The sequence below is a fragment of the Camellia sinensis genome, chromosome 3 (assembly GCF_055761805.1).
Source record: "Camellia sinensis isolate YWXY chromosome 3, ASM5576180v1, whole genome shotgun sequence".
In the NCBI taxonomy this organism is placed as follows: Eukaryota; Viridiplantae; Streptophyta; class Magnoliopsida; order Ericales; family Theaceae; genus Camellia; species Camellia sinensis.
Window position 1 is genome coordinate 159,022,224 of NC_138963.1, and position 72,089 is coordinate 159,094,312.

At 39.1% G+C, this 72,089-nt stretch overlaps 1 pseudogene; it reads left to right on the top strand.

Annotated features, from left to right (window-relative positions):
* The first annotated feature begins 8,468 nt into the window (after positions 1 to 8,468).
* LOC114299884 (putative wall-associated receptor kinase-like 16) lies at positions 8,469 to 12,668 on the top strand (annotated as a pseudogene).
* The last annotated feature ends 59,421 nt before the right edge of the window (positions 12,669 to 72,089 follow it).

Here is a 72,089-nt window from a genome sequence, read left to right on the forward strand (position 1 = left end):
AATGTCACTACAAAAACTTTTTATGAATATTTGTAATGGCATTTTTTAAAAAATGTCAGGACACTAGGTAGGTGCAAATTACTTTTTATGGCACTTAGGTGAAAAGTGTCATAAACAAATATTTTATAGCATTTTGAGAAATGCCACTAAGCCAAAAACATTCCAAGCTTATAATGACATTTTTGAAAACACAAAAAATGCCAATATATTTTCTAAATTTTTAAAATGCAGTAAATGATTAAAAATAAATGAATTAAACTCAATATACACTACAGGAAAAAACATATTCGGCGACTAAATTTCTTGACCAAAAAAAATTGGAAAACAGCATTAGTTGCCAAAAGTAAAGCTTTTTGGCGACTAAACAATTTTAGTAGCCAAAAGTCTACAATTGACGACTAAAACTAAGTTTGGTCGCTAATTATGTGGGTTTTAGTGACTAAAAAATTTTGGGCAAATTACATGTATGCCCCTCGAGGTTTGGCTAAATTACAAATACCCCCCTGAGGTTTGAGAAATTACAAATTTTTCCCTGAATGCTATATTTGCATAACAAATTAGGGGGTAATTTGTTATGAAATTTAAACCTCAAGGGGCAAATTGTTATGAAAATACAATCCTTAGGGGGCGGGATGTAATTTTCGAAACCTCAGGGGAGTATCTGTAATTTAGCCAAACCTCAAGGGAGGTATATGTTATTTGCCCAAAAATTTTTAGTAGCCCAAAGTAAAGCTTTTTGATGACTAAAAAAATTAAGTAGCCAAAAGTCTACAATTGGCGACTAAAAATAAGTTTGGTCGCTGATTATATGGGTTTTACCGACTAAAAAAAATTTTAGTAGTCAAAAGTAAAGCTTTTTGGTGGCAAAAAAAATTTTAGTAGCCAAAAGTCTACAATTGGCGACTAAAAAATAAGTTTAGTCGCCAAAAGTGGTCATTTTTAGCGTGGGAGAACTAAAATCCTAAGGCGGGAATACAATTTTTTGGTGACCAAAATTTTGGTAGCTGAAAGTGCATCTTCGGCGACTAAATCCGATTTTGGTCGACAAAAGTTAAGTTTTTTAGCAACTAAAAAACAATTAGTAGCCAAAAGTGGTCTTTTTTTATTTTGGTAGTAAATAGTTTATTTTACATAAATTATGTTCAATAAAATAATTATGTTTATACATATACTTTTATATTAATATGGATGTATGTACTATATAAATAATATATGTTGCATATATAATCATGTGGTGCTATAGAGGTATAGTGGGAAGAGTGTGGTGTATAAGGTTTATAGTGCGGAAGGTTGGCGGTTCGAGTCTCCGCAAGAGCGGATCAAATTATTCTACAACGAATTATTGTCATGAATGGCACTTGATAGTGTCACGAATAGTGCCTACCATGACATTAAAGTGTCACTGAAAGGTTTTAGTCTTGATGGTGTAATGACACTTACAAGTGTCACTAACTCTTTTTTTAATGGCGTTTGATAGTGCCACAAATAATATCTACCATGACATTAAAATGTCATTGAAAGTTTTCAGCCATGATGGTGCAGTGGCACTTGCAAGTATCTACCGTGGCACTCGTATCTACCGTGGCACCGATAGAAATGGCACTTGTTCAAAATGCCACAAGACCAAAAAATGTCATTAGAAGAATAGTTTTGTGGCACTTTCAAATGTCACTAAACTAAGAAAATGTTGTAGTGTGAACTATTTATGAATGTATATTGCATGTGTCACTTTTGTATAACAATTCAGGTTTATGGAAGCGTATTATTTTGATTACGTTGCGTTATGTATATTGTCTTGGGTCGAATTATTGTAATTATTTTTGGGGCGTTACATGATGGATCTTAACTAATTAAAAAAATATCTTGGACTTCTCATACTACACAAAGTTGAAGAGAGATATTTCACTAATTTTTTCTTAAAATTAATATAAATAATATGAAAATATAAAAATACACAATGTAAAAAATATATTTTAATTTTTTTTTCCCGAATCTCTATCCAAATTTATTAAGCGAACATAGCGCAAAGGAATTTAGTATAATTATGTCATACTTATAAAATTTATTATATTTTTTTTCCAAACTTCGAAAAAGATTAATGTAATCTACCCAAATAAAAAGGAAATAAAAAAAAAAAGAAAAATTATAGAAACTTCAAGGAGAATGTCATCTAGATGAGAAGGAAAATACGTTGAGGCTCAAAGAAAGTGGTCGTATTGTGAAGGACGGAATTAGGAAGTACCTTATGCAAATTATATATGTTGCTTTTAATTTTCGTGGTGAGAGCCACCCAATCTTTGGGAATTTTTTTTTTTTATAATAAAATGGTAATACTAATAGTATGTTATCACTATTCAATAATTATTTTTTATTATTTTTATTATATATATATATATATGTGATAAAGTAGTTATATTTTGAAAATAGAATTCATCATTTTCATACAAATTTATTATTGGGTAGTATTATCATATGTCATTGATGACGTTAATAACCCTCAATTTTCTCTCCATTGAGGGGTGTTTTGGGAAGTTGATAAAAAGTTTACTTTTTGACTTTTTGACTTTTTTGGCAAAAAGCTGGGTTGTTTTGGGTAAAAAAAAGCTGGTTTTTTTGGCTAAAAAAGCTAAAAAGTCAAAAAGCTGGCTTTTTACTATTGTTCCCAAAAGACCCCTGAAATGGGAAGACGCATGTAGTATTCTGGCAAGCCTGTCTTGTTGTCTCATGTGGTGAATCAAAAAACTTGTTGGATTTAAATTTGGGGGAATTTCAGCACAGTAGGACAAATAAAAAAATTTACAAAAATATATGATGTGCAAGTGATTTTGTAATGGGGTACAAATAAAATAAATGAAATTGGGGGCATTGACATACAAAATTCAAACAATTCATGGGGTTCGAATTAGTCTTGTTGAGGATTGGCAATCGATTGTCACTATCAAAACTCTTCAATTTGGACTAATAAACATGGGAAATTTAGCCAAAATCCCTCAATTGGATCCTTATTTTGTGAAAAAGACAGTCCAATTTATTTTGCTTCATAAACTCCCTAAGGAGGAAGCACATAATTGAGTAAGGATAAAGTAAAATATATTTTTTTTGTTTTTTTTTTCTTGGACAATATTACCAGAGTAGCATGTTAGCGTGAGACATAGTAACTTGTTACTGTTTACAACAATTTCGATGGTTATATTTTTTTTTAAAGAATTTCATAGTCAACATGGATCTTATTTGATAGATATTGATGAGAAGATTCTAAAAATACTAATTTTATTAAAAACCGACATCTAGAGCAAAAGTTATATTATTTTAAAGTTTAATATTTTGGTAATAGTGGTATGCGTTAGAATTTTTAAAAAAAAACTTTTTATACTTATCTTTAATACATTAAAATTTTATTATGAGAGAATTTTGACCAACTCCTCCGATAAACATTTATGCATACACCACCGGATTCCAAATTCAATTAGAGTTTAACTTCGCACATTCCTCCAAATGACTTGAGTCAGCTATTGTAACATCAATGACTGGATTACATCGAAAATAATAAGAAAGTTGTATTTTTTAGACCAATTTTCCAAATTTATTGATGTGTAAAAGGGTTGATTGGTCAATAATAAGATAATACTTAAAAAAAAGATTTGTCTTTAATAGACTGTTATATTATTGGTTTTAAAAAATGAATCTAATTTTTGAGTTAGAATAGCCAAACAAATAAAAGTCGGTCCATCTTGTGAAGGAAGTAATGTAGATGAAGTAGAACAAATCGAAAAGACATAAGAAAATTCTATTAGCATATACTACAAAAAAATCTCAATATATATTATTTATACGGCTCAAATATAAATTTCATAACAAAAGTCAAATGTTCAAATATAAATTTTTAAACAAAAAGCAGCTGTTGTTCACATATAAACTTTTGAAAGCAATTTATTTTTATTTATATATTAAAACGATACAAATAATGTACACTAAAACTTTTTGTAATGTGCGAATATAATTACATTGTTTGTGAAAAATGCATACACCGGTGTTTAATTTTCGTATTTTTTTTTTGATCGGCAAAAGAACTTTATTGAATTAGAATCAAGGATAAAACCTTACATCAGACATCAATAAAAAACAAAACCTAGTAGGTGCTATAAGCATCAAAGTGAAGGACAGTTATCCTAACTAGGTTGGCACAAAAGAACTCACCCAATCATATGCAGCACCTACAAAACAAAGCCGAGGAGGGGTCAACCAGACAGAAGCAAAAGCACAGAGACCCAACAAGCTAGCTACTCAAACGCCTTATAGCTTTGATCCTAAACACCAAGTCAGAAACAGAGTAATTCACCCCTTTGACATGGTATTTAACCCATAAGGCTATATGCAATAAAATAGACTCACACAAACCTTCCCAGATAATACCACGACTGGCAAACTTGCACCCATTTCTAGCCTTCCATAAATTCCATATCACAGCAGCTGGAATTGCACCCCAAATACTCTTTTCCAACTTTTTGAATTTGAATCCGTCCCACCACTCCAACAACTGGCTCACAGATTGAGGAACCACCCATATAATACCCCACCATGACAAAATCTCTGTCCAGATCTTCTAAGAAGACCTGCAATGAAGGATCACATGGTTCACATCTTCATCACAAGAGTTACAGAAAATGCATAACGGGTCTATAGTAGGATCAAGAGCACCAATGCTATGAAGAAACACTGAAGTTTTTAGTCTGCCTTTCCAAGCTAGCCAACAGGTGAATTGCATCTTAGAAGGAGCAATGTTCGTCCATATCGCTCGAGGCACAAAAAGCAATGGACCAAGAATGAGATTGAACTAATCATAAACTGATTTCACAGTGAACAACCCGGAACCTTCAGCTTTCCAAACTAGTCTGTCATCATCTGATTCACTCAGTACAGGGCTACAATGAAGTAAGTGAATAAGCTGAAAGCATTCATCCATTTCCCAAGCAAACAGTTGCCTACGAAAAGAGAAATCCCACACACCTAGAGTAGATTTTCTTCTATAGAACTGAAACATCGTACCCTCCTTCTCTAATGACAAAGAAAACAACCTCGGAAATAGCTCTTTCAAGCTACCTTCCCCAATCCACCTGTCAATCCAGAATCTACACCTTCTCCCATTACCAAGATGAATACTTACATTCGACTGGTATAAAACAAGAGCGCTAGGGTTAGAAAATGCTGCAGACAAAATGTCCTTCCAAACTCTTGAGACTTTGGTTTGAGGATCAAAAGGTGGGAACCAATCATTAGTAGCATAGTTATATTTGCTGCATAAAATATCCTTCCATAAAACCCTATTAGCACACCCGAATCTCCACCACCATTTGACAAGGAGGCATAAGTTCATAACACTCAACCTTCTGATACCCAGACCCTCTGCATCCTTCCTTTTAGTAACATCACTCCACTTGACCATGTGAATTTTCCTCTTTAAATCAGAACCTCCCCAAAAAAATTTAGCTTGAATACTTTCAAGTTCTTTAATCACAGAGACAGGCATCTTGAATAAGGATAAGTAATACACTGGTAAGCTGGACAATACAGATTTTATGAGTGTTAGTCTACCCCCGAATGATAAGTGTCTTCTCTTCCAATTTGCAAGCCTCACCTTGAATTTCTTGACAATAGGGTCCCAGGTAGACTTTAATCTAGGACTTGCACCAAGAGGCATGCCTAAAAACATGAAAGGGAGGGCATGTTTGGAGCAATTAAGTGCATCAGCAAAATCATTAAGAAGATCCTCATCCACCCCTACACCAATCACCATGCTTTTGTAGTAATTAATTTTAAGCCCAGAAATAACCTCAAAACACCTCAATAATCGCTTGATGCATAAAACTTCCGCCCAATCAGCCTCACAAAAGAGAACAGTATCATCTGCAAATTGTAGATGAGATACATTAACCCTATTAGCTCCAATATCATACGTTTAATTTTCGTATTGACGACAGTGACCTACCTCATTCCTGGAAATTCAAAAGTACAATGACGTGTATCTTTTTTGGTCATGTGTTGAATCAGAAAAAGCGTTATTAAGGCTCCATTTATTTTGCCTACACATTTTTCATTGTTTAGTTGGTCACAAAGTAAGTAAAATATTTTTTTAACAAAAATAACTTTCATCAAAAGCCCAAAAATGACTTCCATTCCAAAATTTCATAAGCCATTTTTGGTTTACCTGCAAGACTCCTCTCAACAACCTTGGTTCGCAACCATTGGTTTTGTGGCAGCCTAGGTGAATGACTGGCTCTCCAAGTGTGATGAATTCAATGCGGACAACAAATTACAAGTTAACGAAAATGTAATTTGAGTATTAGGAAATATTTTACAAACAACAGTCAGACACTGAAAAATAGGAAGGAAAATGATTTTTTTGCATAAAAATGTATTACATGTAAAATACTTTTTGATGTCAAAATATTGCACGTTGAAGCAAATAGAGCCTAGTAGAAAAAACTACTTAAATTTAAAAAAAATATAAGTAAATTAGTGCTAATTTTGAAACATAATTATAGATTAATAAAATTTTTTATACACTTTCATGATTTTTATTTTATTTTATTTTATTTTTGTCAATAGATAGAAAAGTAATTCTATTATTAGAAATATTTATATCATCAAACACACCACAAGTCAACAAAGTTTAACAATCAATCCACCAAGTCCGACAACCACTAGTAATCATATCAAATTCCTTTCCATAGGAGTTGAATTTGAGAAGTCACACCACAAATGCCTTGGTTTTATACACTTTAATGATTAAAATTATAAATTTTTTTATGAATCTGTAATTATTTTAGGATACTACCACTTATTTGTAAATTTCCCTAAATTTTATGATCACATAACCCTATAAAAGCAAGAAGGAATTATGGAATAGGTTATTTTAGTAATTTTTTGACTTTTTGGCTAAAATATAAGGTCAAAAAAATTAATATATTTGGGATGATTTTTTTTGATTTTTTACTAAAAAACATAAAAAAAAATATAGAGAAGATAATTTTTTGATTTTTTTGTATAATTTTTTAACTTTTAATTTTTTTTTTGGCTATTATTGTAAGTTACCAAAACAGTCCTAAGGACAAATACAAGAGAGGGTATTAAACAAACAGAGTACTCTTGTAAAACGAAGCAGCAAATCCATATATATTTAACTGTTTCAGAAGCAAGCTCTCTACACCTAACAAAAGCAAAGAAGGACTGCTCCAAGCCAAGAAAGTATTTTAAAGGTTCCCCCCTCCTCCCCCTCATTCTCTGTACTATTCAAATGATCCAATTTTGGTGTTTACATCCCATTTGCGTGACATCTTCGTGGGTTTGATTTGGTTTTGGTTGTATTTCATGATCTCTCTCTAGTACTATCATTTTTTGGTTTTTGAAAACATTTTGTTCTATCATAAGAGCATGATTTGCCTTTTGAAGTTGTATGCTTTGGTTATCGTTTGGTATAATGAACACGCTCTTTTCGGTTAAGTTTTGAGAATTTGTTATTATTATTATTTTTTAAAAAACTAGTTTGGTAAAAGAAAAAAAATAATATAAAACTCATTATTTTCATATAATTTTCTCTTTTTTGGGATGAAAATAATTTTAAAAATTCAAAAATAATTGTTTTGTGTTTATTTTTGTCAAAACTATTATGTAATTTTTTAAAAACAATTTCACAAAGAGATTATGAAAACTCAACCAAACAGAGTTAGTCTCTGAGTATGAATTTTACCTTTAAATATTTTATATTGTGTCAATTTATTCCAATTAATAAGATCTGTTTCGAAATTTGATTGAAATGAATCGATATATATAGACTTTTTTAAAAGTCATTGAGAAATTGATGTCTAATTTAAATAAAAAAAATCTAATTTATTAGCGAATGTTTATCAACTGAACTAAATTAAGACACATGCAAAGTTAATTTAATTTTTTAATTTTTTATTATGCTGAATATCATCCATATAGTTGTTAGATTAGTTGCAGATCACTCCAATAAGTTATGTTGTCCATTTTGCACTAATTTACTTTAATCGACTTGGAATACATTTTCTTCGTGATTGCCTAGAAATGTTTCACAATTGACAAATATATATGAATTTTGAATACACAAAAGCTTTTTTCCAAGAGGCAAGCCAACCATGGCTTCCTCGCAAGGAATGCAATTACAACTATAGCCCATCATCATGATGCTAGTACTAGTACAACTAGTAGTGGTGGTGATATTGTCATTGTCAGCAGCAACAATTGCAGCACCAATAGAACAAGAGCCGAAAAATCTAGGTTGCACAAACCGTTGTGGGAATGTAGACATCTTATACCCATTCGGCCAGGAAGCGAATTGTTATCTGAATGATAATTTTTTCATTAATTGTAGTGATTCCCAGCCATATTTATCGGACACTAATATCCTTGTTACAAATATATCGCCTGAGGATGGTGAGTTACTCATCATGCAGTTCATAGCCAGTGATTGTTATGACAAGTCTGGTAACCTATTACCAAACAACTTCGATACATTGCTCACCCTTTCCAAATTCTCCATATCGAATAGCAAGAACAAGTTCACTGCTATTGGTTGTTGCAACTGGGTGTAAGTCACAATGTAGCAGCCTCGACAACGTTCCTAATGATGCAGGGATGGATCCAGGATTATGACTTTGGGGGGGCCAAAGTACGTTTAACCTCTAACCAATAAAATTTGAAGTTCAATACCAATTTCTACTAACATAAAAAAAAATCAATAATGTTACGATAAAATATTGAACTATATTCCTTATCAACATAGTTGAGTACCAAAAGATGATCATACAATTGAGAATATTTTTTTGCCCATATTCACTTACAAAAAGTAGTAACTATTTCTACATGCATTTATTTACTAAAATTAGGCATCTTCAATTGAGCTCAACGCTCTTTCATAATATCAAAAGCATGAATGATAGAGTCTACATCAAACCCTCGAGCAATGTCTTTTTCAATGTACGTAATCAAGTAACTAGCCAGAAAACCATCTTCCATCCTATTCCTAAAAGTCATAAAATATATGGCAGCACAAAATAACATTTAGATTTTTATCCAAATTCTTAGAGGAAATCAACAAATCATAACCTAAAAGCCTATTCAATTATCAAGAAATCACACAACACAGTACCTACCAATTACAATAAATCATAGTATTACAAAAAAATTCACAATATTTAGTTAACAATTGTACCAATAACAATTATCAGATATTCATCGCAACTCCTGGCTTCTCTACCCTATGCCAGCCTCTCTGCCACAATTTCACCCAAAAAAATAACCAGCTTGCATTGGCTCCACATTGTCATTAAATTATTATTTATTTTTAAAAAAATTCAAAATCAATTGCTAACCCAGATAATGTTAGAGGTGGTGGGTTCTGATGTGTGTGTTGAAAGAGTATATGTGTATTTATTTTTTCGATTGGCATAGTAAAATAAAAGTGTTTGGAGAGAGAAGCTAAATCTATTGACAGTGGGGGTGTAATTGTGGGTTATGTGACGTAGGAAGTTGGGGATTTGAGTTGTCAAGTTTGGGATACCAAAACTAAAACTTGGGTTGAAGATTTCTAGTTGTCTACAGGCTTATAGGTGACCAATAACAACCAATAACAAATTAATGGCAAAATAATCGCATTATTTAGTCTAAAATCACAATCAATCATAATATTCAGTCTAAAAATAGAATAATCACATTGAAGCTGAAGATATCAGATAACTTACTAGTGAGAGTCCACAGTTCCACCGTTCATGCCGACCAGCTCTGACGAAGTTCGACAACAAAGCTTTTCCGTTTCTTCCCTCGTCTTTTCGCTCTTCTCCTCTCTTTTGAATTGCAACAAGTCTCTCAGATCAGTTGTTTTCTTTTCTTTTTTTAATCTTAGTGCTTTGTTTGAACAAGCTTCTCCAGCAAGCCTTATAGGTTATATATTTGTAAAAGTTTCATATTTTACACTTTGACCCATTAAAATTTCTAAAATTTTGCTTTCATCTTGACCTAATTAAAAAAATACATATACATGAAATTTAAAATAGATTATTATATATGTTAACTAATTCAAAAAAAAAAATTTCCAAATAATTTAAAAAATTGGGGGGCTACTCTATATAATTTTGGCATTATCTAAAAAAATTTGGAAGTGCGAACTCCTATAATTTTAAATTATTTTAAAATTTCTAGTATAATATATGATATTTTTCAAATTTTTGGGGGTGCGGCCGCCCCCCTCCGCCCCCCTAGATCCATCCTTGTAATGATGGATCTTGTTCTGGAATTGGTTGCTGCCAGACCTCCATCCCAAAAGGAGTCAGCCAGATTGAAATTTCTGTGAATAGCTTCTCCAATCATTCGAATATAACTTACTTCAAACCCTACAGCTATGCTTTTGTGGTTGTAGATGGTGCGTTTAATTTCTCCACAACTTACCATAAAGGTTTTAAATCCGAAGAGGTGCCGACGTTGCTGGATTGGGGAATAGGGGATAATGAGAAATGCGAAGAAGCTAAAAAAAATCAGACAAGTTATGCATGTGGAGATAATAGTGATTGTTATGAGGCAGAAATTGGTCATGGGTATATCTGCAAGTGTTCCAAGGGTTACGAAGGGATCGTGTACTCAGATGGTTGCAAAGGTTACTAGTATTCATATAGCTAGCTTCATATTCATCATGTTTGGATTCAATTGCTTTTGATTCTATATATATTGCGTTTGTGATGCTTTAATTTCATGATTGAGCCCTCCCTCCTCTGTTTTGATTGTTTTGCAGACATAGATGAGTGTGCATATCCAAATCTCAACCAGTGTGAAGAGGAAAGCAAATGCTTAAACATGCCTGGGAATTATATGTGCTCTTGCCCCAAGAGATACCACGGTGATGGCAAAACAGATGGAACACGTTGCACTGCTAGTCGAGTTCTTGAGCTTCAGATTGTGATTGGTAATGCCATATATGTCAAAAGTAAAATAAATAAAGTACAACACCTAATTCACATAATTAATGAATTTGGAAGAATTTACTTGTAACCTACATCCCCAATTGGATCCACATCCTTTTATACTCCAGTAAATTAAAAGAATATTTATAATTATTAATAGGGTAATGCTCTATAAATTAATAAATTTTGCAAATTTATCTAACTCACCCATATGATACACATCATATTATTTCAATGGGTATGTTTCAGATTTTAAAGTTCTATTATTGCATGTTACATTATTAGTAATAAAAAAAATTGTAAAATTTGTAAGTGTATATGACATTTTTTTTATATTAATATTGCGAGTCATATAATTTTCTTTCTATGCTTAGTTTCAAATCAATATATTGGCAAGGTGTTTATAGTCTTTGTTACTTAAAAATGACTAGTTTGAAATACAGGTATTGCCATTGGTGCTTTGACTGTTTTGGTGAGAAGCTCTTGGTTGTATTGGATTTTCAACAAAAGAAGGCACACGAAGCTTAAAGAAAAGTTCTTCAACCAGAATGGTGGATTAATGTCGAAACAATAACTCTCTAGACTAGAGAGATCGACTCGGGTAGTGGTCAAAATCTTTACCTTAGAAGAGCTCAAGCGGGCTACCAACAATTATGATGACAATAGAATTCTTGGCAGAGGAGGTTTTGGAACAGTTTATAAGGGAATTCTAGCAGATAACACGACAGTGGCCATAAAAAAAATCACAAACTATGAATCAAAGTCAAATAGAGCAATTTATCAATGAGGTGGTCGTGCTTTCACAGATCAATTACATGAATGTGGCCAAACTCTTAGGTTGTTGTTTGGAAACTCAAGTCCCTATACTCGTCTATGAATTCATCACCAATGACACTCTGTTTGAGCATATACATAACCAAATCAAGGCATCTAATATATCATGGGAAATTAGTTTGCGAATAGCTACTGAAACTGCTAGAGTATTGTCATATGTGCACTATGCAACATCGATTCCTATCATTCATAGAGATGTTAAGTCTACAAATATACTCTTACATGATAACTACATTGCAAAAGTGTCAGACTTTGGCGCATCAAGGTTGGTTCCACTAGACCAAGATCAATTAGCAATGGTGGTGCAAGGAACTCTGGGATACTTAGACCCTGAGTACATGCTCACAAACCAATTGACAGAAAAAAGTGATGTTTACGGTTTCAGAGTAGTCCTTGTGGAGTTAATCACCGGAAAGAAGGTGGTGTTATTTGACAGGCCAGAGGAGGAGAGGAGTCTAGCTAAGCATTTTCTTTAGTGTATGAAAAATGATCGGTTGTTCCAAGTTGTTGATGAAAAGATAGAAATTGAAGGGATTATTGAGGAGCTCAAAGAAGTAGCTAATATTGCAAAGAGGTACTTAATAGTAAAAGGAGAGGAGAGGCCTACTATGAAGGAAGTAGCAATGGAATTGGAGGGGTTGATCAATGAAAACATGAAGAGGCATCCATGGGTTAAAATTGATTTGAATGGTGAAGAGAGTGGGCACTTGCTTGGTGGGAAGTTAAGTGGGTTTGAGTTAGATTGTACTACTAGTAGTAGTAACACAACAACAATTGGGTACAATAGTGTGAGGGAACATATGAGGTTGCCAATGGATGGTGGGAGGTGATTTTTTTGTAGTGTTGAGTTCGCAATGATAACAATTTGGGTGATGAATTGTTATTACTGTCTTTTGTGTTTTGTAAAATTATGTGCCTACATTTGATCGTTTTGTTTTAATTTACATTTTCATATGTGATTTTTCATTATTGTAATCTATTATTCAAATACATCAAGATATATAGGAATAATTTCATAAATAGATAACAAGCAATGACAATAATTATAAATTGATGGAGTGCAACTAACGGTTGATTTAGTGGTTAGGTTTGTCGCGTCGTATTTTGATGATTTGATCCGTTGATCTTTTAAACCTCAGTTTGTGGACCATCCATGAAAAGATTGATTAGATAATTATAGTAATATGATTTGATAACATCTGTCTTCACTGAAATAGATGACAAGTATTGTGTGTGTTAATTTCTGACCACACTGCCAACTTAGTATTCAACTGGAGAGCACTGGTGGAATAGATAGTACCTGAATGACCTGCAATAGAAAGAAGAGATTCCGGCGGTGTTCGTCCACCCGGGGGCACTCCGATGATTAAGTCAGTTATCTCTCAAAGATAGAAAAAGTGCTCAATTCACTATTCAGAGCATAAAAAGCCTACCTTAGACCCATGTGGGTGCCTCTCTTTTATAGCCAACACAATCCTAGTCCCAATAGAAGCCTAGTTTCAATGGACTTAGGATTACTGCTAATCTTGGACTCCTAGTAGGATTGGGATAAACTCTCTAAGAGTCTTATCTTTATCCAAACTGAAGTCCTCTCCCATTCTAGGACTCTTGTCCCTTATCCGCTTATCCCAGATTCCGGTATTCTCGCAGATAACCTCGGCCTAGCCGAGATCACCTCGGCGTTATGACTAGGACACGTGGCACCCCGGCTGGCACTTCGGTGACACCTCGGCCACGTGTTGTCACTCAAAAATTATGTCCCCACAACTGCCCCCTAGGTTCTATTACCTCGACATCCTGAGGTGATGGAATTTATATCGTTTATTCCATTTAGCACGTCGGCTAAGCTCACTCCATTCGTTCATTACCGAGGTCATAATACGTCGGCTCAATATGACCAAAAACTTACAGTCTGCTTTCACCAATGCCTCAAAATCATTAACCAAGTTTGTTCAAGTTTCTCAGCTGAGATCATCCTCCAAGCCGAGGTTCTACTCCGTTAAATCGAGAACTCTAAGAGCTTCAACACGCATATGAGCTATCACGCATGACTACTCAACCGTTCTTGCCACGTGTCTCTCTCTCTTTAGGCCGTACCCGACACGCGCCACTAAGTCATATTGCTCTCGCGTGCGCCGTCTGACACGCACGTCATTTTAGGCACATTAATTACCTTTTTGCCGCCGTTTTGTGTTTCAACAAAACTTCCTTCCTCTATCTTCGTCATTTCACCTTTACATCCTCATTCCCGTGCAAGCTCTCTTTCTTTTCTCTCCCAAATTTGCCATTGATTCAAGCATTCGAGCTTTGTAACTTGCTCCGTTCACCTCCTCCAGCAAGATTTTTACCGTTCCGTCGCTTTTGCAACCATCGTCTGACTTCGACGATCCTCACACCGGCCTCACTCTCTCTGGTAAGCCACTGTTCCTCCTGGTTTTTAGTTTTTGATTTACATCGAACTTTGTCATATTTGCAAACTTGCTCATGTTTTTGATCGTTTAATCTGTACCTCGATTCCAACCATGTGTTTGAGCATGTTTGCCTTGTGATTTTGTTTTTTGTCCAATCCTTTCTTGAATACTCACATACCTGCACAAGCTTTACCACTGTGTTCTTGATGATTCATCACTGTTCTTGACTCTGAATCACATTCCTTTCTCTTTTTTTTTGTGTTTTTTTTTTCCAGATTCTTGTCTTCAATCCTTGTTTGCGTGGACCTAGGTTTGGGATTTGTCTATAGAACTTACGAACCTTAGGAAGAACTGACGCAAATTCCCCTTAGATCCATACAAATTCTTACCATAGTATATATTTAGGTTTTAGCCGGGGTATTTCAGACCCCTATAAAACACTTCCTTCTGAAATCCAATACTCTCCCCTTAAGCCGATATCATGGGTATGTGGAAGCATAGGGTAGACACCCCAACCAAGCTGGAATATTTCAGGCAGGAGTTTTCCATCCCAGCCAACGTCCATCTGAGGTTGGCTGGGGAGGATGACTCCATCATGCCTACAATCGATTCTATGCCTTTCCTCGTTGTAGCTTTCATAGAGTGTGGACTTAGGCTCCCACTCGACATTCTTTTTCTAGAAATCCTTCATTACTATTGTAGACGCACCCTCGGGCCTCACTATAGTTCGGACTCAATTGTCACGGTCCTGTATCTAATCTCGCAGAGTGCAATACAAGACCGACGAATCATCAAAGAGTCCAAATCTGGCAAATCGTTTTTGAAAATAGATTTTTTGAAAGAAGTGCCAAACATGGACTGCTTTGCCAGATACAGAGTCGCCACCTAAATATTTTATTTTGGGGAAATTTAGGAAACCCTGACTCGTTGCCTAAGGCCACGTATTCGTCATCACCAAAGTTGCCTCGGCTCGGGAACTTGGGTACGATTGGGGAAGGTCACTTCGTGAGCACCCCCGCTCGCCCGATCAAAGATCGGCCTCTACTAACCATGATATCTAGTTTTGAAAACATTATGCGTTCTTATTCCGGTTATTATCCTAGATTTACTATGTGATGCGCACAGCATACAAGTATGGACTGGATCGCCTGAATTGGAACAAAACATTTCATGTTTGTTTATTTGAAAATGGTTTGATGGTGCTACCCGCAAGTAGGCTAAGACGTGGATTTGCCACCCACGGGTGGGCTTAGAAAACATGATTTTGCCACTATCTAGTGGGCTTAAAACTCACAATTAATGAATTGTTCCAATTCAAATAACCCAACCTTTACCCACAGGCATTCAGGCAGTTATATCACATAAGCACATAGCCTCATGCTAAGCATGCTGTCATGGCAGTCACTCACACGCATGCAAGGATGCTAAAGCATAAATACTTACCGAGTACTCCAAGCCAAAACAAAAGCTATGTTAGAAATCTATGCATGATCCTAGCTATACAGAAATGCCTAATGCAACACATGCAAAAATGCAACTACAATAGGCTCGACTATTCTAAACATGGCATATGAAATGCAACGGATAACATGTATTCAACTCGGAATTGAAATACAATGCAGTTAGTATGATGCGCCGAGCCTGGTGCATGCAAGACAGATGAATGATGCAAACATGCTATCATAAGTATGCTAATTGAAACATGCCCTAATCTAACCATCATAAGCTGGTAAATAAAAGGGAGAAGACGTGGGGTTAGAAGACATGCATCACATGCACGCACACTTATTACAACATTGCCCTCGCTCGGAGGGTCCGAATAAATAATATACAGTTCGAATAAATAGTACAGTCCGAATAAATACAAAATCCTAACTAATTAACAAATTATATAGCGACCCCGGTCTTTTCCCATTTAATTATTGTATCCGGACTGTTCCGTAGATTCTGTCATTGTATAATGGTTGTTGTTGTTATTCCTTATTTTCTCTTTTGGAATTATAGGATGTGTTGGGCAGGTTTGTTTCAGGTTGGTTGGGTTTAGAAACCAAGAGTTGCTGTCCAGGTTTTTGGTTCTTCGCTCGAGCGAGGAGTTGTTCGCTCGAGCGAGAGGTAGTGTTTGATTTGGACCTGTAGCTGTGCATTCTTGGCTCGAGCGAGCTTTTCTTCGCTCGAGCGAGTTAGTTCATCCTTCGCTCGAGCTATAGTTCCTTCGCTCGAGCGTGTGTCTGGGTTCAGACCTGAGGGTTTGAGTTCTTCGCTCGACCGAGCTTTCTTTCGCTCGAGCGAGCATTTGAGTTGTTGGCTCGAGCAAGGCTTCCTTGGCTCGAGCGTAGTTTCTCTGTGTCTGGTCGCTCGAGCGACCAAGTCTTCGCTCGAGCGAGCCTGTCCAGTTTAAATACACAGCAGCGGGATTTGATCAGTCTTTTTCATATTCTTTTGATTCAAAACCCCAGGTTCGACCTCTCTCTCTCCCTACTCACCTTCTCTCTTAGGTTTGATCTGTTTAGAGAGTGTTTCAACCCTAGTTGCTTTATTAAAAAGATAGAGGGAGTCGAGGGCTTCCATTTAATCTGAACTTTTGGCAATTTGGAGCACTTTGGTATTTGGGCATTCATCTCCATCTTCTCCATTCGGGTTACTCTCTTCGAGGTAGGGATTTCCTACTCCATTTTATAGGTTATGTTCTAAGTTTTGGTATTTTAATATGTTGGGAATACTTTGATAAATTTTGGGAAAAACCCTAGTTGAATTATTGAATTGATTTGTATAAGTAATTCATGGAATTGGGAAAAGATGGTTAAATTCATGGAATTGGGGAACTCATTGATTAATTGGCATAATTGGATAATTTGTATCATTTGTCTATTGAATTGTTGACATGGTTATTTTCAGTTTAGAAATAACTGTTTTGGGCTATCGGTGGAGGATAGTCGTGATTGTTGTAGACATTGCATGTGAATTAGGAATAACTGAAACTAATCACATTGGTTAAGTCATTAATTTTGACTGTGGCATTGATACAGAAAATACGTGTATTGATTGAGCATTGCATTTGCATACATTGTTTGTGTGTGGGAGGAGATAGGGGATGTACTCCACGGTTTAGGGGAAGATAGGGGATGGACCTCTAAACCGGATTTTTGTTTGGGAGGAGATAGGGGATGGGCTCCATTAGCATCACTTTTATGTGTGCTTATTTATAGAAGTGTTTTATTGATACAGCACTAAAATGTGTATCAATCTGGAAGTATGAAGTGTTTTGATTTGAGCTTGAATCTCATTTGTTTGTTGATAATGGAAGGATGTGAATATGATATATGTAATTCACTGTTGTAAGTTTGGCCAGGTTCTGAGCCATGTTGATAAAATTGGAAGGTAAAATGAGTTTTAGACAATAGTGTTATAAGACTGTAAAATGAAGTAATGGACTATCTTGGTTAACCATCTGTTGAATGCCATTGCTTTATTCATTGCTTATATGTGGTTTAGTATATTTCTACTGGGCTGTGGCTCACCCTTTATGGGAACATCATTTTCAGGTTCAGGTGATAAGCTACCTCCAAGGACTTAGCTTGGAAGGACTTAGCTTGGAAGGACTTGGATTTTGGAAGACTACTTTTAGTTATTTGTTTTTCATTGTTAAGACATGTAAACACTCAAGCCTAGGGCTTTATTTTTATTTGAGTTAGAACTCATACTTTGTGTCCAAGTGTTGGCTTGGAAAGATGTAAGCCGGTAGGGCATTTACTTTGATGTTGCATGTAATGCTTTTATTATTTGTAAGACTCTGATGGACATTATAAGGAATTATTAAAGTGTTCTCTTTAAATAATGTATGTCAATGATATATAATGGGTATATTTTTTGAGGGCGTTACAAATTAACTAGGAAAGCAAGTAAATTAGCATGCGAGCTGTGGACCGCCTCGGCTCTGTTCCGAATGATGAAAGATGTATGCTTGAGTTGCTTGGCGCGGAAATCCATTGTGATGCCCCGATTCGCCTCCGTTTGCACTTAATCCCGGAATGTTGTGCAAAGCTCTAGAAGGCTGTTGATTTCTGATTTGCTGCAACAGAGAACAAGAAAGGGGCATGACAAAGTATTTTCACATATGTATGCATGACTACTCTTCAGGGAGTGTAGTCCTCGATCCTCGTGCCACCAATCATGCATCTCGATGCATGATGGCTGAGGGGTCGAATTTCACGACTCGATGTGAAATGAATGCACGTATAAACACAACAAGACCTAAACTCTATCATGGGTAATTCGGAGTGTCGGCGACCGAGAATTGAGACACGTTTCGTCACTCGGAGTACGAAACGTCCTTCATTTCCCGTGCTTGGGCTAACTCCAATCTCAAACACAATGCAATATGCATGACATGCATGAATGCAATCCTAACATGCAACCTAGCATACGCAATGCTATGAGATGGCATACACAATGCACGATGTAGCAAGGCATACACAATGCTCTAACATACAACCTAGCATACGCAATGCTATGATTTGAAATGGCATATACAATGCATAATGGACTTACACCAACATGAGTGGACCTTAGCCACGCTCACATCAGCGGCCATAAGATGAAAATGAGACCACCGAAATGCGTGCACACATGCATGCAAACCGAGGACCGAACCTAAGGCACAACGTGCAACTCTAACAAGGCATGGCAAGGCATGAAATATGGCATACAGACATGTAAATTCTAGCACTGAAACATGATGCTAAATGATCCCAAATCATGGATATATGGCACCCGATGCATGAGATGAACCCCGAAATTCAAAACTAGGCACATGTATTGACTTATAGCTATACAAAGCATGCATTATTTGACCATGGAGCACAAAGATAGAGCCAAGGCAGTTCCAAAACATGAACATTTCTAATTCAAAGCATGACCAAAAGATGCTAGCATGATGGACTAAAATAGCATGCAACTTTGACTAGCAAACATGGTTTACATGGCATGTATGTGAAGCATGTGAGATCTCATCAAACCATAAAAAATCAGTGAACAAAACATGTGAAAATATGTCCAAATAATCACTGAAATGCAGCCAACATGTGCAAAAATGATGAGCTCCTTTAGAGGGCCATACAAGGGGTCATTAAGCACATGCAATATAGACACTTAGCAAGACCAAAACAACTCTAGAAATGGGTTATGAAAGCCCTAAAACTCACAAAATTGGCCCTGAAATCAGTCTAGGAAACATGCCAAGAAAGGCCCCCTCAAAAGGTCTTGAATGGAATTGTTCTACACATGCACTGTAGACATAAAACATGGCCAAAATGGCGTTGGACAGAGCCAAGGCAGACCCCAAAACTCACAGAATGAGGCCTGAAACATGACTTCGATGCATGCAAAATAGGATCCCTTTGGAAGGCCCAAAAGACCCCCAAACAAGACAAGGAGAGAGGGGGTCACCCCCCTCTAATTTTGGCCCTCAAAAATACATCTAAGCCATTGAAAATCCACTGGATTTCAGTGGCTAAGAGGCCAAACCATGGCCAATGCAAGTGCTCTAATGCATGGCCCTAATCATGAAGGAATGAAGCATGCATAGGGGAGGATGACCCCAAACAGAAAAATGACCTTAATAAAACTTGAAGAGGGGCTCAAAATAAGAACTTTTTCAGTTTATGACAACTCTCGAAAATGTTCACAAGTAGGGCTAAAATATGATGCAAAAATAGCCCTAAAAGAAAGATAGAGGGTAAGGGGAAGTAGATGACCTAAAATAGCAAAGTGTCCTTAAACAAAGTTGAAGAGGGGCTCAAAATAAGAACTTTTTCATTTTATGTCAAAGCCCAGAAATACTTTCAAGTAGGACTAATCAATAGAGCAAAAAAATGCAAGTTTAAGGAAAATAGGCACTTACCCTTGAAGAGCAGCAAAGCTGGAGCTTTTGGACCAAGTTAGTGAACCTTCAACCTCTAGAAATCAGCTTCAAGGGGCTGGAATGGATGGTGGAGGTGGTAGGCTAGGAGTTGTAGTGTAAAATGACCAAGAACAAGGGTGTTTGAATGCTTGAAGTAGAGAGATGGAGGGGAAATGGGTGTATATCTCAGCTGGTTTTTTCTAACCAGCCCAAAGGAGGGAGAGGACCTCCTATATAGACAAAGAGGTCTAAAGCTTCTCTTGGAAGCTAAAAACAACTTTGAATATCCTCGATACACGTATATGGAGGATGCTGCAAATGGCTCCCAGCTGGCACAGCTGGAACACATTCAGAGAGACAAAACAGAGGGTAGCTGGCTGACCAGTTCAAGTGGCCGGCCGACCACTTGCCTTGGTCGGCCGACCAGGGTTCAAAAGGTTCAATTTCAAAATCTGGTCACCCATGAAGCCCTTGAAGTTATCTTCCCAATGCCGCAAACCTTGCATTAAAATTCCTCCTGTGCAAAAAGTTATGCCTGTTTTGGTGAAGCCGCGCAGATTTAGTCCAACTGGACTTCAACCAACCATATCTCCCCCACCGGGACTTGGTTTTAGGAGATTCTTGAGTATGAAATGAAGCCCCGGAAGTCTCCTTTCCAATGGTAATGGCCTCACATCTAAATGCCTCCTGTGAAAAGAGTTATGCCCATTTCGGTGAAGCCGCGCAGTTTTTGGTCCTCCCAGATTCATGCTGAACCACTTTGGACCACCTGATTTTTCTGGTCTGCCATCTGATTTTCTGGTCAGCCATGTAGCCACATTAAAGCCCCAGAATTTAGCTTTCCAATGGCGCCAACCTCACATTAAAATTTCTCCTGTGCAAAGAGTTATGCCCATTTCGGTGAAGCCGCGCAGATTTGGTCCTATCCGGATTCATGCCGAACTTCTCCCAAACTAGTTTTACTTTCTCTTCTCCTCTTTTCTTCAACTCCAAACCCCTAGACAAGGTGTTTTGAAATTTTTTTCGAAGATTTCATCTCTCTTTCGTTCATTTCCACTTTGTCCTTGCTCGGTTTACCGAAAAGCGCAACATTTGACAAAATGCGAGCCTCAGAACATCGTAAAAACTTTATTTCAAAAACGTTTTGAAAGAGAGGGTTTTAAGGTCTAAAATCTTTTGATCAAGATTGTTTTAGTCCAAAAAGGGGTACGAAGTTAAGATTTGACTCTCCTCTTACCAAAGAAATCGACCTTTTGCACTGCACAACTTCCAAAACCATCAGTCGCGTCCAAGTCTTAAAGGCGGTCAAAAATAGGGTGTCTACAGTTGCCCCTCTTTGACAGAACTCGGAAGTGAAGAAGTGACGGGAGTGAGTGTCGAAGCCCAGAGATGACCCATTTTTGACAAGGCTGAAGACTTGGACAAACAAACAAAATATAGATAAATAAATGGTTGTGCCCGCAGGCTGCCTACGTATCCCTTTGCAAGGAATCAAACCAGCGTAGTTCAGGGGCAGGATGCAAAATGATATACAGAATGATTTTGATAATCAGACTTATACACTACGTGAAGCCGGTTTGAAAATTAGACTTATACGCTACGCGAAGCCGGTTTGATAATTGGACTTATACGCTACGCGAAGCGGGTCTGATAATTGGACTTACACGCTACGCGAAGCTGGTTTGAAAATTGGACTTATACACTAAGCGAAGCCGGTTTGAAAATTCAGGATTTATGCGATGCACTGTAATGACTAAAATGCAATGTGATAGCTAGGAAAAGGGAGGTACCTTACAGGGGCAATTACCAATGACCTACCTCATGCTGCTGAGGACCTTTCGCTTCTTCTTGGTTAAACTGCAGGTACTACTTTTCTCTCTGGCTGTGGCCGCAGCTTTCCCTACTCTCCAACAGGGTGACAGACTAGGTTGGTTCAGTATCCAGAATTGAGGTGCATACAGATGCTATCTCAATCTATGGGGCTGCCATACAGATTTCAAGCCGAGGATATACCCCTGGGTATTTAAACCAGACTTTAGTCTCAGAAATCCCGAACCTTTGTGTTCTAGGCATGAGCCATTCGAACTCTAGTTTCCACCGTCTCAGTTGGTCTCCTAGGAACTCACCCCAAACAAAGGCAGGTGGCTATACCAGACCATCGGAAGTCGTTCGGGCACGACAAACACCAAAGGAATTGCACCTTTAGAGGATTTAAGGTCTCCTAGACCGAAGGGTGTACAAGACAGTGCGATGAAGATGCGGGATTTAAGGTCTCCTAGACCAGACGCTAAAACAGATATGATGCAATAGATAATAGATGCAATGCAACAGAGAGCATAATAGATGCAAAGGGTGACATACTCTAACCACGCTGGACTCATGAGTGGAGGCAGAACAAAGAAAATTAAACAGGAGGGCGTTCCACGCAACCTAAGATAAATTCCAAACACGCTGAAAATCGTGTGAGGAAGGGGAGGCTCCAATCACGTTGAAATCGTGAGAAGAGGCAAACAAATTCCAAACAAGATGAAATCGTGTGAGGAAAGAAGACACTCTAACCATGCTAAAATCGTGAGAAGAGGTGCGAAAACAACTGCTCAGGCTCGCGCTTCACGCGTCCTGAGATAGATTCCAAACACGCTGGAATCGCGTAAGGAATGGGACGCTCAAACCACGCTGAAATCGTGAGAGGAGGTCCAACAATCCGCCCAGCGCGTCTACAACGCAACCTGGGATAAATTCAAAACACGCTGAAATCGCGTAAGGAACGGGACACTCGAACCATGCTGAAATCATGAGAGGAGGCCTGAAAACAATCGCCCAGGTGTGTACACAACGCAACCTGAGATAAATTCCAAACACGTTGAAATCGTGTGAGGAAACGGGCACTCAAACCACGCTGAAATCGTGAGAGGAGGCCTGAAAACAACCGCCCAGGTGCGTACACAACGCAACCTGAGATAAATTCCAAACACACTGAAATCGTGTGAGGAAACGGGCACTCAAACCACGCTGACATCGTGAGAAGGGGTCCGAAAACAACCGCTCAGGTGCGTACACAACGCAACCTGAGATAAATTCCAAACACGCTGAAATCGTGAGAGGAGACCTGAAAACAACCGCCCAGGTGCGTACACAACGCAACTTGAGATAAATTCTAAACACGCTGAAATCGTGTGAGGAAACGGGACACTCAAACCACGCTGAAATCGTGAGAGGAGGTCCAACAATTCGCCCAGCGCGTCTACAACGCAACCTGGGATAAATTCCAAACACACTGAAATCGCGTAAGGAACGGGACACTCGAACCACGCTGAAATTGTGAGAGGAGGCCTAACAACCCGCCCAGCGCATCTATAACGCAACCTAGGATAAATTCCAAACACGCTGAAATCGCATAAGGAGTGGGACACTTTAACCACGCTGAAATCGTGAGAAGAGGTAAACAAATTCCAAACACGCTGAAATCGTGTGAGGAAGGAACAAACTCTGACCATGCTGAAATCGTGAGAAGAGGTCAGGTAACTCAAGAGAGCGTTCTACGCATCCTAAGTTAAGTCCCGGGGGACCACGATCCTAAATGCTGCTCGGCGTAAAAGGATAAACAATAAGAGATAATACAAGATGCAAATGAATGCAACAAGTGCGATGATACAGTACATGTTACAAGCGATGTAGAGCTTGACATTTAGGGAATGCAATAAACAAACAAAGTGGCGCTTTAGAAAGCACCTCATGGAGTGAGTGGCGGTAAACCGCTTTACTCTGACGGGGAATGGTATTCAAGGAGAGTACTTCTGATCGCCATTCTGGCTTGAAACAGTGAAACAGTCAACACAGTATTCTGTTCACTTTGAACACAGAACTTGTATCAGCACACTGCACATTCTGAACACGCAGCTCATAACACAGTATTCGGTTTACTCGGCACACAGCTCAGTCTGAACAGACAGTCTGATCTGAAAAGACGGGATGCAAAAACAGAACCTGTAGAAGTTGAAACAAACTCGGATGCTCCAAATTTTCCCTCTTTTCTTTTGCTTTGCAGTCTGGAACCCATATAACTTCAGATAGGTCCTGGTTTTATTGTTCTCACATGACCTGGGTCGAACCCTGTGGTTTTTTTTTTTTTTGAAAGAACAAAATCTTGTTTTGCACAAATGTGGAGAACGATACAGCACTCCTAAGCACAAAACGATTCATTTTGAAATTGAGAAATGAATTCTTAATCGGGTATTGAGCCTACAACTGACCACAGCCAAAATGACTCAACAACGGAAAACAAAGGTAGAACAACCTAAACACAACTCAACAAAGGAAAAATGCGGTAAAACAACCTAAACACATTTATTGCCACTCAAACGACTCAAAACAAGAATCGAGACAAACAAAACACACAGACACAACACTCAGCTGTGTTACAAAGGCAAGATACCTCTTGGTGCACGAGAAACCAGTTTCTCTGGGTATTGTTTCCCACCCTTTCTTATTTGTGATTCTCACATCACTCGGCCCTCAGGCTCGGCTTTTCTCACAAAACCCTTTTCCTCACTTTTTCTCTCAGCGCACATCTTTCTATTCTTTAATCTCTCATTTTTTATCCCTCCCCTGGGTGGTTGATGGATAAACAAGAAGTTGCGGGCTCTTGCCCCTAGCATTCTGCTAGATTCTCTTTCTTCTGCGCACAGCTAGTGAATTCCTCCCACAGAGGAATTGTGCTACAATTAGGTGTATAGCAAATCTGCAGCTGACATCGGTTGACGATGCTCTGCTGGGGAGTTTGGACATGATCAGATCTGTCCAGATGAGGGAGTGTAATATCTTGCCTCATTCCAGCTCGTGCTTCGCACTTGGCTTGATACCTCGTTGCTTGGAGGATGTGAGAGCTTTCTGCCGTTTTGTGGTCAGCTTCAGTGGTGCTCCTTTCTGGCAGGTAGAATGCCCTTTCTGGCAGACAGAGTGCCCTTTCTAGCAAGTGTGTTGACAATGGAAAAGACAGAACACCTGACTCAACTGTGCCCCTAGTTCATCATTTTGACCATTTTTTGTTTTTGGCTTTCTGTTAACACAATTTTGACCAAAATGAGAGTTAAATTAACATGCTTGTTCAATTTTCTGATTTAAAATCATGCAAGTCAGGCTATGAGCACTGAAAATTTTCCTTTTTTTGGGTCTAAGAAATGGTCCAGTTTTAGAAGAATGGAATAATTAGTCAACCTCGTTAAAAATTTTCAAAAACTATTTTTGCAAATGGTCACTGCTCAACGAGCACAGAACCTACTCTTGAGATGCACAACCTCAGATATGAAGGAAAATTACCCCACGCTCGAGGAAAGTTACATGGCAACGGAAAGTTGCCCCTTATTTGAATAACGCCACAGCGCGTTGTATGGCAACGGAAAGTTGCCTCTTGTCTGAATGGCACTGCAGCGCATTGCAATCAATCCTCAGGGTGATGATCACAACCGAATCCTCAGATACAGAGAAGACAAAGATGACCAGAACCATCGCATGGACACAGTCGAATTTGAAGTGTTTACGGCTGGACTTCAGAATGAAGTTGCCTACGTATCCCAAAGATGGGAATCAAGCCTTACGTAGTTTGGGGTTAAGGTACACTCGGGTATTAACCTCTCACCTTTTGCGCTCTAACTTTTGCTAAGGCCGCCCTTTGCGGGTTTTCAACCTTGCGAGCTATGTTCTTCAATTCTTTTTCATTTCTTTTCTTCTTTTTTTTTTTTCATTTTTTTGCATTTTCTTCATCATCATCATTTTTTTTTTTTTTTGCATTTTTCTCTTTTGTTCTTTTCTTTTCTCTTTTTTTTTTTTCGCTCTAACTTTTGCTTGGGTCGCCTTTTCGGGTTTTCGGCCCAACGAGCCTCTCAAGGGTAAAAGTGTAGCTTGGTCCATGTCAAATGGTTCTGAGATCTCGAATCCGTCTGAATCCAGGAGAGTAACTGCTGTTCGCTGACGTTGCAGGAGTCCATTCCATGGGGGCTGAATTTGCCCTAGTGTTGTGGATAAGAACTCAGTTGTTTTTCAGCAATACTTTTTTCTTTCTTTCCTTCTGGGATTTGGCATTCTTGCCAGTCTTCATTGATTTGCAAGATGATCCATCTTCGGCTCTTCGAGCACATTTGACATTTTTCTGCCCCAAGGTCGAGGGCTGCTCCTAGTCTAGCTTTGCAAGCTTCTTTTGATGACATCTGGTCTTCTTGATCTGACTTTCTTGCTTCTTGTTCGAGGGCTTCTTTGAATCTGGCCACACAGGCCTCACGTTGTAGTTGACCATTGAACATTCTGAATTTACGTCCAAGGTTTGACAATGAGGGGTCGAGTCTTGAGGCTGAGAGCAATCCTAGGCTGCACAATCTCAAGAGCAATTCCACACAGGTCTTCGCAGGATCGCGCAAAATATATATTTTTTTTGAAATCTTTTAAGAAAGCGACAAATCGCTCACGCTGAAGACAGTGCGGAACCAATCTGGGTCAAGTTAGGATCCTTCTCAGTACTCACATTAACAAGCATGATCTCGATCATTAAGGGCTTGGCATGCCTCTCTTTCTCTCAATTGATCAAATTTTGCAAAACCCGAGGAATTCCTTCCTCTTCGTTTTTATCACAATGTTTCGAAATTTTTTTTGGAAAACTTAGGTCAATGCAACGAATTCAAGGCACAGAAAAGACACAGCTTCTAGTCAAATACTGCCATCTTATTTAGAATCTCTGGCACAACTGGCACACAGCAGAAGCAAACACAAGAGTGTGAAAATCACTGTTGTTCCATTCAGATCTGTTGGCGTAACTGGCTCCACAGCAGAAGCAGAATCAAAAAGAAAGCAAAAAGATAAACACAAAACAAAATAGTGATATCCGAGACAACAACCCTGGAATCACCCGACCTTTGCACAATAGGACTTGACTCGATACAACAAGATAGACCTTAACAAAAAGACTGACTCAAAACAAAGAGACAAACTTAAAACAAAACCACAGAACTGACTCAACACCCAAATCAGAAACTACAAAACTTGCATTCGCAAATGCTCAAAACAGTGCGTGCCATTCCTACGAGCGCCACCCGCAGCTGGTTCATCCCTCGATCACATGGTCACATTATCCCCCAAGTTCACCGATCTAGCGCCGATAGACTTTGCAGGACCTGATGCGACGATGACCTTCTTATCAATCAGATCTTGTATTTCATGGTGAAGGCGAAGACACATGTCAGTGTCATGGCCAGCTTCTTGATGAAAGACACAGTACTTTGCCGGGTTGTTGGAGAGATGAAGTTTATTCAGTAATGGCCGCGGCTCCAGGGGCTTCAGATGCCCCTTTTCGATCAGCACCCTCAGGGCCGTTGACAGAGACATGTCCAGTGGGGTGAACACCCTCTGGCCCTGAGGTGGGTATTTGGCAGGTTGTGAGCTAGTTGTGTTGGATGTACCAGCGAAAGGGTCGGTAGGTGCTGACTTTTGATGATCTCTTCCAAGTGTAGGATTGGAGCTGACAGGATCGTTTCTGGTACAACATCCCTTGTCTCGGCTTGCCCCTTGATTCAAACTGCCCTCAACTCGAGTGGCAAAAGTATCATCCACAGTTTTTGCGATCACTGTGAGCACTTGCTGTTTGTTCAGTCCCTCAGCTTTCAAAGCCTCAACAGCCCACTGAAGGTGTTCATGGGGACCAATGCTTGCCCCTACCTTGTTCTTACCACCTGCTTCCCCTTTGCCAAGGGTTTGACTTTCTTCAACTGCAGCCAGTCCCAAGATTGGGGAGCCTTTTGTCCTGAAATTCCCGATATGTGGTGTGGTCGATGATCGAGCCAATTTCCCGGAGGCCAGATCTGTCATAGTTTCCTGAAGATCTTCGATCATTCTCTTCAGCTCAGAAGTAGTGGGCTCACGGGTTTGAGATGATTGGGGTCCAGGTGCATCCATCATGCATAAGTCCATGCTTTCTGGGATGAACACCTCAGGCTTGGGTAGATGGGCTGGGGTGATGTATATGCTGGGGTCAAAGGTGGATGGTAGTGTATGGATGAGGTTGAGGTGGGGAGGTGACGAGTCAGTACTAACCTGAGGTCCTTTGGGTGGAGCTAGGGTCTCTTCATCAATAAGATCCTGAATCTTATGACGGAGGCGGATGCAACGGTTCGTATCATGACCGTGCTGTTGATGATAGGCACAGTATTTAGTTGGGTCATTTCTTGGTGGAAGAGGATTTAGAAGGGGTTGGGGTCCTAGGAGTTCTAGGTGCCCTTCTTCTCGCAGCTTTTTCAAAGCTTGAGAGAGACTCATGTAAAGAGGATGGAGTTTTTGGGCTTGGGGCCGATTTGAAGTGGCGGTTCTTTGGTCATTGAGGGAAGTGGTGATAGAGTCTACTTCTGAGTATTTCACAGCTGCACTACCATCAGTAGTAGCATTGGAACTGCGAGGAACATTTCTCTTCAATCGCCCATTATCTTCTGCAAAGATCCCATGTCGGATGGCATCCTCGATTTGAACCCCCATTCCATGAAGGTTTGGAAAGGTAAACAGTGGTAGTACGATCATTTTCTGCAATAACATGCCATGTAAATTCCAAACAATCATCCTGATCTGATCTTTGTCGGAAGGCCTTGTAGTCATCATTGAGGCCTTTGCTCTCCATCTCGTCACGAATTCCAAGAAACCCTCCTTTGGTTCTTGGCGGGTGACTTCGAGATCATGAGTTGTGACCTCGATCTGCGTGTTGTAGGAGTATTGAGCAATAAAGGCCTCAGCCAACTCTTTCCAGTTCCATTTCACGGAGTCCTCTAATTTTGCATAGCAGATTGCGGCTATCCCAGACATGGTTCGGCCAAAGAGAGACAACTTCTGAGCTGTGGTCAAACCCATTGGCCTCAAGATATCAGAAAATAGGTGGAGGTGCACCCTTGGGTCTCTAGAGCCGTCAAAGCGGTCGATATGCGGCATTTTGAATCTGTCCGGCAGCGTCACAGCTGCATCGGTATACCCATTCTCGATGTCTGGGACGGACTTTACCCCTTGGGATTTCTTGAACATCTTTTCAAGCTTGCTCAACTTCAATGCTGTATGGTCTGTCTCGAACTCAAAGGGAGAGTCTGGTTGATTGATAGGCGTAGGTGCCTTGGATAGTTGAGGTAGAATCGGGGGCAGAGGTGGCCTTGTGGGAATGTCCATACCTTCCTGGACATTAGCTGTCTCCCCGAGTGTTGGAATTCCGGGTGAGGGAGGAGCTTGATGCGAAGCAGATGCTCCATTTTGTTGTTGCAACCTGGTGATTAGCTCTGCCTGCTGGGCCATGATCGCAGCCTGCTGTTTGGCAAATTCCGCTTGACAGGCAGCGTCCTGCTACATGAGTTTCATACTTTCTTGGAGTTGGCGCATCATTTCCTACATTCCTGCCATGTTCAGCTGTTCCGGCTGACTGACTGGTATATCTATCTCTGTGATAAAAACTGAGGCCTCAGCCTGATTGTTCACTGGTGGGGTGGATAAGGGCCACTGATTTGGTAACTGCTGAACTAGTGATCTGTGCCTGACTGGCACTTTTACCCTGCCCCTGGCAAAGGAACACTGATTGCCCTTGAATTGAATCTCTGACCCGACAAAGTCTATCAACACAAGTCCAATGAATCTGGGGGATCTCAGAGCCTTCTGAAGCTATGGTTCCAAGACTACCCCCTAGCAAAAGAGAAAACAGACAGCATCTCAGCCCAATTTCACCAGAACAGATTTGAGCATAGCTGAATGACTGCACTCGTTACTGATTTCTGCCCTAAAATTCTACCTCAAATCTGATACCCTCGGGTAAAATTGATTCCCCAAATAGTGATGTCCACAGGCCTAATGCCCGGACTCGCAGACTGATACATCCATTCCTATAGAGACGCACTCTAAAAGCACATAGCAAGAAAATGAGAGCCAAAACACCCCTATGGTGGGGTAGGGTTTCCCTGTCCCATTTTGTCAGGACCTAGGTTTTCACTACGCACACAGCGGTTTCAAACAACCTAAACTCGGGTAAGCAACCTGTCCTAGCTTGGAATGGTCACTATGGATTCCGAATATACACTAGGTCGAATGGTCAAAAAGGGTGCCCCGATAAAATCGGGGTTTGTGTTCCCGTCGTGGTAGAGCTCGTAACCGGTCAGCCTTATGGCACGCTTCTTGAACCGAGTCTCCGACAAACCGTTCAGGAATAGCATACGGCAAACACGGTGTCCTAGGTGCACCAATGCACATGCAATGCAAAGAAACACATAAGTGAAATCAAAACAAGATATCATGAGTTCGAGTCAAGTTCTCTAACTCCCCAGCAGAGTCGTCAGAAACTGCAGACGCGCCCTCGGGCCTCACTACAGTTCGGACTCAATTGTGACGGTCCTGTATCTAATCTCGCAGAGTGCAATACAAGACTGAAGAATCATCAAAGAGTCCAAATCCGGCAAATCGTTTTTGAAAACAGATTTTTTGAAAGAAGTGCCAAACATGGACTGCTTTGCCAGATACAGAGTCGCCACCTAAATATTTTATTTTGGAGAAATTTAGGAAACCCTGACTCGTTGCCTAAGGCCATGTGTCCGTCATCACCAAAGTTGCCTCAGCTCGGGAACTTGGGTACGATTGGGGAAGGTCACTTCGTGAGCACCCCCGCTCGCCCGATCAAAGATCAGACTCTACTAACCATGATATCTAGTTTTGAAAACATTATTCGTTCTTATTCCGGTTATTAGCCTAGATTTACTATGTGATGCGCACAAGATACAAGTATGGACTGGATCGCCTGAATTGGAACAAAACATTTCATGTTTGTTTATTTGAAAATTGTTTGATGGTGCTACCCGCAAGTAGGCTAAGACGTGGATTTGCCACCCACGGGTGGGCTTAGAAAACATGATTTTGCCACTATCTAGTGGGCTTAAAACTCACAATTAATGAATTGTTCCAATTCAAATAACCCAACCTTTACCCACAGGCATTCAGGCAGTTATATCACATAAGCACATAGCCTCATGCTAAGCATGCTGTCATGGCAGTCACTCACACGCATGCAAGGATGCTAAAGCAAAAATACTTACCGAGTACTCCAAGCCAAAACAGAAGCTATGTTAGAAATCTATGCATGATCCTAGCTATACAGAAATGCCTAATGCAACACATGCAAAAATGCAACTACAATAGGCTCGGCTATTCTAAACATGGTATATGAAATGCAACGGATAACATGTATTCAACTCGGAATTGAAATACAATGTAGTTAGTATGATGCGCCGAGCCCGGTGCATGCAAGACAGATGAATGATGCAAACATGCTATCATAAGTATGCTAATTGAAACATGCCCTAATCTAACCATCATAAGCTGGTAAATAAAAGGGAGAAAGATGTGGGGTTGGAAGACATGCATCACACGCACGCACACTTATTACAACATTGCCCTCGCTCGGAGGGTCCGAATAAATAGTACAGTCCGAATAAATACAAAATCCTAACTAAGTAACCAATTAACTAGGAAAGCAAGTAAATTAGCATGCGAGCTATGGATCGCCTCGGCTCTGTTCCGAATGATGAAAGATGCATGCTTGAGTTGCTTGGCGTGGAAATCCATTGCGATGCCCCGATTCGCCTCTATTTACACTTAATCCCGAAATGTTGTGCGAAGCTCCAGAAGGCTGTTGATTTCTGATTTGCTGTAACAGAGAGCAAGAAAGGGGCATGGCAAAGTATTTTCACATATGTATGCATGACTACTCTTCAGGGAGTGTAGTCCTCGATCCTCGTGCCACCAATCACGCATCTCGATGCATGATGGCTGAGGGGTCGAATTGCACGACTCGATGTGAAATGAATGCACGTATAAACACAACAAGACCTAAACTCCATCATGGGTAATTCGGAGTGTCGGCGACCGAGAATTGAGACACGTTTCGTCACTCGGAGTACGAAACGTCCCTCGTTTCCCGTGCTTGGGCTAACTCCTATCCCAAACACAATGCAATATGCATGACATGCATGAATGCAATCCTAACATGCAACCTAGCATATGCAATGCTATGAGATGGCATACACAATGCACAATGTAGCAAGGCATACACAATGCTCTAACATACAACCTAGCATACGCAATGCTATGATTTGAAATGGCATATACAATGCATAATGGACTTACACCAACATGAGTGGACCTCAGCCACACTCATATCAGCGGTCGTAAGATGAAAATGAGACCACCGAAATGCGTGCACACATGCACGCAAACTGAGGACCGAACCTAAGGCACAACGTGCAACTCTAACAAGGCATGGCAAGGCATGAAATATGGCATACAGACATGTAAATTCCAGCACTGAAACATGATGCTAAATGATCCCGAATCATGGATGTATGGCACTCGATGCATGAGATGAGCCCCAAAATTCAAAACTAGGCACATGTATTGACTTATAGCTATACAAAGCATGCATTATTTGACCATGGAGCACAAAGACAGAGCCAAGGTAGTCCCAAAACATGAACATTTTTAATTGAAAGCATGACCAAAAGATGCTAGCATGATGGACTAAAATGGCATGCAACTTTGACTAGCAAACATGGTTTACATGGCATGTATGTGAAGCATGTGAGATCTCATCAAACCAGCAAAAATCAGTGAACAAAACATGTGAAAATATGTCCAAATAATCACTGAAATGCAGCCAACATGTGCAAAAATGATGAGCTCCTTTAGAGGGCCATACAAGGGGTCATTAAGAACATGCAATATAGACACTTAGCAAGACCAAACCAACTCTAGAAATCGGTTATGACAGCCCTAAAACTCACAAAATTGGCCCTGAAATCAGTCTAGGAAACATGCCAAGAAAGGCCCCCTCAAAAGGCCTTGAATGGAATTGTTCTACACATGCACTGTAGACATAAAACATGGCCAAAATGGCGTTGGACAGAGCCAAGGCAGACCCCAAAACTCACAGAATGAGGCCTGAAACATGACTTCGATGCATGCAAAATAGGGTCCCTTTGGAAGGCCCAAAAGAGCCCCAAACAAGACAAGGAGAGAGGGGGTCACCCCCCTCTAATTTTGGCCCTCAAAAATACATCTAAGCCACTGAAAATCCACTGGATTTCAGTGGCTAAGAGGCCAAACCATGGCCAATGCAAGTGCTCTAATGCATGGGCCTAATCATGAAGTAATGAAGCATGCATAGGGGAGGATGACCCCAAACAGAAAAATGACCTTAATAAAACTTGAAGAGGGGCTCAAAATAAGAACTTTTTCAGTTTATGACAACTCTCGAAAATGTTCACAAGTAGGGCTAAAATATGATGCAAAAATAGCCCTAAAAGAAAGATAGAGGGGAAGGGGAAGTAGATGACCTAAAATAGCAAAGTGTCCTTAAACAAAGTTGAAGAGGGGCTCAAAATAAGAACTTTTTCATTTTATGTCGAAGCCCAGAAATACTTTCAAGTAGGACTAATCAATAGAGCAAAAAAATGCAAGTTTAAGGAAAATAGGCACTTACCCTTGAAGAGCAGCAAAGCTGGAGCTTTTGGACCAAGTTAGTAAACCTTCAACCTCTAGAAATCAGCTTCAGGGGGCTAGAATGGATGGTGGAGGTGGTAGGCTAGGAGTTGTAGTGTAAAATGACCAAGAACAAGGGTGTTTGAAGGCTTGAAGTAGAGAGATGGAGGGGAAATGGGTGTATATCTTAGCAGGTTTTTTCTAACCAGCCCAAAGGAGGGAGAGGACCTCCTATATAGACAAAGAGGTCCAAAGCTTCTCTTTGAAGCTAAAAAAACTTTGAAGATCCTCCATACACGTATATGGAGGATGCTGCAAATGGCTCCCAGCTGGCACAGTTGGAACACACTCAGAGAGACAAAACAGAGGGTAGCTGACCGACCAGTTCAAGTGGCCGGCCGACCACTTGCCTTGGTCGGCCGACCAGGGTTCAAAAGGTTCAAGGTCTAAAGCTAGTCGGCCATGAAGCCCTTGAAGTTAGCTTTCCAATGCCACAAACCTTGCATTAAAATTCCTCCTGTGCAAAAAGTTATGCCTGTTTTGGTGAAGCCACGCAGATTCGGTCCAACCAGACTTCAACCAACCATATCTCCCCCACCCGAACTTGGTTTTAGGAGATTTTTGAGTGTGAAATGAAGCCCCAGAAGTCTTCTTTCCAATGGTAATGGCCTCACATCTAAATTCCTCCTGTGAAAAGAGTTATGTTCGTTTCGGTGAAGCCGCGTAGTTTTTGGTCCTCCCAGATTTATGCTAAACCACTTTGGACCACCTGATTTTTCTGGTCTGCCTTCTGATTTTCTGGTCGGCCATGTGGCCACATTTAAGCCCCAGAAGTTATATTTCCAATGGCACCAACCTCGCATTAAAATTCCTCCTGTGCAAAGAGTTATGCCCGTTTCGGTGAAGCCGCGCAGATTTGGTCCTATCCGGATTCATGCCGAACTTCTTCCAAACTAGTTTTGCTTTCTCTTCTCCTCTTTTCTTCAACTCCAAACCCCTAGACAAGGTGTTTTGAAATATTTTTTAAAGATTTCATCTCTCTTTCGTTCATTTCCACTTTGTCCTTGCTCGGTTTACCGAAAAGCGCAACATTTGACAAAATGCAAGCCTCGGAACATCGTAAAAACTATGTTTCAAAAACGTTTTGAAAGAGAGGGTTTTAAGGTCTAAAATATTTTGATCAAGATTTTTTTGGTCCAAAAAGGGGTACGAAGTTGAGATTTGACTCTCTTCTTGCCGAAGAAATCGACCCTTTGCACTGCACAACTTCCAAAACCATCAGTCGCGTCCAAGTCTTAAAGGCGGTCAAAAATGGGGTGTCTACAACTATAAATTGAACCCAATGTAGCTTGCCATCAACTCTTACCGAGTTATCAACGGTATAATAGCCTTAACCAAACAAGAAAATGCTAGGGTAACTTTAGCCGATATGCAATACTGCTACACCATGTGTGGCCTTAAGTTAGAGAAAGGCTACATTTACTACCTTAAACCGAGGTCCACAGAGTATAAAATTGTTGCCGACCTCCCAGACTCCAACAAGGTAGCTGAGGACGATTACTTCATTGTCTCGGAGAACTGGGAGTTCGCTCCAAATGAGGACCTCCACCTCTACCTCTTAGCTGAACAGTTTTCGTAGAGGGTAATGGTAAGAGCTATGTGCTTATACTTACTTGTTTTCAAAGTCTTCAATACTTTGTTCATTTATTCATTCTAACGTTTGTTTTCCTTACAGCTCTTCCCCAGCCGGCAAAGGATTTCTGCAAGTCCTTTTTCCCGAGCAAAGGCTTGAAAAAGTTGTTAGACCTGCCAGTTCACAAGCGGAGAGCCCCCTTATTGCTTAACTTCATCCCGACTTATAAGTCGATTCTTCCCGACATTCCGAAGAAGAAGAAGAGCAAGTCTCCTCCGTCCGCCACTACACCTCCGACAACATCATCATCTCAGCCAGATCAGGGATCAACCTCTGATCCAGCTAAGCTACCATCAACTTCAGCTCCATATCTGATCCCTCCATCTCAACGCCGAATTGCAATCGCCGCTGAGATGGGCCGCAAAAAAGCAGTCGCAGAGGATCTTTTGGCCGACATCCCTACCATCGTTGATGCTCAATTAGCACCATCTCAGCCTCAACCAAAGCCGAAACAAAGAAGACTGAAGAAGGCTCAGCCAAAGGCAATGGTGACTCAGATTGATACTGAGGACACCTTGCCAATTTCAAAATTGGCTGAGAGTGAAAAGACCACTTCCACCACTGAGAAGAGGCCCGTCGTGGCCGAACCATCCCAATCCACTCGGTCAAAAAGGCCAAGGTCTGAGTCGGCCACAACCTTGGGCCAATGAAGCTAGATGCCCCCTGGGCCCCTCCGATCACCATCGATGACAAGCCGGTCAGAGCTGGCGACAGTGCGACTGATCTCGAAGTCGGCATCGCCCTTTCTACGGCTATGCTCCTTCCAAACGATCTTAACCGAAACGCCGAGATGAGCGAGTATGAAAACTTCGCTCTGATGCTCCAGCATTCTGTTCAAGTAAGTCTCTTACACTTGGTATTTTTCTTTCTCTATTCTTTCATACTTTTAGAACTTTTATTAACTTTTGTTCTGTCCATTTTCTTTCAGGCGATCCAGCACGCCCCCTCATTCTCAATGAAGCTTTTGAAATGAGGAAGGAGTTGGCCGACAAGATTAGGGAGGTCTCTGGTTTACAAAAGACCATCAAAAAGACTGAGGCCAAGATGAAAACTTTATCCAACCAGGCCGCGACGGCAATTAAAGCTAAGGATTAGGCCGAGGAAAAGGCTGATGCTGCCAAGGCCATTGTCAAGGTCCTTACGGCCGAAAAGATCGAGGCCGAAGAAAAGATGGTCGAGGCCCAAAAGGAGTTTCAAGTTGCCTTGGCCACCAAAGAGGCTGAGATCAAGGCTGCTGATGAAAAGACGTACGCTGAGGGGGTGACCGACGTCAAGGAGGACTACAAGAAGCAAGTGAGGCAGGCATTCAAAAAGGGTTTCACCCTTGGTTGGATGGCTGTCCTAAAAAAGATAGATGTCCCCGAGGACTCCCCCCCTCAAGAATGCCGGTGACCTCCCCTTGCCATTGCCCCCTACTCCAAGCTAATCCGAAGACGATTCTGAGTCTGAGGAGGAAGCTTTGGTCAGGAAGACGAAGGAAGCTGCTGGGGCCAAATCCGCTACTCTGAATGAGCAAGTCTTGGCCTTGACTCAGGATGAGGAAGGTGAGGTCTCCAAAGACGTTCCTCCTGAGAAGGTAACCTCAGACGTGCCTATTGCTGACAAGAGCCTTGACCAAACTCTTTAAGAAATCGATGCCGAGCTTGCGGCTGAGAGGGTCGCCGAGATGTCTTCTCAACTGTCTTCTGAACTCCAGACCCAACCAGCTAGCGACGCCGAAGAGTCTTAGCTTTGATGTTTTTCTCATTTCTTTTGTTCCTTGCATTTTGATTATGTAAAGCTTTTAGCTGGCCAACGTGCCTTCTTTCGAATGTAAATATAACTTCCTTTCTTTTGGATGCTTGTATGTTCTTCTTCATACACCTTAACTGTGCAATGTTCTCGGGGGTGATATACCTTGATTAAACAAGCCAATGCTTTTATCTTGGCAAGTACGCAAGTATTTTTTTTTTTTTGTTACAACCTTGGCTTAACTTGTAAATTTTTCGAAAAAATTTCAACAAGTGGTTAACCATGACCTCGGTTTAACTTCAACTTGTAAATTTTTCTCAAATTTCATCAAGTGTTAAACATGATCTCGATTTAACTTCAACTTGTAAATTTTTCTTAAATTTCAACAGGTGTTAAACATGACATCGATTTAACTTCAACTTGTAAATTTTTCTCAAATTTCAACGAGTGTTAAACCAATCTTCCAAGCATCATTTTCCAGCCCTCTGCCCCCTAATGTGAACCTAAGTTCCACTTGGGTTCTCATTTAAGCCTGGGGCTTTGACCTTGTTGTAGAGGTTATGTTCAAACAAAGACTGGTCGAGGTAACCAACCTCGGCCTCTTTGTTAATTTGATTGATATGTACTTGAGTCCAGGTTATCCCAACTTAGTTCAACTCTATTATATGCAAGTAAAAGTTCTACTCTGCCATATAATAAGTCTAAGTTATTCGTCATGTTTCGTTTAGAAACATCGCTAACTTAGTTCAACTCTATTATATGCAAGTAAAAGTTTTTCTCTGCCATATAATAAGTCTAACTTATTCGTCATGTTTCGCTTAGAAACATCGCTAACTTAGTTTAACTCTATTATATGCAAGTAAAAGTTCTACTCTGTCATATAATAAGTCTAAGTTATTCGTCATGTTTCGCTTAGAAACATCGCTAACTTAGTTCAACTCTATTATATGCAAGTAAATGTTCTACTCTGCCATATAACAAGTCTAAGTTATTCGTTATGTTTCGCTTAGAAACATCGTCAAGTATCCGATCAATCACATCACACAAGTTCAAAGATCAAGCTAAAACTTTATTACTTCTGCTAATAACAAGAAAAAAAGAAAACTTAGAAAACAAGAAAATCTAGTGATAAAAAAAACTTCAGATTGCAAGTATTCCAGGGTCTTGGCAATTCTTTGCCTTCACAGTCCACAAGTCGATATGCCCCATTGCCCAAGACCGAGATGATTCTATAGGGTCCCTCCCAATTCGGGCCAAGCTTGCCCTCTCTGGGATCCTTCTTGTTGCCGACGACCTTCCTCGGGACGAGGTCACCAACTTGGAATTCTCGCGGGTTTACCTTTTTATTATAAGCCCTGGCAAGCTGCTGCTGGTATGTCCCTAGCTGAATTGCTGCTTTCTCCCTTCTCTTTTCTAGCAGATTCAGATCTCGGGCTATAAATACATCATTAGTGCCATTCTCCACTCCCTAGGTTCTGATCCCTAGGATGCCGACCTCCAGAGGAATGACTGCTTCTGCGCTGTAAGCCATGGCAAATGGGGATTCCCTAGTTGATCTTCTAGGCATAGTCCGATATGCCCAGAGTACACTGGGCAATTCATCCACCCACTTTCCCTTTGCTGATTGCAGCCTCTTCTTAATCCCATCTAAGATAACTTTGTTTGATGCTTCTATTTGTCCATTGCTTTGACGAAAACTTGGGGTGGAAAAATAATTCTTGATTTTGAACTTTGCACAGAAGCTCTTGATTAGCTTGCTGTCAAACTGTGTGTCATTGTCAGCTATTATTGCTCTTGGGATTCCAAACCTGGTGATGATGTTCTTCCATATGAAGTTCTTCACATCACCGTCCCGAATCTTGGCAAGGGGTTCTGCTTCTACCCACTTGGTGAAGTAATCTGTTGCTACCAGCAAGTACTTCCTTTGTCCAGTTGCTTGGGGCAGTTTTCCAACAAGATCCATGCCCCATTGGGCAAATGGCCAAGGGCTGGACACTGGGTTCAAGTCTGCTACTGGTTGGTGTGTCAAGGGTGCAAACCTTTGGCACTTCTCACACTTCTTGACATAAGTTTCAGCATCTTTCTGCATGTAGGGCCACCAATACCCCTGAGTAATGGCCCTATGAGCAAGTGACCTGCCCCCAGCGTGGCTTCCACACCCTCGTTCATGTATTTCGTATAGAAAGTCTTCAACCTATACAAGATGCACACACCTCAGGAGGGGTCCAGTAAAGGATCTTCTATAGAGATGGCCTTTTGCTGTCAAACTAAATCTTGCCGACTTCAGTTTGATCTTGTGCGCTTCTTTTCGGTCGTCTGGAAATTTTCCTTCTTTAAGGAATACTACTATTATATCCATCCAACTTGGTCCCATCTCCACACACATTGCTTTATGCTTTGTGCTCAGTGATTTTATGCTTGGATCTGACAAGTAGTCAACCATTATTGTTCTTGCCTTTCCAGGCTTCATTGTACTAGTTAGGTTGGCCAGAGCATCGGTATGGCTGTTGTCATCTCGGCTTACCTACTGTAGTCGGCAATTTTGAAATAAGGCTACCAGTCTGCCTACTTCCTTTGCGTAGGTCGACATCCTTTCATCTTGGGTTGCAAATTCCCCTATTGTTTGATTGACTACAAGCTGGGAGTCACAAAAGATTATTACCTCGTCGGCTTCCATGGCTGCTGCCAACTTTAACCTTGCGATTAGTGCTTTATACTCTGCCTCGTTGTTTGAGGCTTTAAACCCTAAACAAATGGATTGTTCCAGTATCTGCCCATCTGGAGATACTAGCACTACTCCTACCCCCGCTCATTGTCAGTTTGAACTCCCATCAACGAACAACCAAAATGAGTCACCGATGTAAATACTACAGGGCCTGAGCTTATCTTCTGTCCTTTGTTTTGCTGTCCCCCGCTGGGTTTTTTCTTGTTCACTTGGACATCGCACACCTTCGCTTAACGGAGCCTGATGTGTGATGGAACCTGGTGTGAATTTGGCCACGAAATTAGCCAAAACTTGGCCTTTGATTGCTGTTCTAGGTTTGAATTCTAAGTCATATTAGCCCAAGGCCACTGTCCATCTGGCTATTCTTCCTGTCAGATCTCCTTACTGCAACAAGGACTTCAAGGGGTGTTCAGTTAACACTACAATTTTGTGGCCTTGAAAGCAATGATTCAGTTTCTTGGAGGCCATTACTAAAGCCAGTGTTAACTACTCTAAGGGTAGATATTTGGTCTCTGCATTTGCAAGGGTTTTACTTACATAGTAAATTGCCCTTTGTTCTCCATTTTCTTCTCGGATTACCACTGCACTTACTGCATGTTCTGAAACTGCCAAGTATAAGAACAGCTCCTCTCCAGGTACTGGATTTGAGAGAACTAGAGCTGTGGTCAAATACTTTTTTAAGTCGGTTAAGGCGGCTTTGCATTCTTCAGTCCATAAGAAGTCTGTGGCTTTCTTTACTAAGCTGAAGAAAGGCTTACATTTGTTAAAACTTCTACTTATGAATCTGTTCAGGGCTGCAGCCCTTCCAGTCAACATCTGCACTTGTTTTGCTGATGTTAGGCTCTTTAGTTCTAAGATAGCCTTGATCTGATCTGGGCTTGCCTCAATGCCCCTTCTGGTTACCAATTATCCTAAGAACTTACCAGACCCCACTTCAAATGCACACTTCGATGCATTGAGTCAGAGCCGATATGTTTTAAGGATGTCAAAGACTGTCTTTAGGTTAGCCAGATGACCTTTAGGTTTCTTGGTCTTCACGACCATGTCATCTATGTAAACTTCCACTTTTTTGCCAATTAGATGTCTGAACATCTTGGTTACCAATCTCTGGTAAGTTGCTCTAACGTTTTTCAACCCAAAAGGCATCACTCTGTAGCAATACAGCCCTTTTGGGGTGATGAACGCAGTCTTCTCCTCATCTGGCGGGTACATGGCTATCTGATGGTACCCCCTTTAAGTATCCAGGAAGCTCATCCTTCCATGCCCTGAAGTGGCATCCACCAGTTGGTCAACCTTGGGTAATGGGAAGCTGTCTTTGGGACAAGCCATGTTCAGGCTGGTGAAGTCCACACAGACCCTCCACTTCCCATTCTTCTTTTTCACAACAATCGTATTTGATAACCATGTCGGGTAACTTACCTCTCGAATGGCTCTAGCCTCCAGCAGTCTGTCCACTTCTTCTTCTACTACCTCAACGTGCGTCAACGTCGGCTTTCTGGCTCGTTGGGTTACAGGTTTAGCTGACCTGTCCACATTCAGTCTGTGGCAAGTGACCTCGAGGTCAATGCCAGGCATCTCGTAAGGCGCCCAGGCAAACACCTCAATGTTTGTTCTCAAGAACGCCTCCAGTTCTTTTTCTTCTTCCTCGGCCAAGCCCGAGCCAAGAAGGAAGAAGCGTTCTTCGTCCCCTTGTTGGACAAGGACTTTCTTTAGGGCTTCCTCACTCTTCTCGGCTGGCTCTTTGCCGACGTCCTCCAGGACTTCCATGTCTTCATCTTCAACCTCTACTGGTTTTGCTTCCCGTATGTTGCAGGTAGATTTCATTGCTGCCATGGAGCAATTCTTTGCCTGCACTTGATCCCCTCTAACCTCCTCTATCCTATGCTCTGTTGGAAATCGCAGCAGCTGGTGCAATGTTGAGGGAACAACCTCCATTGCATGCAGCCATGGTTTTTCCAGAATTGCATTGTAAGGGGAGGGGGTGTCGACTATGGTGAACTTTGTTTTTATCCTCTTGGTGCCAGCCTGCACCTCTAGACTTGCTGCTCCCAGTGTCTACGTCGACGTTTCATTGAACCCAATCATTGAGCCATTGGACTGCTCCAGGTCATCTTGGTGAAGGCCAAGCCCCTTGTAACATTTGACATACATGATGTCACAAGAGCTACCCTGGTCAACTAAGATGCGCTTCACTTGGCACTTTCCAATCTGGAGGGATATTACTAAGGCATCGTTGTGCCGATACTGCACCATCTCCAGGTCTTCCTCAGTAAAGGACACTGCTGGTCCTTGGCTTTCGCCTGCCTTAGGTCTCTTTTTCCTGACCTGATATACATGTTGAAGGTGTTTTACCTTTTGGGTTTCCCCCCTTATCTCATTCTCATTTACCTTTGAGTGGATCACATTGATCACTCGAGGTCCACCTGCCTGTGGTTGTGGTGCCGGTGGGGGTGGTGCTGTTGGTGCCTGGGGCAGTCTTGCCTGCCCTTCCCTTGTCCTGGCTTCATCTACCACGTCCCTTATATGGCCTTGTCTTACTAGGTCTTCCAGATGTGTCTTCAGGGCTTTACACCCCTGAGTCAGATGTCCAGCTTCATTATGGTAAGCACAGTGCTTGTCAAGGCTTCTTCCCATAAACTCGCCTGGTACCCTTGCTGGTGCTCTGTAGTAGGGCTGATTGCGAATTTTCTCCAAGACTTTGTAAACCGGGATTCAGAATGCGGTTGTGACTACCTGAGCAGCCCTTAATCCTATTTCTGGTTTGTTGTAGCCACCATCACCTTGGCCTCACTTTGGCGAGCCGTTTTTCTTCTCTGGTTTCGGCGCCCTTGTCCCCGGCGTATCCTCCTCGGCCCTGGCATACTTTTCAATCCTGGCCATAAGCTCTTCCATGCTTTTAGGCAATGTCTTTGCCAATGATTTCCGAAGTAGGCAATCATCCTTCAGGCCGTTTTTAAACGACACAACCGCCACCTCTTGGTTGTATCCTGGTATTCGATTAAATACCTCATAATATCTTTTTACGTAGGCCCTAAGGCTTTCGTCCTCGCTGATTCTCAGGGTCATCAAGGCGTCTACCCTTAATGGCTGCAGCTTGTTTGTCACGAACCTGGCCACAAACATCTCGGCCAGGCCTTCCCAGGTTTTCATAGCTCCTTTCAGTAACTTGTGAAACCAGTTCGATGCAATTTCTTCGAAGGATGAGGGGAACACCTTGCAAAGCAATGGCTCGTTCCCGGTGTATAATGCCATCGAGTTCAGGTACAAGCCGACGTGAAAGTTGGGGTCCGACTTACCGTTGTAGATCTGGAATCTCGGCATGCTAAACCTCTTCAGGGCTTTGAATCTGTCCAATTTTACCGAGAATGGCGTTCTCGGCTTGACCGGGGAGGTTACCTTGGCATCTTGTTGCTTCCTCTGTAAGTGATCTAAGTAAGTAATCCCTTAGATCCTCCTTGGTCTGTCCGGGAGCTTGGCTATCTCCTGACTTCAGCCTTTTCGGTGCACTACTCTCAGCTTCATTGTGGGCCCTCTTTGACCTTTCTCCATTAGTTGTGTCGAAGCACAACTCCTGCCTTTGAACATGCCGATGTTCTTTGGGGTGTGCGTCCTTGGTGCGATGCGTCCTTCTAGATTCTTCCCTTTTTGACTCTCCTCGCCCTACCTCCCTTGAAGGCCGGTGAGAGTGTTTTTCGCTCCTGGTGTGCTGGGGAACTGTAGGGACTGTTTTTTGCCCATCATCTCGGGTATCTTTCATGGCCGTTGGAATCGGCGTATCTTACAGCGGAAATGGTGGCTGCATGACGTTGTTCTGCATCATGAAATTGACCACGGTTTGTAGGTCCGCCAATTTGTCCGCTATGGCCTTTACCTTATCATCCCCCCGCAGGCATCTTTCTTTCCATACCTAGAGGTCGTCCTCATTGTAATACCTGCTTCGGTCCGTTTTCTTTGGCACGTCGCCCTCCTGGTTGACGTCCTTTCCTCCGTGACTCCCATCATGGGTCTCTTCGTTACAGTTGTCTTCTTCGACGTCAAGGTCAATAGGTTTCCCACTTCCAGTTGGAGTGTCGTCCCCAACCTTCTCTTTCTGTCCGTCGTTGGCCATCTATTCTCCTTTCTTTCCTACAGACGGCACCAAATTGTGTGTGCTAATTTCTAACCACACTGCTAACTTAGTATTCAACTGGAGAGCACTGGCGGAATAGATGGCGCCTGAATGACCTGCAATAGAAAGAAGAGATTCTGGCGGTGGTTCGTCTACCTGGGAGCACTCCGATGGTCAAGTCAGTTATCTCTCAAAGATAGAAAAAGTGCTCAATTCACTATTCAGAGCATAAAAAGCCTACCTTAGACCCATGGGGGTGCCTCTCTTTTATAGCCAACACAATCCTAGTCCCAATAGAAGTCTAGCTTCAATGGACTTAGGATTATTGCTAATCTTGGACTCCCAGTAGGATTGGGATAAACTCTCTAAGAGTCTTATCTTTATCCAAACTGAAGTCCTCTCCCATTCTAGGACTCTTGTTCCTTATCCGCTTATCCCAGATTCCGGTATTCTCGCAGATAACCTCGGCCTAGCTAAGATCACCTCGACGTTATGACCAGGACACGTGGCTCCCCGACTGATACTTCGGTGACACCTCGGTCACGTGTTGTCACTCAAAAATTATGTCCCCACAAGTATAATTTTGAAACGTATTGTTTGACTATCAATCTGTTTTTTTTTTTTTTTTTTAATGAATGATCTGTACACTAATAAAATTAACATATCAAATCATTAAAGTGAGGGTCCATGGTTGACCTATGACCCAAACTGAACAGAGGACTAGAGAGAATGATAAATTGCATCATTGATCTCCATGGTTTGAACAAAATTTCATTTTAATTTTCGTAGTTTTAATTTCAACAATTTAAATACCATATTTTCATTTCTATTTTAATATGATTCCATTGTCGTTTGTCATTGTTGTTTTGCATAGAAAACTAACGTTTTTGATTGGCATGTGCATGTTAGCAATTCCCTCTCATAAAATAAAAATTAATAAGTCTTACCAGAATTTTATTTTGTCCCTCTAATTTCGCAAATGTCATTTCTTTTCTTTTTTTCCATTTAAATATTAACAGAATATGATAGATGAAGTATATTGGAATTAAAATGAAAGTATATGGACAAAATTGATAAAATTATATATTACAATGAAAACTAAAGTGAAATCTATATAAAACTATAGTATTAATAGTAACCAATTGTGTAGTTTATCCCAAATAATAATAATAATAAAAAAAAGAGGAAAGGATCTTCTAGGTAAGTGTCTAGTAGAAGAGTAGGAAATACGTCCTTCCTAAGCACTCAAAGAAAACTGACTATCTGGTGAAGGACGTAACTATAAAATATATATGTACTATATATATACTATATATATAAACAAATGTAATGAAACATGAGAAGCCTCCAAACTCTTAATACTAAATTCTTAGATAAGCTGTCTCCTATATGGCATTTTGTGAAGTCTTCATTACCCATAGGGTTGCAAACGAACCGAGCTGTTCATGAACAAGCTCGGCTCGGTTCGTTAAGGGCTCGGCTCGGCTAGTTTAGTAAACGAGCTGAGCTCGAGCTCGAATATTTGGCTCGTTTAATAAACGAGCCGAGCTCGAGCTCGCATGAGCTCGGCTCGTTAAGCTCGGCTCGTTTATCTTTATTTAAATTATATAATAAATATATTATTTATATATTAAAAATATATAAATAATAATATAAATAATTTTTTTTATATATTAAATAATATAAATAATATTTTTTATTTAAATATTTATATTTAAATAATATAAATAATATTAAAAAAAAATTATCAAGTCGAGTCGACCGAGCTCGAGCTTCATTAAAATTAACGAGTCGAGCCGAGCTCGAGCCCAGTTCCTTATTGGGCCGAGCTCGAGCTCAATAAACGAGCTCGATAAGTAAACGAGCCGAGCTCGAGCTCAGCAAAGCTCGGCTCGACTCGGTTCGTTTGCAGCCCCATATATCTAATTTTTAATTATTTTTTAAAAATAAACATAAAAAAATTTAAAATTAAGATATATAAAAAGATAAAATTAACAAACTTGATCTCTATCTCTTCAATTAAAACTTTGTTAATTAACAAATTTGATCTCTATCTCTTCAATTAATATCTTTCTTAACAAATTTAATCTCTATCTCTAGCTCTTCCTGTTTTGTAAAATGTTTATTTTATTTATTGTTATGTTACATTTTCAAATTAAATTTGATACCTATCTCATTACTATATCTATATATATATAGCAATGTTCCCCTCTCATTTCTCTACATTCCTCTCCACTTCTAATTAAAAAAAAAAAAATTCTTTATTTAAAATCTTCAATCTCAATGTTATATTGACTTATATATATATATATATATATATGATTTATGGTTGTGAGAATCATGTGAATGGAATTCCGCTCTACTTCTAATAAAAAAAAATATATATTTTTAAAATTTAAAATCTTCATTCTCAATGTTATATTGACTGTTTATATATATATATATATATATGGTTTACAATTGTAAGAGTTGTATGAATGGAAAGAAGCCATATTGTTGATGCGATTTCTATATAATCTGTTGACTGAACATTTTGATTGTAAATCTCATTTTGCATAATTAAAGTTGTTCGGAAATTTACTATCAAATTTTTTATTTTTCTTATTTCTCTTTTTTTACTTCTTTGAGACTCATAAATGTTGAATTTTTTGAAAGATCATTTTTTTTCCAAAAATGATTTATTCAAGAAGTCTGACTCATATTTCATAGGGATTTTTTTTTTGTGTGTATGTGTGAGCGATGAATTTGATATATATATATATATATATTTTCCTATTTCAAAATGTACATTTTAAATGTAAAGTGATATAAAAAAAGAAATATTGTTATTGTTTTTTTTTTGAATTTGTGTTTGGTTTTTTGCAATGCATTTTTACGTATGTATGCAATGTATAAGGGTCTTATGTCTTTTTTTTTTATAAGAGATAGAACTTGAGAGAGGATAAATTGAAAGTTCTTCACGTAAAAAAATGTATGAGATATTTGAAAAAATAAATTAGAAAATCTATCTTTAAATTATTTTTTATTTTTTTGCAATGCACGTCTTTCACTTCGTATATTCACAATATCACATAAAAATCTCATGTCTCACTCTATATGTGATGACCGGGCGCATAACTCACCTTACTCCTCTTGATTTGCATTGGGTTTGCCCTTGTTAGAGTGACGGGTTTAACTTGGAGCCTTGTTAATTGTTTGGATTTGTTGTGTTCACAAGTTTTTTTTTTTAAATTCTTGTTCTTGTTTATTCCGATGTTGAGTTTCACTTGTTTTAGAGGGTGAGAGGTCGGGCTCGGAGTGTCGGGAGTTGAGTTGAGAATTTTTTGGGCTTGAGGACCAAGGCCGCATGTGCGGGAGAGGGGCCGTACGTGCGGAAAATAGGGGAAGTCCTGGGCGCACACTACAATATATGCACGTGTGGGGGTGAGTGCGGAGGGAGGTGCGGAGGAGACGCCGCACATGCGGGGGTGAGTGTCGCACGTGTGGGAGGCACGCTCCGCATGTGTGGGAATGGGTGTTGCACGTGCGGGAGATGCTGAGTCTGAAATTCAGCTTTTTCTCTCTTCATTGGACGGTGTGTATATCATTTTATACATTACACTCTCACTGTAAAACCATCTTTGCTCCTCCTTCTCTCTAAAAACCCTCACCAAACACCTTAAACCTTTGATTTCTCTGAATCCATTGGAGTTTTGTTTTGTTATCCTTCAGAAACCTTGGAGAGCTAAGCAGGGGTTACATTGTGTGCGGTGGAGATTGGGTTTTGACATCGTCAAATCTAGGGCTTTCATCCATATTCTTTCAACAAGATTGAGGTATGGATTTTCTTTGAGTCATATATACATTTTTGCAATTACTTTATGGATTGGAGTTTCTATTTGAAGATTTGAACTTGGTTTTGATCTATGAGTTGAGTACGATTTTAAATGAGGGTTTCCAAAATATTTTGTGAGAAAATCTTGAGAGTTTGAGTTATGTTGTTAAAGGAAGGTGTTTTTCTTGAAATAATAGATTTTTATAAGGAAAAGAACTAATTCATGGAAACCGTAGGGCAAATTTGGGGTTTTGAGAAGTGTTGTGATGTTATAACATTAATAGATGTTGAAATGATGAGTTTTATAGTGTAAGAGGAATTGTTGATTGAAATTGTTGTTGAAAAGGAATATGTAACACAACCATGATGTTGATTGATTTTGTTGTGAATATATGAGTATGGAAAAAGGGTTGTAACTCTAAATGGGTTTATATTGATGCTTGCTATTTTTGCAAAATTTCAAAAAAAAAAAAAAAAAAAGGAAATGGAGATTTGATCATGAATAGAGTAATTGTGCAGAGATATTGTGAATGGAAGGATGTGGCATTGCATGATTAATTGTTGCATAGCATTGTTAATTGTTATTGCATTTCAATTATTTGGAATATGATAAATTTTGCATTGAGACTTGAAATAATTGCATTGAGAAGGGAATGTTGTGAAATAAATCATCATTGAAATGTTTTGGGATAAATCCATTGGTAAGTTCGGATAGGAGGTGTAGATGAAATTGATTAAGTTGGCCAGAGTGTCCGGGGTGAAAGACCGAAAACACGCACAGAGTAGGTGTCACGTGCCTTCTGGTTAGCTACCGATAGAGTGGAGTTTTGGTAGTGCCAGTTATGCCTACTTGCAGACACCAACCTAGGGATTACCTGAGTCGTATTTACCGCCCATGAAATTGAAGTAAAATTATTGAATTGTTGAAAATTTTAATATCACATTGTGCATGGAGTTTCAAAAGATATAGATGTAATTTCTCTTTTAAAGGGCATAGCATAGCACGGCATGGGCATTGCACTTTCATGAAAGCTGTATAAAATGAATATACTTTGTTAAGAATTTCTTACTGGCCTTTGTGCTCACCCTATGAGATTTTGGTGCAGGAAAAGATGTGGTGATTCTTTCTAACTAAGGACGTGGATGTACGTGTTGAGAGTACAAGACTCTTATTTTGTTATGATTATATTTTGTAAGCCACGGGCTTTATTTGTATGGGTTCGAGTAACCATTTTTATGTAACCGGGCTTGAGCTTTTGAATGTGTAACCCATGAGGGTGTTTTGCTTATTTTTGAATTAAATGTTCTACATGCTATAGATTCAGGTGTTAGAATTCTTTGAATGTATATTCACATGTGGAACCATTTTGCACGAACCTTATGATTATGAAATGCATTATTAGGAATTTAATCCGGTTTATTGTAAGGAGCATTGATTGATGTCTTATCACTATGCATAATTATTGGGGCGTTACACTATAAGAGACAAAACTTGGGAGAAGAAATTGAAAGATCTTCACATTCATGGTAAATGTATGAGATATTTGAAAAAAGTAAGTTACAAAATCTATATTGAAACTTTTTATTTTTATTTTTATTATAATTGATGTCAGTTTTATAAGATAAATATAAAGTAGTATACACTATAGTCCATGTATATAATAACAATGTGAAAGTAATCGCAAAACATAATTGAATATTATTTCAGTTAAATATTCTTTGGGTAAATTACATTTACCTCCCCAGAGGTTTCTGACAAATACAAGGACTCCCCTGTGGTTTGAATAATTACAATAACTCCCCTACTTTACCTGACAATATCAAGATTCCCCCATTCCGTCTATTTTGCACAAACAACGTTAGTATCCAATAGAAAATGACCATGTTACCCTTGCTTTTGGTTGCAAAAAGACCAAAAAGCCCTTTGTTCACAAAATCCCTAATCAAGCTACATTCACAATACAAATCGAATTCTTCAGAGAAAGAAGAGAGAGGGGGAGACGACAGTAAAAACGTGAAGCAAGGTTGATCTGTGTGAAGAAGACGAAGAAGCTATTGGATTTTGGACCGACCGTCGTTGCCAATGCACAATGTAAACGAGTTTCATTGGTGAGAAGTTGTTGTTACGGCTTCCAGGTAAGATTTCGAACTCAGTAAACTTCAAATATGATTAATTTGAGTTGATGATTTTTGATTTTTTTTTCCATCTTTTTTCTTACAAATTTGTTTCTATTCTGTGTTTGATTTGATGAAATGTATGTGAAAAGGGTTTTCTTCAAAAATATATATTTAGGGTTTATATTTTATTTGCAACATTTTTGTCTGGAAAAAAGGAATTTATTAATAATAGTGTAATGTAGGGATTTAATATAAATTTCTGATTTTTTGGATTTTATTTATGAGATGTATGTTTACATGTTTAGGGCTTTTGGGATTTTATTTATTCGAAGCTTACATGTTTAGGACTTTTATTTAATTTGCAAAATTTCTGATTGGAAAAAAAGGAATTTGTTGAAAATTTATGAATTTCTGATTTTCTGGGTGTTATTCATGAGATGTATGTTTAGGATGAATTTATGATTTTTTGGGTTTTACTTATGATTGTTTAATATTAGTATAATTATAGTGTAATTTAGGGATTTCTTCATGTTTTCATATTTTCTTCAGTTAATTGTATGGGCTTACTTATTTTATTAGGGCTTTTCTTCATTTTTTCTTCTTTCTTTCAGTTAATTGTTGAGTATAGTACATGTTAGGACTTAATTGGTACGTCATTATGATCATAGTATGGCTGCATTTCCTTATTTTGATTTAATCATCAACTACAAAGGGAAAGTGGGAAGAGTGTATGATGTGGACCCACATATGTATTGCTACATTGATGCCTTAAAGGATGTAGCTGCAATAGTCCTCTTTCACATTTCTTATAGTGAAGCAATAGCAATCACATTGCATTGTGATATGCCTAGTACTGACACAAGGAGATTAATAGAAAATGATCTTGATGTGTAGACATGTTTTATGTGCAAGGTAGGAGTAAAACAATTAACTTATATGTAGACATAGCATATTCTATTGGAATGAGTGATGGTGGACATAAAAGTGATGTTGGAAATGAAAATGGTAGAGGTGGAAATCATGGAGTAGATGCTGTAGATGTAGAGCAAGACTACCATACTGTAGATGTAGATGAAGAGTACCACGAGGACAATGTTTATGGGTTTAGTGATGAGGATAGGGATTGGGATGCAACTCCTGCGGATGAAAACCAATCAAATGGCAATGAGATTTTGAGTGATGATGATAATAAGTGCTCAAGTGAAGATGATGATGCTGAACTTAGTTATTACCAATCTGGTGATGATGAAGTGGCATATTCTACTACTGATGATGATTATGATGATGAAGTAGACTGTCTAGATGATAAAGAGATGAGGTTTCTAGGCATGAAGTATGATGGTACCTACAATGGAAAGGAGCCATATATGAATCAAGATGGAGAAGTTGTATTGGAAGAAGGGGTGATTTTTCCAGAAGTGAATACTTTCAGGGCTACATTAAGGGACTAAACAACGCAAACTAGTTTCAAGATAGTAGGAGACAAAAATGAGAAGTCTAGAGTAATAGCCCATTGTGCTACTGAGGGTTGCCTTTGGAGAATTCATGCATCTCCACTTCCAAACGGGAACCTACAAGATTAAAACCTTAGTACCTACTCACACATGTAGCAGTATGAGCATAAACACTGAAGCTACATCAGCTTGGATTGCTAAAAAGATGGTTGAAATTTTTAAGGACAATCCATACATGGGCTTAGATACTATGCAAGTGAAACTAAATAAAATGTTTGGGATTGAGGCTTCAAGAATGCAACTGTATAGAGCCAAAAGGAGGTGCAAGGAGGAGCTGGAGGGTGATCATGGGTGCCAATATGTGTTGTTGCCAACATATGCTGAGGAACTTAACAAAACAAACCATGGTAGCTTGGTGGTCATAAATTATGACCTACTATCTACCCCAGTCTTAGAAGATGGAGAAGAACCAAACCCTACCATTCCTCAGTATCTATTGTTCCAAAGAATTTTCATATCATTTGATGCAATGAAAGCAAGGTTCATTAATGGATGTAGGCCATTCATAGGGGTAGATGGTTGTCACTTGAAGGGTCTCTATGGTGGTGTTTTAATTTCAGTAGTTGCCTTAGATGGAAATAATGGCTTGTTTCCATTGGCATTGGCAGTGGTAGAGGGTGAAAGCAATGACTATTGGTCTTTTTTTCTTGCATAACTCGAGAACAATCATAGAAGAGGCACTACCTTCTAGACCATGGACCATCATGTCTGATCAACAAAAGGTACATTACTGACATATTCAAAAACTACTCTACTTACATAATTATGCTTGATTCTCTAATTTTAAACTTCTTATGGTTACTAATGTTTCATTGTTTTTGTATACAGGGCCTTGACAAGATTGTGAGTGACATTATACCAGAGGCAACTCATAGAAGATGTTGCATGCACTTATATAACAATTTCAGAGCCAAAATTTCTAGTTTAATTTTGAGGAAGCAATTTTGGAGGGCAACAAGGGCTTACAATAAGATGGAGTATGATCAGGCTATGCAAGCCATTAAGGACCTGAACAATGATGCTTTCATTTGGTTGTAGAAGGTTCCAGTTGAAGGAATGTCTAGGCATGCATTTGATGGTAGGATTATGTAACAACCCTTATACTGTTTACCGATTAATGACTGATTGATTATCGATAACCATCGATTACCGTTAAACTGAATTGATTATGACTGATGATTGAACTGATTAAAAGTACTGAACCGACTGACTGAAATTGAAACTGAATTAGCCAAGTATATCTATTGTGTTGCACATTCTATCTGTTTGATTGATTAATTATCTGTTCATGTCTTTGTGTTTAAACTGCTAATTGAAGGCCTTATCGGCGGCCGAATCCAGAATTGATTGAAGTTTTATGATCGTCATAATTAATGTGATTTTATAGTAAAGTTATCTGAAAAATGATTAGGTATGATTAAATTAGATTAAAACGAGTTAATTGCAAAGTTTTCCGTAATTACCAACTTGCCACTAAGTGAGCCACTATCTCACACACCTTTGAGCCTTGTATACACTCATACACTTGAATCAAAAACCATTTCCTCAGCCCTTTTCCTTACACTAGCCGACCAAGAGAGGAGATAGGAGAGAATTGAGCTCAACTTGAGAATTGCTTGCTAATTGAAGTGTGGATTGCTAGATTGAACCTCAAGACTAGTAATTAAGGAACCTAGGTATGAATTTCATCCTTTTGGTTTGTCTTTAAGTTGATTCTTGCATGGTCCATGTTTAATTGTAGAGAGAAGCCTTGTTTTAGTTCATACATGTTGATATAGAGCTCATTTCATGTATGCATGTTTGAATTGATGAGTTTGAGTTGTTTCATGGCAAAAGGGTACATGCATGTTCATAATTATGTTAAGTCCATGATTTCACCATGTTTTGAAAAGAATTGGCTCCTTAGAGCATCAATTGGAGCTTCAAAATGATTTGAATTCATGCATGTTTGCGTGTTTATATTGTTCATGAAATTGGTTTGAAATTGAGTTGAATTAAACACCCTTGGGCCTTGATTTCTCAAAATTGAGCTTTGAACTAGGATATTCTATGTGTTTATAAATGTTTTCCAGAAAATGGGCCCAAGAGGATTGGTTTTGATGCATTTGAATGTGAGTTTGAGCTTGGAGGTGCAATCTGGAATTCCTAGATTCTGCACTTCCGCTCGAGCGGGGGGAGTGCCGCTCGAGCGTGGAATCCGAGCATCCTGTATCTCTGCACTGTTTTACAGTCCGCTCGAGCGGAGGATTGGGCGCTCGAGCGGAGTCATGTCTCAAGCTCGAGCGGGCGTCGAGCGGAGATTTCACCCATCCAGTACTTTTACAGTACGCTCGAGCGGGAAAGTTTACGCTCGAGCGTGTACCTTTGTTGCATGTCCGCTCGAGCGGGGAAACATGCGCTCGAGCGGGACTCTGTTTTTCTGGAAACTCCGAGACTGTTTTCTGATCACATCTTTGCATCCTCATTTCATTCTAGGCATTCTTAGACCTAGTTTTAGACATCTTGTTGAGGATATAGATGTAGAACACACCGAGGCATTAGGGAATTAAGTTGTTATTTTTCCCAACTGTGTAGCTTAGTGTGTGTTCAACCTGTGAACTCTGTAGGGCTGGCGACTGGGGAGACGCGCTCTAGCATACTGTAGCCCAAACTCTGTGAGTAACAATTGTGTAAAGATATGTTCAAATGATTATCTTCTGAATACTGAAATGCATTGTTTACTAAACTGATAATGTTTACTGAATGAATGTATGTCCTATCTTCTGAACTGTATTGTGGCATCCTTAGCACCTACTGTTCACTGTTACTGTTACAGAGATCTCTGTCGGTTCCCTCGTGGGACCACTACTGTTTACTGATTGATGGCCATCATTACTGCTCGGTCTTTAAGACCTACTGTTTACTGCTATGCTAATGGATGTACCACATATGACTGAATAACTGTTCTGACTGAAAGACTGAAGTATTGATTAATGAACTGATTTCATTACTGTAAGGACATTTCATTCATAACCCCTTTACGCATTATGTTATTCACTGGGCTTTAGCTCACTGTTTTTATATATATATGTAGGTGCTCAGCCACCAGATCGGAGCTAGGAGCGTGGGTTAGACTCCAGTTTTGTCAAGCTAGCCTTTGTGCCTCACTGAGAGGTTCCGAGTTGCCATGTTATGGCTTTGGGGTGTCTTGTTTTTCCCCCGTCTGCCTCCATATTGTTTGGATTACTGTATAGACTGTTAACTGCCAACCGTACTGTTATCAAGGGATTAGGTCCCTGTACTGTGTGACTGTAAATTTTGTATAGACTGTACTGTTTGTATATGTGAATGCATGAAAAATCTTTTTGGCATACAGACTGACACAGCTCAATGGACATTATTCATTTACTATATTGGCTTCCGCCAGGCCCTGTACTCTATTTTACTGTACTACTGTTCTTCAGGCCTTTGGTAATCTCGGATTACTGGCCGGTTACGGTGCTAAACCCATAGGGCCGGGTTTGGGTCGTGACAGAGTGGTATCAAAGCGATACTTAACCACGAGTTATACCGCACACACGTGTCCAAATGAGCTATAGGGTGTCCTAGGAAAGTAAGTAGGGCATCTCATGAACTTGAAAAGTGTGTGACTATGTTATGACTGAATACATGTTGGTGTGATAACTGTTTAAATATGCAACTGTTTATGTTACAATTGCTATAACTGTTATAACTGCTTATAGTGAAATGGACAATGCAAATGAACCTGAATCCTCATCTACCGAGGCAAGAATGGAAAGAATGATGGAACTGATAACTGCTAGACTTGAACAACAACAGAACCAACAACCCCCACCTCCTCCTCCTCCGGTACAGCCGGAACCTAATGCGAATGTGAATGATGGGGATATTATTGCTTTCACCCATAAATTCAGCAAAATGAAACTGCCATCCTTTCAGGGAGGACTGGAACCGCTAAAGGCTGAAGCTTGGGTGCTTGAAACAGAAAAACTATTTGAAGTGTTTCCGTGCTCAGAAGCGAATAAAGTATTGTTAGCTACCTTTACCCTACAAGAAGAAGCTAGAAGGTGGTGGATGTTGATCCGCAATACAAATACTGTTATGACTTGGGCTCAGTTCAAGGAGTCCTTCTTTGAAAAGTATTTCCCTCAGTGTGTCAGGGATAGAAAAGTGACTGAATTTGAACAGCTGAAGCAGGGCACAATGTCCGTTGCGGAATATGAGACGAAATTCACCGAGCTTGCTAGATATGCACCGCATATGGTGGATACTGAATATAAGAAGGCCAGGAAATTTGAAGGCGGCCTTAATGTTGCAATTCTCGACAGAATAAATGTTTTGAAGCTACCGAATTATGTAAATGTTCTTGACCGAGCCTTGATGGCTGAATCAAACATTGAAGCACTGAAAACTGAAACACCAACGTCGGAATGGCGTAGTAAGAGGCAGGGTTTCAAATTCAAGAAAGGCAAGCACAACCCGGCCAACAAGAAACAGAATACAGGGTCGACAACTAGCCCGAGCCAAGGGAGTGGGTTTATACCACCCTGTTCTGAGTGTGGCAAGAAGCACAGAGGGGTCTGCTACAAAATATCTGGAGCCTGTTACAGGTGTGGCAAGGTGGGCCACATGGTTAAAGACTGCCCCTCTGCTCCACAAGCCAGTAGTAAAGCTGCACCAAGCGCAGCAGCGTCAACTGTAGCACCAAAGCCTAACCCCAGAGCTACCGGGAAAGAGCCCATGAGGCAGGGCCGAGTGTTCGCCCTAGTACCGGGAGACGTACAAAATACTGAAACCGTTGTGTCAGGTATCCTCTCTATTTGTGCACAAAATGCATATGTATTAATTGATTCGGGGTCTACGCATTCTTATGTATCGCATGCTTTCTCACGGAAATTGAATAGACCCTTAGAACCCATGAACTATCTGCTAGCCGTATCATCACCCGTAGGAGGATCCATGACATGTGCTTATATGTACCCCGCATGTGAAATCATTGTTGGGGATATGCATCTGTTTATTGATTTACTACCATTGAACATTGATCATTTTGATGTAATATTGGGGATGGATTGGTTACAAAAATATCATGCCACTATTGATTGTGTGACCAAGCAAGTTGTTTTCCGTCCACCTGGTTTGCCTGAATTCGTGTTTAATGGGAGTGGAGTAGTACCTCCCCCGTATCTGATTTCATCTGTGAAAGCTGTTAAACTGATTAGAAAGGGCTGTAAGGGATATCTGTGTTCTGTACTGACTGTATCTACTGATGATAATGCTAATGTGAACTGTATTCCTATAGTCAGAGAATTCCCAGATGTCTTTCCAGACAATTTGCCAGGAGATTCGATTGACAGGGAGATTGAGTTTACTGTTGACGTGGTTCCCGGAACACAGCCGGTTTCTAAAGCTCCGTACCGAATGGCTCCAACTGAATTGAAAAGACTGAAAGTGCAACTGCAAGAACTGTTAGACAAAAAGTTCATCAGACCCAGTACCTCACCATGGGGTGCGCCTGTTTTGTTTGTAAAGAAGAAAGATGGCTCATTAAGATTGTGCATTGACTATCGTGAACTGAATAAGGTAACTGTAAAGAATAAATACCCATTACCGCGTATTGATGACCTGTTTGATCAATTACAGGGTGCTAAAGTATTTTCGAAGATTGATCTCAGATCCGGATACCATCAGTTGAAAGTTAAATCAGATGACATTGATAAAACTGCTTTTAGAACGAGGTATGGACATTACGAATTTTTAGTTATGCCATTCGGAGTCACGAATGCCCCTGCTGCATTTATGGACCTTATGAACAGAATTTTTAAACCATACCTTGACAATTTTATTGTTGTATTTATTGATGACATATTGATTTACTCCAAGAATATAGAAGAACATGAACATCATCTGAGACTTGCCCTACAAACCTTAAGAGAACAGAAACTGTATGCTAAACTGTCTAAATGTGAATTTTGGCTTGACCATGTTATGTTTTTGGGGCATGTTGTTAGCAAAGATGGGATTTCTATTGATCCGCAGAAAATTGAAGTTGTAGTGAACTGGCCTAGACGAACAAACGTGACTGAAGTCCGAAGCTTTTTGGGATTGGCTGGATATTACAGAAGATTTGTCAAAGATTTCTCCAAGATTGCTTTACCGTTGACTCAACTGACTCAGAAGGGGATATCATTTGACTGGACTGATCAAAGAGAATCTGCTTTTCAGGAGTTGAAAACTCGATTAGTGACTGCACCTGTTCTGACTTTACCTTCAGGTACGGATGGTTGTACTGTATTTAGTGATGCTTCTCATAAGGGTTTGGGATGTGTTTTAATGTAGAATGGGAAGGTTATTGCTTATGCTTCCCGACAACTGAGACCGCATGAAAAGAACTACCCGACCCATGATCTGGAACTTGCTGCAGTAGTATTTGCACTGAAAATCTGGCGTCACTATCTGTACGGGGTGACATGTGAAGTATACACCGACCACAAGAGTTTGAAATATTTCTTCACACAGAAAGAACTGAACATGAGACAGCGGAGATGGCTAGAACTGATTAAAGACTATGACCTGTAGATTTTGTACCATCCGGGAAAAGCCAATACCGTTGCCGATGCATTGAGTCGGAAATCAATTGGAAACGTAGCATGTTTGCTCACCGGACAGAAAGAGTTACTTTGTGACCTTGAAAAATCTGAAATCGAAATTGTTTTGCGAGAACAAGGTGGAACCTTAGCTGCTATTTCTGCTCAACCGGCACTGATTGAAGAAATTAAAGAGAAACAGCAACAGGATGACTTCTTGAAGAAGATCATCGAAGAAAGAGAATCTAAACCGAGACCGGGATTCAAATTTGAGAACAATGTACTGAAATTTCATGAAAGACTGTGTGTACCAAATGATACTGAACTGAAAAGGAGAGTTTTGCAAGAGGGCCACAATTCGAAATTGTCTATCCACCCAGGGAATATGAAAATGTATCAAGACCTGAAATAGAATTTCTGGTGGCTAGGAATGAAGAAAGAAATCGCCGATTTTGTATCCAAATGTCTTCATTGCCAACAGGTCAAAGCTGAACATCAACGACCTGCCGGACTATTGCAACCCTTACCCATACCAGAGTGGAAATGGGAGCATATCACGATGGATTTCATCGTTGGGTTACCTCGCTCCAGAAAAGGTATGGATTCAATTTGGGTTATTGTTGATAGACTAACCAAATCTGCTCACTTCTTACCTGTCAAAACAATCTATAATGCGGACAAATTGGCCGTTATCTATATTGATGAAATTGTGAGACTGCATGGAGTGCCTGTGTCTATCGTTTCTGACAGGGATTCGAAGTTTACATCGAGGTTTTGGCAAAGTCTACAGACTGCATTGGGTACTGATTTGAGGCTGAGTAGTGCCTATCATCCTCAGACAGATGGCCAGTCAGAAAGGACCATCCAAACTCTGGAGGATTTACTGAGAATGTGTGTCCTTGATTTTCAGGGGGACTGGGGAAGTCATCTGCCATTAGTTGAATTCGCCTACAATAACACCTACCATTCGAGTATTGGTATGGCGCCTTTCGAGGCATTGTATGGCAGAAAATGTAGATCTCCGATTTGCTGGGCAGAAGTTGGAGATGGGCCTTTGCTTGGGCCCGAGATGGTTTATGAAACAACTGAGAAAGTAAAACTGATACAACAAAGATTGAAAACTGCACAGAGCAGACAGAAGAGTTATGCTGACGTCAGAAGACGAGATAGAGAATATGAAGTGGGTGATCACGTATTTGTAAAAGTGACACCGATGAAAGGCCAGACTCGTTTTGGAGTCAAAGGCAAGTTAGCACCGAGATACGTCGGACTATATGAGATTATTGAGAAAATCAATCCGGTGGCGTATCAAGTTGCGCTCCCTCCTGAAATGGAGCATATGCATAATGTTTTCCACATTTCGATGTTAAGAGATTATCTCCGGGATCCCTTCCATGTAATAGAGCCTACCCACGTAGTGTTGAGTGATGACTACACTTACGAGGAACGGCCTATGCAGATTGTAAACAGACAGATCAAGAAGCTGAGGAACAGAGAGATCCCGCTAGTGAAAGTCGACTGGCAGAACCATGGTGGCATGTATGCCACTTGGGAAAGGGAAGATGACATAGCTAAGAAATATCCTGAACTGTTTCCACTGAATCCTGTTTTCTTCCAGAATGAAGGTAACTCGAGTTTAGAGGACTAAACTCTTTATAAGAAGGGGAGACTGTAACAACCCTCATACTGTTTACCGATTAATGACTGATTGATTACCGATAACCATCGATTACCGTTAAACTGAATTGATTATGACTGATGATTGAACTGATTAAAAGTACTGAACCGACTGACTGAAATTGAAACTGAATTAGCCAAGTATATCTATTGTGTTGCACATTCTATCTGTTTGATTGATTAATTATCTGTTTATGTCTTTGTGTTTAAACTGCTAATTGAAGGCCTTATCGGCGGCCGAATCTGGAATTGATTGAAGTTTTATGATCGTCATAATTAATGTGATTTTATAGTAAAGTTATCTGAAAAATGATTAGGTATGATTAAATTAGATTAAAACGAGTTAATTACAAAGTTTGCCGCAATTACCAACTTACCACTAAGTGAGCCACTATCTCACACACCTTTGAGCCTTGTATACACTCATACACTTGAATCAAAAACCATTTCCTCAGCCCTTTTCCTTACACTAGCCGACCAAGAGAGGAGATAGGAGAGAATTGAGCTCAACTTGAGAATTGCTTGCTAATTGAAGTGTGGATTGCTAGATTGAACCTCAAGACTAGTAATTAAGGAACCTAGGTATGAATTTCATCCTTTTGGTTTGTCTTTAAGTTGATTCTTGCATGGGCCATGTTTAATTGTAGAGATAAGCCTTGTTTTAGTTCATACATGTTGATAAAGAGCTCATTTCATGCATGCATGTTTGAATTGATGAGTTTGAGTTGTTTCATGGCAAAAGGGTACATGCATGTTCATAATTATGTTAAGTCCATGATTTCACCATGTTTTGAAAAGAATTGGCTCCTTAGAGCATCAATTGGAGCTTCAAAATGATTTGAATTCATGCATGTTTGCGTGTTTATATTGTTCATGAAATTGGTTTGAAATTGAGTTGAATTAAACACCCTTGGGCCTTGATTTCTCAAAATTGAGCTTTGAACTAGGATATTCTTTGTGTTTACAAATTTTTTCCAGAAAATGGGCCCAAGAGGATTGGTTTTGATGCATTTGAATGTGAGTTTGAGCTTGGAGGTGCAATCTGGAATTCCTAGATTCTGCACTTCCGCTCGAGCGGGGGGAGTGCCGCTCGAGCGTGGAATCCGAGCATCCTGTATCTCTGCACTGTTTTACAGTCCGCTCGAGCGGAGGATTGGGCGCTCGAACGGAGTCATGTCTCAAGCTCGAGCGGGCGTCGAGCGGAGATTTCACCCATCCAGTACTTTTACAGTACGCTCGAGCGGGAAATTTTACGCTCGAGCGTGTACCTTTGTTGCATGTCCGCTCGAGCGGGGAAACATCTGCTCGAGCGGGACTCTGTTTTTCTGGAAACTCCGAGACTGTTTTCTGATCACATCTTTGCATCCTCATTTCATTCAAGGCATTCTTAGACCTAGTTTTAGACATCTTGTTGAGGATATAGATATAGAACACACCAAGGCATTAGAGAATTAAGTTGTTATTTTTCCCAACTGTGTAGCATAGTGTGTGTTCAACCTGTGAACTGTGTAGGGCTGGCGACTGGGGAGACGCGCTCTAGCATACTGTAGCCCAAACTCTGTGAGTAACAATTGTGTAAAGATATGTTCAAATGATTATCTTCTGAATACTGAACTGCATTGTTTACTGAACTGATAATGTTTACTGAATGAATGTATGTCCTATCTTCTGAACTGTATTGTGGCATCCTTAGCACCTACTGTTCACTGTTACTGTTACAGAGATCTCTGTCGGTTCCCTCGTGGGACCACTACTGTTTATTGATTGATGGCCATCATTAATGCTCGGTCTTTAAGACCTACTGTTTACTGCTATGCTAATGGATGTACCACATATGACTGAATAACTGTTCTGACTGAAAGACTGAAGTATTGATTAATGAACTGATTTCATTACTGTAAGGACATTTCATTCATAACCCCTTTACGCATTATGTTATTCACTGGGCTTTAGCTCACTGTTTATATATATATGTAGGTGCTCAGCCACCAGATCGGAGCTAGGAGCGTGGGTTAGACTCCAGTTTTGTCAAGCCAGCCTTTGTGCCTCACTGAGAGGTTCCGAGTTGCCATGTTATGGCTTTGGGGTGTCTTGTTTTTCCCCCGTCTGCCTCCATATTGTTTGGATTACTGTATAGACTGTTAACTGCCAACCGTACTGTTATCAAGGGATTAGGTCCCTGTATTGTGTGACTATAAATTTTGTATAGACTGTACTGTTTGTATATGTGAATGCATGAAAAATCTTTTTGGCATACAGACTGACACAGCTCAATGGACATTATTCATTTACTGTATTGGCTTCCGCCAGGCCCTGTACTCTGTTTTACTGTACTACTGCTCTGCAGGCCTTTAGTAATCTCGGATTACTGGCCGGTTACGGTACTAAACCCATAGGGCCGGGTTTGGGTCGTGACAGATTAGGAGTGGTCACATCACAAAAAACATGATAGAGTCCTTCAACAATTGGTTAGGAAATTTGAGAACTCAGCTAATTTTAACTATGTCATGGGGCATAAGGTGCAAGTTGTTGGGTAAGTTTCAAATGATGTACCAAAAGGCAATGCAATGGAAATCTAATGTGACATTGAATGTGAAGAAACAACTTGAGGTCACACTGAAATGGTGAAGGACTTGCACAGTTGAGTATACAAGAGGTAATGAGTATGAGGTGAAGGATAATGAGGGGGTTAATCACATTGTCCATATTGGGGCTATGACTTGTGCATGTAGACAGTGGGAATATATAGTCTTCCATGCAAGCATGCTGTGGCTGCAATTTCTCACAGTAGGTTAGACATAGAAGATTTTGTCCACTCTTACTATTCTAAGGCAACTTACTTGAGAGCCAATGGTGGAGTGATATATCCCATCTTATACCATAGCACTTGGACACTTATACTTGGGGACCTTGTACAACCCTTACCTCTGAAAAGATTGCCAAAAAGGCCAAGGATTTCATGAAAGAGGGCAGCTCATGAGCCACCAGCTGGAACAAGTCAGAGCAAAAGGTCCAGTACCTTGAGATGCAAATGGTGCATGCAATTTGGACACAACAAGAGAACTTGCCAAAGAGGTCTAGTCAAGGGTGGAGCATCTGCTGCTGGTAGGGGCAGTGGCACATCCAGTGGTAGAGGCAGTGCCAAAACTGCTGATAGGGGCAGTGGCAGATCCGTGAGCAGGGGCAAAGGCAGTGGTAGATCTGTGAGTAGGGGCAGGGGTAGAGGCAATTCAAGTGGGAGAGGTAGTTCAGTTGAGAGGGGAAACGCAAGTGATAAAGACAATTCAAGTGGGAGGGATTGTTCAGCTGGGAGGGGAAATATAACTACAAGTGGAAGTTCAACTGGGAAGGGGAGTTCAAGTGGGAGAGTAAGTTTTTTCTATTTGTTTTTCCTTTTCATTTGTGATTTTTATTTGTTTTGTCTATTCATTCATGATATTGATATGCATATTTATTACCTTACTTTGGTTTTTAATTTAGGATATTCCAAGAGAGACCCCCCCAATGCCTACTCAGTGTGTGACACAGGTCACATAACATCATGTTAGTTATGAACTTAGTTATGAAACTACAATGAAATTATTTTCTTATTTTTTTCAGCTTGCATGAATCCAACATTGCATTTTTTTTTTTATTTGTTTGTTTGTTTGACTTTTTTTTTGTTTTTGTTTTTGTTTTTGCAGATGACTTAGCTAAGCTATTGATATTTTGGGTACAAGGATTAACATAGGTTGAAGGTATAAAATATATGTTGCTTGACTGTATAGTTAGTGAGGATCATGTTCCACTTTTTTGTATTTTTGTAGTGGACATCCAATGCTAAGAATAGCAATATGATGACGTGGCCACCTTTTTTTTTTTTTTTGGCAGTGGCCATGAAGTATTTTGTAAATACTCATTTTGGGAATGTAGATGATGTAATTGCATAGACTTGGCAAATATGGTCCATGGAATGTGGCCACTTTTGTTTTTGTTTTTGTTTTTTGGTAGTGGCCATGAAGTATTTTATAAATACTCATTTTGGGAATGTAGATGATGTAATTGCATAGCCTTGACAAATATGGTCCATGGAATGATGTAATTGAACATATCTGATAAGAATGATGTAAGCAAACTGATTGAACATATTTGAGAACAATCATGATGTAATTAAACAGTCCTACTTGATGTTTAGATGACGTAATGGAATGGTCTTTATGTTTACAGTTTATTATGTTAGTCAAATTAGAAGTGCATATTTACATAATGCTGAAATAACTTCATCATATTTATATATGGTCCATTACAAAACATACTGCATTACAAAACATAAGGTCTATTACAAAATATTACAAAACCTTACATAAGGTCCATTACAAAACATTAGGTAAATCATTACTATTACATTTTGAAAGCAACCATTAGGGAAATCAAACATAAAACAACATTCATGATCATTATTATCTTCATAAACCCCAGGTTTGCTTCAAGTACTTACATCCTTGTTTGCATACCCCCCATTTGGTTCATTAAATTCATTGCATGACTTTCTTCTTCATAGGATGAAGTGTGTCTGTTAACAGTTGCGTGAGTGTCTTCCATTATCATTTCTCTTCCAACAGATGAGTTTATTGGTTTGCACCAGTCCTAGAATGCGCATTTCCCATTTGGGCATAATTAATACATTTTGCCTCTGTTTTTTTCAGATTCAGTGACTTTCATTGCTTCTTTGCTCCCATAGTAGCAGAGCTTGCTTCTATATTTCATTACCCCTCCTCTATTACTCGATGATGACATATCCATCCAATGAACCTACATTCATGAAATGTGAGAGTTATAATGCATTTTCAGAACATATATTGCATTTTGTTGTTATTGTGCTTTATTTTTGAATAATGGGACATACCTGTGTTGAATGTTTGATGTTGGTGCTATATTTGTCAAGAATGGTTCATGTTGTTTGTGTTTTGAAATTATTATTACTATTTTTTTGGACTGGTTAGTTGTTATTCACATGCAATTTATTTATTTTTTAAATAGTTGATGTGAGTGGGAACATACCTGTGTTGTGCTTGGACCTCTGTTATCTCCTTTTTGTTGTTCTTCAATTTTGGTTGCCTCTGTAATTTTCCCTCTTTCACTTGGATTTGCTGAAGCTAAAGAACTCTACCATTTGGTATATATAGATGGATTGAGGGCATTATGGGCATTTTCTTATTTACATTTAATTACATCAGCAGGGTCTGTTAGGTGTATAAACGACAGTCAATTTTTTGGGGAATCTTGACATTGTCAGGTAAAGTAAGGAGGGTTACTGTAATTATTCAAACCACAGGAGAGATCCCTATATTTGTCAGAAACCTCAGGGGATGTAAATGTAATTTACTCTATAATTTATTATTGCAATAAATTGAATCTTTAAAAATTCACTACACAATAAATGATTAATAAAGTGATTTATAGAAAATAGAATCTCTAACAATTATTAAATGCACATACGCTGTTATGAGATAGGAATTGGGGTCACTGCTGTGCCAAAGGAACAACAGTGACTGTTGTGCCTCAATTTGAGATGTATTATGGGCTTATTTTTATGATCCGAACTGTTTTGTTTTGTAGGGTTTGTTGAGTACTTCATGCCTATCAAAAATCATATTAATCGGATATCAATAAGTATATGATCAAAGTGCATATTTTTTATGCTATTTTTCAAAAGAAAAACTTTTTGTTTATTTTTTTTTAGTACCGATCATATAGTTATTGATATCTGATTAATATGATTTTTAGTAAGCATAAAATACTCAACAAACCTTACAAAATGAATGGTATGGATCATAAAAATAAACATATAATACACCTCAAATAAAGGTACAACAATCACTGTTATACTTTTGGCACAACAGTAACCCCATTCCTATGAGATAAAGTCAGTAGATAATTTATGGATATCTTAAAGTCACCTTATATTTCATTGTCGAACACGCAACAGAGGCACACCATTAGAATATAAATTCAATTGTTCTGCACCAACTTGCTTCTTACGTAATAAGTACAAGCCACATTCACGGTGAAATCGATATCTCATTAATTATTATTATTATTTAACAAAATATTCGAATATCACCCAATGGTTATGTATAGGATCAAAAATTTAAATTAGTTTAAAATATTTGAAAGACTCCTTTACAAGTAACCAAGAAATAGCAAACATTACAGAAACAAGGGCCTCGTATGGGAAGTTATCTATTTTGTAGGTTATTTTAATTTTTAGCTATTTTAATTGGTTAAAATTTTTGTGATTGAGAAGATGGTTAAATTTTTTTATAATTGAATGTGATATTTGTGACAGAAAAGTGAAATGATTATGAGTTCGATGTGACGTTTTGTCTTATTGACTATTTTAACATATTTTGTCTTTTTGTGAATTTTAACCTAAAAAAAAAAAAAAAACTATAAATCCACTTCCCAAACAAGGCTAAACATAGCAGAACAACAATTCTTATTAATTGTAAAAGAGTCATTACAAAGATTTTAATTTTATAAATCAAACCAAAAATTGACCAATAGATAGTTATTTTACGTTTGATTAGATAAAATAAATTGAGACTTCATCTTTTCTAATAGCATTATTAAACGTACAACCAAAAATAAACGTAGACATGTAAAAAATTAATATATGTGTAACCATAATAATAATGCGAAAATTAAATTTAACAAGATCTTGCATTCTTTTTGGGTGAATAAGATCTTGAATTTAATACCTCTCAAGAATAAAGCGAACTTACCTAAAGCGAACTTACCTAAGCTAGAGAAGTTGAGAAAATACCCTTGAACGGCTTACCTTCTTCTCTCTATCTCTCTTAAGTAGGATGACCAGAATACTTTAACTGATGGAAAAATAATATTTATATTGAAAGAAGAGTCATCCATCCTTTTATAGAGGAGAGAAGAACGCCAATATCAGAAGAATCCCTGTTTATCAAGGTTTCCTTCTTAGCTTATAAGAGTAATTATTCCATATTTAAAATTCTAATTTCTTAACTTTATCTAATATATTGGCTTATCAAATTTGAGGAGTCCAAATTACATAAAAACATGTAAAAAAATATAGAGGCTAATGGACCACACCAAAAAGTGAATCTAACAGTAACAAGTAAAATATATTACAACATCATAAAAAAAGTTTATGATTTTAATTATTAATATTTATAAAAATTTATCTTAATTATTAATATTTATAAAAATTTATCACTCATTTGTAATTATTTTTTAAAAAATATCAACTGGATTGTAATTTTTCCTATATTCTTCAGTAAAAGTTTTTTGAAAGACATTTTTTTTGAAGATAAAAAAAAATGTGTTATTAAAAATAAAATCCATCATCTTTTAAAGTCGTCAGGGCTGTAGCTGTTTAATCACATACATGATGGTGATTTAAGATGGTTATTGTATGCGATGTACAACCAACTGGAATAACCAAGTCATATTTGGGAAATATAGGAAAGGTGAGTTTGTCTTTATGTAACTACTAGGAGAAAAATAATAGGAAAATAAATATTTTCAAGACATTTGGATTTGGCTAGTTCAAAGTTGAGTTTTTTATTTTTATTTTTATTTTAAATTTAATTTATGTATGGCATAAATTAATTAAAATGTTATGTACATGCTACGTTTAGTTAAATTTTGTGACTTAAATTATTCAATTCATATACAACAAAAACTATTTATAAATATTAAAATTAAAATTAAAAAGTATTTAGACATTTTGTTTGATTGAATTAAAAATTTATTACAAAATTAAATTAAGTTTATTGAATCTTTGTTAAAATTTATAAGATTTTTTTTTTTTTTTTCATTGACTCTAATGTAAACTTAAAATTTTTTACTGTTCTTAAGTTCTTGCATTGAATCATTAAAATCACTCAATCAAAATCAAAGTGATTATGTCATTCACTATATCAAAGGAGAGTGATGTCATATGCTGGTAGAGTTACCATGATTAAGTCAGTTCTATCTAGTCTTCCAGTTTATTACCTTTCTTTGTTTAAGATGCCTGAGTGTGTTGCTAAGTCAGTGGATAGGTTGCAAGCCTCTTTTTTATGGGGAGGGTCTGATAATCAAAGAAAGGTTCATTTGGTTCGATGGGGAGAGGTAACAAAGGCTTTATATCATGGTGGGTTAGGGATCAGAAACATTAGAAAGGTGAATCTGTGTTTGTTAGTAAAGTGGTGGTGGAGGTTTGGGGCTGAGAAGAAGGCTCTGTGGAGGCAACTGATTAGCAGTCACTACAGTCATACTAATGGATCCTACTTACCTTTGTCTGGTGTATGTCATTTTGAATCTAGAATTTGGAGAGATGTCATGTCTGTGGCTGTTATACAGCCACTAGTGGTTGATTATTTTTTGGATAACGTCAAGATTGAGGTTGGGGATGGTAGTTCGACTCTTTTTTGGTCTGATAAGTGGATTGGGCATTCAAGCTTGGAGAATCAATTTCCCAGACTTTTTGGTTTATCTACAGAGCCTCTTGGATCGTTGAAGTGGTTCGTTGATGAAAAGAATGCTAATGGTAGGTGGACTTTGACTTTTAGAAGACCTCTTCGCGCTTGGGAGGAGGAGGAATTGCTTCGTTTGCTCCAGTTTTTGGGTGAAGGTCCTGATTTGAGGGTGAATAGTGAGGATAATATCAGATGGCTGTCGTCTCCTTCTGGGATTTTTCATGTTAGATCATTGTTTGGGTGGCTCCAAGCCGATGAGGGGCAGACTCTGGAGTTGTCAAAATTTATCTGGTATAATATAGCTCCCCCAAAAGTTAAATTTTTGCTCTGGTTGGTGTGGAGAGGTAGATTAAAGACTGCTGACTTTCTTCATCGAATCGGTGTCCTAAGGGGTAACTCTGTTTCTCTGTGTGTGTTCTGTAAGTTGGTACCTGAAACTCTTCATCATATTTTGTTGCTTTGTCCCTTTGCTTGGAAGTTATGGTCTAGTGTAATTGATTGGTGGGGATCTAATTGGGTTTCTCCTAGTTCTGTTATTGAGCTGTTCCATTGGTGGGTTGGATTCAAGTTCAGAAAAAAGGAGCTCATGATCTGGAATGTTATTCCTTTTGCAGTAATATGGTCATTATGGAGGCTCAGAAATGAGTGTATCTTTAGGGGAGCTCAACCAAATTTGGAGAATTTGATTGAACTAGTTAAAGTTAGAGTGGTTTTCTGGGCTAAGGATCATCACATTGGTAGCATGTATTCATTTCATGATTTCATCTCTAATTTGAGTCTGATTAGGAGTTGTTTCTGAGTGATGCAGCTCGCAGGTAGTTTGGCTCGATTTCTCAAGGATTTGTTGCTGTTGTTCTTCGTTGCAGCTGATGCTGGTGGTTGATTTGGTTGCATCTGCTGATTTCTGGTGTTGATTGATGGTTTGGAAGATGGCTGATGTATGAGGTTATGCATATTGTAGGAGGGGAATTCCTATTGTTTCTGCTGGGTATAAGTAATTGGGTGGCCGCTGGTGAGGGGTGTAGGAAGAAAGCTTTGGAGAGTTGTACTACTACTACTATGTATGTGTAGGTGGCCGTAGATGGAGCTCCTTATCTATGCAAGGTAGATCTGGACGCATATGGTTGCTGGGATGTTCTGATCTTATAATTTTACGGTTGCTGTGTGGTTCTGGAATCTTTGCAAAATTCTGACTCAGTTTGCTCTGTTCTGTTGGTTGCTGGTGATCTGATCTTTCGGCTATTGTAGACCTGTTCCAATTCATAGGTTGCTGCTGGTTTTTGTCACCTATTGGGTTGTTTGATTGAGTACGCAAGATGCTGGGGTTCAGTCCTTAGGCTGACTGATTTGTTCTGTTCTGGTGGTTGCAAGTGATCTGTTCTTATGGCTGCTGTGGTCTGTTCTAATTTGTTCATATGGTTGCTGCTCAGTTCTGTCCTTGGGCTGAGTTTGCAAGTTTCTATTCTGTTTTATTGGCTGCAAGCGATTTGTTCTTATGGCTGCTATGGTCTGTTCTGATCTGGTCTAACTGTTGCTGGTGTATCGATCTGAATGTGAAAGTTGCTGGTGATTTGATTTAGTTTTGCTAGTGTATTGATCTTCTTGCTGGTTTAGTTCTGCTGGTGTATTGGTTTAGTTTTGATCTGTTCCTTCCGTTGGTTTCTCACCAACTTGGGGTGCTTGCATATGATAGGATGGGCTATTTCGTGCCAACCTCGTTGGGATGATTTATCTCATTGTGATGCTCCTGCACCCCTCCTCTCTTTCTCTCTTTATTGGTGTAATGTGTTTCGTACTTTGTACTACATTTTCATCAATGAAGTCCCTTTTTTGCTGTTCAAAAAAAAAAAAAAAAAAAAAAAAAGTCCACTAACTGCTAAGTAACATCAAATTATGTTTGAATTTCGTATCAAAAAATGAAATTATGTTGGAATAATCTTGATATGAAGATGTTTAGAGGAAATGTTGTTTCTTTGACAAATTTACTATTGTAAAATCTAAAAATTCAATAAATTTTCAAATAAATACTTAGAAAATATATGATCTACAGTTATTAAAAACACTTCAGAAGCCAGCACGGGTTTAGGCAGTATGTCTATGGTTTTGATTAGGTTATTTAGTATGAAACTTATCAATTTAAAAAAAAAAAAAAATCTATACACAGATATACACACACATAGGATCAATTGAGTGACCCATTCTTTCACTTTACTGGTGCAACAAAGAGGTATTAACTGATTGAGCTAATTATGATAACTTCAGGGACTAAGATTCTCTCCATTTTATAATTGTAATGGAAGATATCCATTACATCATTTAAGGGTTGTGAAATAATTATACGAATTTATTAATATTTTAAATTAAGAAAGAATCATTACAAATCCTTGAATAATATAATGGAGATCCTCTATTACATCTTTGGAATGAAAATGAACACAATCTTGACTTTGTCACTTCTGCTTTGATACACTGCGTATGATAATAACCCCAACACCCCCCCCCCCAAAAAAAAAAATTCAACTTATTAAAAGAATAAAATAAAATGTCAATTTGGTGAATGGACGAATTAAATGTCAAAACCAAGCACTACAAGAAATTGCACTTTTGGCGACTAAATTTTTAGTCACCAAAAGTAAGATTTTAGTCGCTGAAACATTTTCCAGACTAAATATTTTGGTCGCCGGATTAGTCGCAGGAAGATTGTCGGCAAGGTGTTGGCCACTAAAAAATATTTAGTTGCCAAAAGTCCTATAAATGGCGACTAAATTTTTAGTTGACAAAAGTAAAGGTATTGGCGACAAAACTAATCTTTAGTCGTTGATGAGGCTAAATTGGTGACTAATCTGTTAGTCGCCAAAAGCAACTAATTTAATTTAAATCACACTTTCAGCTACTAAAATTTTTGTCACCAAAACTTCAAGTATCTAGGGTGACCAAAGTTTTAGTGGCCAATTTTTAATTTTTAATTTTTTTTGTTCATCTAACTTTTTTTAGCTACTAAATGTTTAGTCGCCTAAAGTCCGATTTGTTGTTTAGCTACTAAATAGTTTAGTCGCCTAAAATCTAATTTTTTTTAGCTACTAAAGTTTTAGTCACCTATAATATAATTTTTATGTTTTGGCAACTAAATATTTAGTCGCCTAAAGTGTTTTTAAATGTCTACTAAATATTTAGTCGCCAAAAGATTTAATTCTTTTTTAGCTACCAACTATTTAGTCACTAAAAATATTAACTGCATTTTTGGCTACCAATTGTTTAGTCGCCAAAAACATCATTTTATGTTTTTTTTTGTTTTTTTTATTTTAATTAATTTGTCCACAACTTGTATATATGTATCCACCGCAACCTATAATAGGTATAAAAACAAAACAATATGTATATATTATCACCCATTCCATAATGCATATTTCACTTACAACCATCAAACAAAAGCATTTGGAATAACTTAGCTCCCCCCAAAGTACAATTTCTGAGCTGGTTGGCTTGGAGAGGTAGGATTAAGTCCTTGAGTTTTTACAAAGGATTGGAGTATTGAATTCTAATGTTAGTGCACTGTGTGTGTTTTGTAAAGCTGAGGTGGAGTCTTTAAATCATGTTCTCCTTCACTGTCCTAAGATCTGGAGAATATGGGCCAGTATTATGAGTTGGTGGAACTTGAGTTGGGCTATTCCTAGTTCAGTGGAGGCAGTACTCCACTGCTAGTTAGGTCCAATAATGAAGAAAAAGGTAAAGGAGATCTGGAAGATGATACCATTGGCAGTAATGTGGTTTGTGTGGAAACTCAGGAATGAGTGCATATATTTAATGAAGCACAACCATCTTTGAATGAGTTGGCTGATCTGGTAAAAACCAGAGTTGCTATGTGGGCTGTTTCGTCCTTGAAAGAGTTTAATTACTCGGTGCACGACGTGTTATATAACCTGAAGCAGGTCTGCAACTGTGTATAGATAAAGGGACCTAAGGATGCTGAATTGTTGCTAGTATGCTGGTGTTGGTGAAGC